The sequence below is a fragment of the Lolium perenne genome, chromosome 7, assembly GCF_019359855.2.
Source record: "Lolium perenne isolate Kyuss_39 chromosome 7, Kyuss_2.0, whole genome shotgun sequence".
Taxonomy (NCBI): Eukaryota; Viridiplantae; Streptophyta; class Magnoliopsida; order Poales; family Poaceae; genus Lolium; species Lolium perenne.
Window position 1 is genome coordinate 23,536,985 of NC_067250.2, and position 72,089 is coordinate 23,609,073.

A 72,089-nucleotide genomic window follows, 5' to 3' on the forward strand; every position below is an offset into this window, starting at 1 on the left:
CGTGCATTTTCTGGAACTAACCTATTAACAAGATGCCGAAGTGCCAGTTCCTGTTTTCTGCTGTTTTTGGTTTCAGAAATCCTAGTAACGAAATATTCTCGGAATTGGACGAAATCAACGCCCAGGTTCCTATTTTGCCCGGAAGCATCCAGAACACACGAGAACCGCCAGAGAGGGGGCACAGGCCCACCAAACCCTAGGCCGGCGCGGCCAAGGGGGGGCCCGCGCCCCCCTATAGTGTCGGCGCCCCTTCGACCTCCTGACGCCGCCTCTTCGCCTATATAAAGCCCCTGGACCTAAAACCTCGATACGGAAAAGCCACGGTACGAGAAACCATCCAGAGCCGCCGCCATCGCAAAGCCAAGATCTGGGGGACAGGAGTCTCTGTTCCGGCACGCCGCCGGGACGGGGAAGTGCCCCCGGAAGGCTCCTCCATCGACACCACCGCCATCTTCATCAACGCTGCTGTCTCCCATGAGGAGGGAGTAGTTCTCCATCGAGGCTCGGGGCTGTACCGGTAGCTATGTGGTTCATCTCTCTCCTATGTACTTCAATACAATAATCTCATGAGCTGCCTTACATGATTGAGATTCATATGATGATGCTTGTAATCTAGATGTCGTTATGCTAGTCAAGTGAATTTTACTTATGTGATCTCCGGAGACTCCTTGTCCCACGTGTGTAAAGGTGACAGTGTGTGCACCGTGTGGGTCTCTTAGGCTATATTTCACAAAATACTTATTCACTGTTATGAATGGCATAGTGAAGTGCTTATTTATATCTCTTTATGATTCCAATGTGTTTTGTATCACAATTCATCTATGTGCTACTCTAGTGATGTTATTAAAGTATTCTATTCCTCCTGCACGGTGTAAAGGTGACAGTGTGTGCATCCGTGTTAGTACTTGGCATAGGCTATGATTATGATCTCTTGTAGATTATGAAGTTAACTATTGCTATGATGGTATTGATGTGATCTATTCCTCCTACATAGTGTGAAGGTGACAGTGTGCATGCTATGTTAGTACTTGGTTTAGTTGTGTTGATCTATCATGCACTCTAAGGTTATTTAAATATGAACATTCAATTGTGGAGCTTGTTAACTCCGGCATTGAGGGTTCGTGTAATCCTACGCAATGGTGTTCATCATCCAACAAGAGTGTAGAGTATGCATTTATCTATTCTGTTATGTGATCAATGTTGAGAGTGTCCACTAGTGAAAGTATGATCCCTAGGCCTTGTTCCTAAATACTGCTATCACTGCTTGTTTACTGTTTTACTGCGTTACTACTGCTGCGTTGCTACTGCTCATATATATTCATACCACCTGTATTTCACTATCTCTTCGCTGAACTAGTGCACCTATTAGGTGTGTTGGGGACACAAGAGACTTCTTGCTTTGTGGTTGCAGGGTTGCATGAGAGGGATATCTTTGACCTCTTCCTCCCTGAGTTCGATAAACCTTGGGTGATCCACTTAAGGGAAAACTTGTTGTTGTTCTACAAATCTCTGCTCTTGGAGGCCCAACACTGTCTACAGGAAAATGAGGGGGCGTAGACATCAAGCTATTTTCTGGCGCCGTTGCCGGGGAACGAAGGAAAGCTACACCATTTCCTCCCTCGTCAACCACGCGCCAGTTGTGGACAGCAAGCTATTTTCTGGCGCCGTTGCCGGGGAGGAAAGGTAAAAGGTACTCACACTCCGGATCTCGGCTACTAAGCTATTTTCCGGCGCCGTTGTAAGTACTCGAAGCTATTTCCTTTAGATCCTGCAATTGCAACTTTTTGTTTCTTGTTTACACTAGTTAGGCATAATGGAAAACAACAAAAATATGAGAGAACTTTATGAACTTTATCTTGAATTAGGACATGATGTGTTTGAAGAAAGAATTAAAAAACCCATGGAACTTTATATGCATGCTAATGGGAATGTTATTAATATGAATGCTTTGAACACTATTGTTGCTAATGCTATGGAAAATTCTAAGCTTGGGGAAGCTGGCTTTGATGAGCATGATCTTTTTAGTCCCGCAAGCATTGAGGAGGAAATTTACTTTGATGATACTTTGCCTCCTATTTATGATGATTATAATGATAGTAGTCTTTTGTTGCCGCCTGTTATGGAGGATAAATTTGATTATGATTACAATATGCCTCCTATATTTGATGATTGCTACTTTGTTGAATTTGCTCCCACTACAACTAATAAAATTGATTATGCTTATGTGGAGAGTAATAATTTTATGCATGTGACTCATGATAAGAATGCTTTATGTGATAGTTATATTGTTGAGTTTGCTCATGATGCTACTGAAAGTTATTATGAGAGAGGAAAATATGGTTGTAGAAATTTTCATGTTACTAAAACACCTCTCTATATGCTGAAATTTTTGAAGTTACACTTGTTTTATCTCTCTATGCTTGTTGCATTATGCTTCTTGAACTTGTTTATTTACAAGATTCCTTTTCATAGGAAGCATGTTAGGCTTAAAGTTGTTTTTAATTTTCTTCTTGATGCTCTCTTTTGCTTCAAATACTATTTCTTGCGAGTGCATCATTAAAACTGTTGAGCCCATCTTAATCTCTACCATCTAAAAAGGAAGAACTTCCTCTGTTTCCTCCGGTCGGGAGGCTTCGTCACACATATTTTCAACTTGACCAATTTGCCCTCCCACCTTGCCCCAAACAATTCAGCACGGCAACATCATTTCAGTGCAACAAAATAGGAAAGTCCAGCGCATAATCAGCGTGACACAACATCTCTACAGACAACCAAATCGCAACATTATAATTCATGGTTACGTGAAAGGAAAGTACACACTAATTTATCGCAGCATTATAATTCATGGCTACGTGAAATAATTCATGGCTACGTGAAAGGAAAGTACACACTAATTTATGAACACACCATTATGTCAGGGCTATATGAAAGGAAACCACCCAGCCATTTCAAAGGAAACCGCAACATTTCAAAGGAAACTCCAGCATTTTAGGGATCTCTCACATTTTAAAGGAATTTCCATCATTGCAGATCAACAATATCGTTAGAATCTTAATCACCTGGTGCGTGCCTGGTGCGTGCATATAAAGGGTTCCAGTCATCAGGGAGAGTAAAGGTACATAACCACACCTCTAGGTTGTATGCACATTTCAAATTGCTGACGAAACTTCAGGTGCACTTTGTTTGAAGAACTTCCCCACTAGGGAAATAGCGGATCACCAGAAAAGGTAACAAATTGTATGTATTTTACTCTCATGCGGAGCACCAGCTGTATGCACTTTGTTTGAAGAACTTCCCCATCATGTAAAAATCTGCAGTAATCATGGTTTGAACAAATGCCAACCTTGCCTCATATCAGATTCCCTAGGAGGCCTTGTGTGTCGGGTCATAATGCGTCTAGCCTAATCTTTTGCAGCTCCTGCATCTCCCTTGACCCAAAGTAGATGATGTTGACGTTTACCTCAAATGTGCTGACTCACTGGCTTATTTCATTTGCCATGCATGTGCTAAATTTGTGGTACATAAAAACATCAAAGGAAATTCCATGTTAGTTGCCACTGCCGTATAGATAGTGTAGCATGTAGGTGAATTCGGATAATGGAATATTAGGGTGGATCCGTAAAATGGTTGTATCCCCTGTAAAATGTTTTGAAAGTAGATGCCCGTGTATTGAAAATAAAGATATACCTTTCATGGAATTGCAAAATCTTTTATAGCTCCTGCATCTCCCTTGACCCAAAGTAGATTGTTGACTTTTGCCTCACTTGCATCAACGATTTGGGGCGCGCCGAACAAAAAATCTTCCCAGCCGCGTCCCCCAAACCCGTTTTTTGTCCTGCGCTCCGAGTCCGTCCCCGTCCCACAGGGACGCTCCGGGCACGCCGGACACAACGAAAAGTGAGGCGAAGAGACGTAGACCCGACGCGTCAGCGGCTCGGAAGGCTAAAACCCCGTCGCCTACCTTTGGTCAAGCGACGTTAATGGCGTCCAAGTTTTTCCAAGCGACGCAGGGACGCGTGTCGCCGTGCATGGCCGCGTGGCCGTCCGCGCCGGCGTTATTGCGTGCAACCACCCGCTGTCGCCGCTGTACATTAAGAGGCCATGCAGTTCGTCCCAATCTCTCACCGCTCCCAAATCTTCTCCTCGCCGCCCCCAGATCTTCTCCTCGCTGTTCCAAGCAATGTCGTCGTCCTCCCGCAAGATCGCCGCGGCGAACGGCTTCGGCCGCGGCAGCCTCACCGTGAAGGAGGCGTTGGCGCTGTACCACGCGGGATATCCCGTCCCGCCGGACATGTGCCTACCAAGCAACGACGGCTGGAAGATGGCCGTGAACGGCATAGGCGTCTCGCCGCCGCCCACGCCGGGAACGGAGCGCTGGAAGGATGCCATCAGGGCCCGGCGGGCTGAACTCGACGCCGAGGAACGGGCCAAGGGCGGCCAAAAACAACGACGTCTGGTGGGGCACCTACTCCAGGCCAAGTACAACATGGAGATGCGCAGCACCACCGGCCTCGTCGGTGGGCCAAACAACTGGAACATGGACGAGCCTGTTCTGGGGCTTTTCGGGGCGCACCCTGCAGAGCGTCATCCACGGCATCCGCAACGACGCTCCAAGGTTGGAGGCACCGTCCTCACCGCCACCGTCTCCCGCAGCGCAATGGCAGCCGAGGAGGACGTACTCGTACTCGTCCTCCTCCAACTCTTCCTCCTCAGGACCGACCCGATCGACGCCGTCCTCGTCGTACCGCTCGGCGTCCTACACCGCCCCCAATCGCGTGGTGAAGGAGGAGCTAGCGATGCCCGTCAATCCGAGGCGCGGCAGCAGCAAGAGAGGCGCGGCGGCGCCCTCCTCATCCCGGAGCCGAAGGTGAAGGAGGAGTCGGAGGAAGCGTCGAAGGAGGCGCTGCTGGCGGAGTACGAGCGACAGCAGTGGCTCATCACCAGCAGCGACGACCCCGAGGACTGCCCAGGGCTACGAGCGCGTCAAGCAGAAGGTCTTCATCGATGACATGTACAACTTCCACCAATACTACGACGCCTCTGGCCGCCGCAAGTACTTCTAGATTATGTTTAGTTTAAATTTAGTCGAATCTCGTTCGGATCTATGTAATATATGTCAAGTTTGGATGAATTTAATCGAATCTCGCTCAAGTTTAAAATTTCCGAAATTTTGTTTGTAGGACGCGACTAGGGAGCGACGTCCCCCAAACGCGGCACGAACAAAACACGTCCCCCAAACGCTCGATCTGGCGTCGTTTACGGGACGGTTTGGGGGACGCAACTGGAGATGCTCTCAGACTTGTTTTGGTCCAACTAGCATTAGGACTATAAAAATATTTTAAGCATCCTTCTTGTTTTAAAAATAAATCTTATGATATTTTTTGATAATTGCTTTTATTTGATTTTCCTGGAAATCATAATTTTCTTAAAAAGTGCATCATTCAGATTATCATAATGAGTTAAGTATCCTTTGGTTTGTGGAGGTTAAAGTTTATGAAATACATGTCGGGATATATTTTGTCCGATAATTCTAAAAAGGCTATTCAAATTTGAAGATTGTTCAAAACTGAAAAAGTTAATTTTTTTAAAATGCTAGATTAACAATATTTAAATCAACTATCACTCTTTCGAATTGAATTTTCAGATGTATAAGTTGTGAATTATATATATGCATTAGAAAATAAAATTTTATGACCCGTGGCAACGCACGGGCACTTGTACTAGTGGCTATAAAGAAAGAACTTCTTGGGAGATAACCCATGTGTTTATTTTGCTACAGTAATTTTGTTTTATATTTGAGTCTTGGAAGTTGTTACTACTGTAGCAACCTCTCCTTATCTTAGTTTTGTGTTTTGTTGTGCCAAGTAAAGTCGTTGATAGTAAGGTTCATACTAGATTTGGATTACTGCGCAGAAACAGATTTCTTTGTTGTCACGAATCTGGGCAAAATTCTCTGTAGGTAACTCAGAAAATTATGCCAATTTACGTGAGTGATCCTCAGATATGTACGCAACTTTCATTCAATTTGAGAATTTTCATTTGAGCAAGTCTGGTGCCTCAATAAAATTCATCTTTACGAACTGTTCTGTTTTGACAGATTCTGCCTTTTATTTCGCATTGCCACTTTTGCTATGTGGGATGGATTTCTTTGTTCCATTAACTTCCAGTAGCTTTGTGCAATGTCCAGAAGTGTTAAGAATGATTGTGTCACCTCTGAACATGTGAATTTTTATTATGCACTAACCATCTAATGAGTTGTTTCGAGTTTGGTGTGGAGGAAGTTTTCAAGGGTCAAGAGAGGAGGATGATATACTACGATCAAGAAGAGTGAAAAGTCTAAGCTTGGGGATGCCCCGGTGGTTCACCCCTGCATATATCAAGAAGACTCAAGCGTCTAAGCTTGGGGATGCCCAAGGCATCCCCTTCTTCATCGACAAATTATCAGGTTCCTTCTCTTGAAACTATATTTTTATTCGGCCACATCTTATGTACTTTACTTGGAGCGTCTGTGTGCTCTTGTTTTTGTTTTGTTTAAATGCATGCTTGTGTGGGAGAGAGACACGCTCCGCTTGTGGTGACCCTGCATACCACTGCATGTTGTAGTATGCCAGTCGTTGATATAACATTCACGAAGTACCATTCCGCAAATATTACATCCCTCAGAGTAGTACAACAGAACATAGCAGGTCCATAACTCATTCATTTATTATTACAAATATCATACACATGTCGTCTCGGAGCTCCTCTTGGGTCCTAAGAGGAATACTCCTGGGTTCGAGGCGAACCCAACTTAACTTACAATATAAGAGTCTCATTAAGTTATACATTTATTTCCTCGAGCAGCTAAATACTAAGGGTTCGGGCTGCTCGGCTATTAATTCTACTTGAGATGTTCAGGCTTGATCTCCTCCGGAAGCCTCCCCGGATCCGTAGACGATGAGATAGTCTACGCCTTCGATACCTCCAGAGAGGTCTGGTTCTTCATAGCCGATGATCTCGGCTCCTTCATTGTTGTCGTAGTCCTCCTCCAGACGATTCAGACAATCTAAGCATGGGATTTAAGAGTGGTATGAGTACGAGCGTACTCAACAAGTTCATTATAGATAAGAGGTGTTTAATGCACTAGCTACGATATTAGACCAGAAAGTCTAATACCAATGCAAGTTTTGGTAAACATTTCTTCAAGATATTGCTTTTATTCCAAAGAGCTATGTCCGTCAGCCTTCACCGGTTTACTAGAACTTCATGGAGCTCCTTTCCGGCCGCGTTCGCAGTTCCTTATCCCGGAACAGGGAGTGATAGGTCATAGTTCTTTACACTCTGCAGAGGAGTGTTGCTTTACCCATAAGAGATCCTAACCTTGGTGCCAACCGGGCAGCTTTCCCATCCACACTTCCTTCGGTGTGAGGCCCGGTATAAGGTCTAGCCAATCATGTTCCTCCGCTACCTCGAACACCCACCCGTTGTTGCATGCCCCGACCCTGGGTCCACGCCGGTCCCATTATTCCCGTAATTTCAGGGTGGACCCCGACCATGACGACAGTGCTGGGCTCTACCATACACTCCTACGCCGGTAGCTGCAACCCATCATAGACCGCATTACCGTGGGGAATTAGAATGGGATCCCCACCCTCCGGTTGTTCCGCAAGACACAACTGCTACGGCAAGCAATGCTTTACCGTGGGGAATTAGAATGGGATCCCCACCCTCCGGTTGTTCCGCCAGATACAACTGCTACGGTAAGCGCATCCGTTGATGAACGAGAGGTGGAAACACTTTTGACTACTCCGTCCCACTCCGGATCTTATGGTTAACACGGGTATTACGGCACAAGAATCACTGGCGACATTTGTTGTTTAATCCTGGATGGATATAAACCCGTGCAATGGAACCTCCACCATATCAACACAATCCATGGTTCCATTGCCAACCACATAGTCATATTCATAGTTATGAAAATAGTGGTTTTGCTTTTTATGCAATAGTGATAACCATAATACTTTGCAAGTAATTTGATAGAAATACTCAAATGACATGAGCAAGTGATGAACTTGCCTGAACACTGCAAAGTTTTGCAGTTGGATGGTGTGGACTGACCCTTGTCCTCTGTCTCTGAAAAATAGCATCATTGTCCGATAAGGGCAATGGTTAAAGAAGCAATTATGCATGATTCCAGTTTTAGGGTTTGATTCCCCCCTTCCGATGTCGTTGTTATTTTATGAGAGGTTAAATACTAAGAACATCTTAGAGATACTTGATTTAGGGTAAATACAACCTTGAGATATTGTCAAGGTGTTTTTGATAGTCCATTTGTATTAATGGACTTATTTTCATTATTGAAAATAGTATGTGTGATTTAAATTATTATTTAAATCATCAAAATAAGATTTATTCTTAATTTTCTTTAAAAATTATGTTTGGTATTTTATTTAAATAGAGAATTTTATGCTAATCTATTTTCATATTTTTAATTTATTTTTCTGAGCTCCTAAGCATTTCTTATTTAATTTCAAATTTTCTGTAATTATATGAATTGTGAAATGACCTAAATGCCCTTGGGGCCCACCTGTCAGCTGGCCCAAAGGGTCAGGTTTGGCCGACCCACCTGGTCCGGCCCAACCCGTTCAGTCTCTCCTTCTCTCTCGCGCGTGTCCTAACCCTAATCCCCTCCTCGCTCTGGCGACCAAAATCGCCCGCACCGCCGCCGGCCGATTCCGGCGGTCTCCGGCCGCCATGGCTCACGCCATGGGGCGCAATCGAACCGCCAGACGACGGCGATTCGTTCCCTCCGCGTCGATTTGGAGCTGGCGCCGTCTCTCGCTCGTCATCGACCCTCACTGCCATGCCTAGGGTTCGGGTTCCGCTTGATCCCGTGGCTCCCCAAGCTCCTGGCGTGATGGTGCTATGGCCGCCACGATGGGTTGGTGCTGTGGCGCCGCCATGGCCTGGCTTGGCCTGGCGCCGCCGCACCCTGGCGTGTGCCGCCATGGCCGCCATGGTGGTCTGCCCTCTCGTCCCTAGTACGTTCGCCTCCCTTCTCTCTCACTCTCCTGTGCCTGTTCTTCTTCCTCCTCCTCTAGTTCTGGCCACGGTTGCTCCACCTCATGGAGGGGATTGCCGTGCCCATGCTCTGCTGCCGTGCCATGCTCGATGTGCAAGCGTATGCTGCTGTGCTGTTGCTGTGCTAGTTGTTGTGCTGCTGCTTCGCTGGGTTGCTATGCTGCTGCTGCGCTGGGCTCCACTGGCCTTGGCCATTGTTGCCACGGCCATGCCAGTGCTTGTGCTCCTGCTGTGTGCAGCCTTGCCATGCCTCTGTGCAAGATTTCTTATGCTCAGTGCCTGCCTATGCTTGCCATTCTTGCTTGATTCTAGCTCTGTGCCTCTGTTCATGTTATTATGCTTGCCAGACACTCAAGTGTGTTCATTTATATTGCCCTGGCCTGATGACAGTGTATCATTCTTGCAATTTTGCAAGTGCCAGAGCCATTGTGTGCTATTTCTTGTGCTCAAATTCATGATTATGCTCAATTGAGCATTACTGTTGGCTTATTAGTGTTATTCAGTGATGAATTGATATGTGCTTTGCTTGTGTATTATGATCCAGTGGTTCATCAAGCATTTGATGTGCTACTGGATACAATCATAAATCATTTATGTGATTATCTGTGAATTCAGTTATGACATGGTTGGATTTCTTCAGTATCTGGTTATTTCCTGTTGCTGTTCTTGGATGAGGCAATCTGTAGCAAGAGCTAGTGGTGCTCTGTTGATCAATTGATCAGTAATTGCTTGTGAGAAATTATGTGCTCCTCTCTGTGACTAACTGGTGCTCATCTAGTGCTATGTGTGCATCATACAGGCTTGGCCTGTGTGTGCTGGTGCTTGCCCAAGCATCAGTGGATGCTTGCAATGATCCATTGGATCATCTGCAAGGCTCTGTGCATTAGTTGCTTGTCAGTTTCATTTATCTGTTTATTTTGCCTTGCTAAATGGATGAATGATGTGAACTGTGACACAGTGATGATCATTTTAATTGAATTAGCTAGGCTAGTTGGATGACAACCACTGGTTGGTACCCTAGCCCTCTACTGAATCCAAATGGATGATGATGTGGTGGTTTTATGTGTTGGCTTGGGTTGAGGTGACCCTGGCAGCACTATGATGCTGTCAAGGGTAGCTCCCCACTCTGTGGCTGTTGTTATGACTCTCTCATGCTATCTGGTTGATCCATGTCTGGATTACCAATAGCTTTTGATGTTGAAAACAAAATAGACAATTAGCTGTCTATAATCTGATGGTGTAACTAGCTGTGTGGTGCTAGGTGAGTTTGGATGGCTAGTTAGGGATTAAATCCATGTTGGATTTCTCTGGTAGTGTCACCATTCTGACACACCAATGTTCCCTTGGTGAATTCCTTCTGGCTAATCTTCAGTTTGCTTGCACCAAATGGCTTAGTAGCCAGATGATGATGAAAACAGGGTTTCATACCCACTTTGCTTCTGTGATGCAAGTGTATGCTTATTTATGAGCAAAACAGGGTTTTGCTCAGGTTGATCTTGTTTATACCTCACTCCAGCTCCTAGATGGTTTGTTGGTGTAGAGGGTTTGCTTCTGTGATGATCTTATGCTTGCCCTGCTCCTCCTAGCAAGCCTGTGGTGCTGGATTCAGTTCTGTGGTTGTGAAGATTTGTTGAACAGCAGTGGATGTTCAACCTGTTCTTGTGTTCTTGTGTTCTTGTGACTTACCCAGTTGCTGTCTGCCGATGAACTGCTGAATCTGGCGGTGGAAAAGGTTTTATATGGGCCTGGTGTTGATCACCTGGTCGACAGCAAGGCCTGGCCTCTCTTGGTGACACACAGAGCTGTGTGTGTGTGTTGTGCTGCATGCACAGTGCCTTGTGAGCTGCTAGGCTGTGTGTGTGTACCAGTACTTGGTATCTGGCTTGATCCTTGGCTGTGAGATGATCAGCTCGGCAGAGCTGATCTATATCTGCTCAAGGTATATTTTCTTCTAACCTGCCAAGTGGCAATGCCACTTGGCATAATTCTTTGCTTTGTTGTGCTTGTGTGCAGGGTATAAGTGAGCTGATCAAGATGATCCAGAAGATGATCAAGTCCAAGATCAAGTGAAGATGATCTTGTAGTATTTAGGATAGAATCTATCCTTGTACTTTTCTTTTTATATTCTTTTCTATTTTTCCCAATTTGTGTAATGTGTGGATATTGTAAATGACCTTGTATTATGTGTGTGTTGATCAATAAAGCTCAAGTTTCTCTCAATGAGCTTAATTTAGTTGTTGTATAACTCATGTTCTTGCTTAATGATAATTGTTTGTGAAATTATCTTGAATTTGAATTATGTGATGATTATTTAATGTTTGAATTTGAAATTCAAATTCAAATTTGGTTTGAATTCATTCAAACAACTTAACTTATAATTCAATCATGCAACTTAAGATTTCAATGTAATATCACTTCTCTCTTCTCAAAACCCTAATCTAGATAAGTAGAAACAAGTTCATCGCACTCTCGAAACCCTAACCCTGTAAGGTGTCGAGAGAGAAACCTGTCCCCCTTTGATGCAGTTTTGTTTTAAAAGCGCGAAATTTCCCCAGAATTTTCAATGCAATGCACATCCCTTTCTAAAATATACCCCTCGATCGTCTCTAAACCTGGGACATTACAGCCTTTCCCCCTTAAAGAAAACTTCGTCCCAAAGTTGTGGTTGTAATACCTGAAGAGTTCGGGGTATGTTTTCCTCAGGTCTTCCTCCTTTTCCCAGGTAGCTTCCCTCTCGGGATGGTGCTTCCATTGTATCTTGCAGTATTTTATGGCTCGATTCCTGAGTTGTTTCCAGTTTTCCTCGAGAATCCTTGCTGGCTTCTCGATGTATGTCAAATCTGGTTGTAACTCAAGCTCTTCATGTGATACTGGTTCATCGGGGGTCTTCAGACACTTTCGGAGTTGCGACACATGGAATACATTGTGAACCTGAGATAACCTTCCCGGTAATTCCAATTCAAAGGCTAACCCTCGGTTTTGACTCAAAATCTTGAAAGGTCCGATGTATCTAGGACTGAGCTTCCCTTTTACTCCAAACCTTTGGAGTCCTTTCATCGGGCTTACCTTAAGATATACCATGTCTCCAACTCGTGGCTCCCATGTTCTCCTCTTCTGATCGGCATAACTCTTTTGCTGACTTTGGGCTATCTTGAGCCTATCTCTGATAATGTCAATGATTTGTTGTTTTTCCTTGACATAATCAGGGTTGAACTCTTTGCTTGCTCCGGCTTCATACCAACATATCGGTGATCTACACTTTCTTCCATACAGAGCTTCAAACGGTGCCATCTTGATGCTGCTTTGATAGCTGTTATTGTATGAAAACTCTGCTAGTGGCAAGTGCTCCTCCCATGATCCTCCGAAGTCTAGGGCACAAGCCCTAAGCATATCCTCTAAGATCTGGTTGGTTCTCTCGGTTTGTCCACCTATCTGAGGATGATAAGCGGTACTATAGTCCAACTTGGATCCTAAAGCTTCGTGTAGTTGCTTCCAGAATGCTGATGTGAACACGGATCCTCGATCCGACACTATCTTCTTGGGCACTCCATGCTTACTCACGATCTCTTTGATGTAAAGATCGATGAGTTTCTCTCCTTTGTCCTGCTGATTTACCGCTAAGAAGTGTGCACTCTTCGTCAACCGGTCCACGATTACCCATATCATGTCCTTCTTTTTATTAGTCATGGGTAGTCCGGTGATGAAATACATCCCTATTTCCTCCCATTTCCATTCTGGAATAGGTAAAGGTTGTAACTTTCCTGCCGGACTCTGGTGTTCAGCCTTCACTCTCTGGCAGGTATGGCATTCCGCCACATATTGTGCTATCTCTCTCTTCATATTATTCCACCAGAATAACTCCTTTAGATCCATGTACATCTTTGTACTTCCCGGATGAATGGAGTATGGTGTTTGATGGGCTTCCCGGAGTATTACTTCTTTGATTTCAGCAATATCCGGAACACAAATTCTCTTCTGGAACCATAATGATCCAGATTCTCCGCGATGAAATTCTGATGGTCTTCCCTCATCTATTCTTCTCATCTCCTCCACGATGAATGGATCGTCCAGCTGACCCATCATGATCTCATTCTTCAGGTTAACATTTAACTCATCGGCTACTTGCAATGCCGATAATCCTTCATGGGCTTCCTTCTCCCAAAGTTGTATTTGGGCTTGACTTATTTCCTTTCTCAACTCCGGTGAGATTTCTTGTTCCACTCCACCGGTGCTCTTTCTACTCAAGGCATCTGCTACAACATTGGCCTTCCCTGGAGTGTAATTGATTGTCAGATCATAATCTTTGATCATTTCAAGCCATCTTTTCTGCCTCATGTTGAGTTCCTTCTGGGTGAAGAAATATTTGAGACTCTTATGATCTGTATAGAGCTCACACTTGGCTCCATAAAGAAAATGTCTCCAAGTTTTGAGTGCAAATACGACTGCTGCTAATTCCAAGTCATGTGTTGGATAATTCACTTCATGAGGTCTGAGTTGCCTCGATCCATAAGATATCACTTTCCGATCTTGCATTAGTACGCATCCCAATCCATGCTTGGATGCGTCACAGTACACGGTGTAATCCTTGCCAACTTCCGGAACTGCTAACACCGGTGCTGTGGTGAGTTTCTCTTTTAGAGTTTGAAAACTCTTCTCACACTCCTCTGACCACACGAAAGGTGTGTTCTTCCTTAACAGCTTCGTCATTGGTCCTGCTATCTTGGAGAATCCTTCAATGAATCTCCGATAATATCCTGCCATTCCTAGGAATCCTCGGATTTCCTTGACAGTCTTGGGTGCTTCCCATTCCAAAACTGCTGCTACCTTGCTCGGGTTAACAGCAATTCCATCTTTGCTAATGACATGACCAAGAAATTCCACTTGATCTAGCCAAAATTCACACTTGCTGAATTTGGCATAGAGTTGATGTTCCCTTAGTGTTTGCAACACTAGCCTCAGATGTTCAGCATGTTCGGCCTTGTTCTTGGAATATATCAAGATATCATCAATGAATACGATGACAAACTTGTCTAGATATGGCATGAAAATCTTATTCATGAGATTCATGAATATTGTTGGGGCATTGGTTAATCCAAAAGGTACTACAAGGTATTCATGATGTCCATACCTTGAGACAAAGGCAGTTTTCGGAACGTCTTCCTTCTTGATCTTTATCTGGTGATAACCGGATCTTAGATCAATTTTGGAAAAGACTCCCGCGCCTCTAACTTGATCAAATAGATCTTGTATTCTTGGAAGTGGATACTTATTCTTGATTGTGACGTTGTTCAGATTCCTGTAGTCTCCGCACATCCTTCTTCCTCCATCTCTTTTATCCACGAAGATCACAGGTGATCCCCATGGTGAAACACTCTCTTGTATGAATCCTTTTTGTTCTAAGTCATCCAGTTGCTCCTTAAGTTCTTTCAACTCCTTGGGCCCCATCTTATATGGTGCCTTAGCAATCGGAGCTGTTCCTGGAATTAGGTCGATAGTGAATTCTATCTCCCTATCTGGTGGCATACCAGGTAATTCCGCAGGAAACACATCCTGGAATTCATTCACTACAGGTATATCTTCCAATTTCACTTCCTTCATGCTGTTCAGCTGTAGCTCCACTTCAATCTGTGTATGTTTGTCGCCTTGGTAGATCATTCTACTTCCATCGGGGCTTTTCAATGATACTGTCTTGTTCACACAGTCGATCAATGCTCCATTAGCTTCCAACCAGTTCATACCAAGAATGACATCAATGTCCTTCATCGGTAAAATGAACAGGTCCGCGTCAAACGCGCACTTATTGATCATGATGACTTGTTTTTGTTTGGTATGGGTTACTACTATCGTTCCCCCCGCAGAAAGTATGGTTATGGGTGTATCTAACTTAGTGCAACTAATCCCATGTTTGATGATGAATTGTTGAGAAATGAATGATGTAGTTGCACCAGTATCAAAAAGTACTTTGCCAGGATGAGTGAGTATCTGGAGCGTACCTATCACCGCCTGATCGGAGTTGACCACCTCCTCCAGACTAGTGCAGTTCAGCTTGCCGAAGGGCTTCTTATTCTTCCAGTTCCCTCCGGTGTTTCCTCCTCGGCTTCCACCTCCTCCAGATTGACCTCCTCCGATGTTTCTCTTGGGGCAGTCCTTCAGCATGTGCCCCTCCTGGCGACAACCAAAGCATATAATCTTTGGCTTCTTACAGTCCTTGGCAAAATGCCCTGTGAATCCACAGCTTCTGCAAACTATTTGATTTGCAGACTGGAATGCTTGGTTCTTTCTACTACCGTAGTAGTTGCTGTTGTTGTTGTTGTTGTTGTTGTACCTGGGCTTGAAACTCAAGCTGGTATTAAGCTTGTTACTAACAAACCTCTTAGGCTCAAACTTGGCCTTCTTCCTCTTTTCCTCTTGCAGTTGCTTAAAATCATCTTCCAGAGTGATGGCTGCATCCACCAACTCCTGGAACTCTGTTGCCCTCATCATACGGAGCTGTACTTTGAACTGGGGACTTAACCCCCTCAGAAACCTCTTCTTCTTCTTGTCCTCGGTGTTGACTTCTTCAACAGCATACCGAGATAGCTTTGAGAATTCCCTGACATAGGTCAGGATTGCCTTGTCCTTCTGCTCGAGACTTTCAAATTCTCGGCGCTTCAGTTCCACAATACTTTCAGGGACATTGGATTCCTTGAACTTCCTTGCGAACTCCTCCCAGGTGAATACCTTTCCAGCCGGATAAACGGCTACGATGTTATCCCACCATGATGCGGCAGGTCCACACAGCAGGTGGGTAGCATAACGAACCTTCTCTTGGTCGTTACATCCAACGGTATTGAGCTTTCGCTCAGTATCCATAAGCCAATCTTCCGCGTCCATTGGCTCGGGCGCGTATGCGAAAGATATAGGCTTGGTGTTCTGGAAGTCTGCTAGAGTGACTCCCGGATTTTCGGGTCTCTCTACCCTGTTTTGTTGCAGCAATTCTTGGAAGAATTTGTTCTGCTGCTCCAGTGTTACACGCTGTCTCTCCTCTACCAGCTGCATGTACTGAACGAAATTCTGCTGCGTCATGGGTGGTGGTGGTGGAAACTGATCTCTTGCTGCTCCCTCAGCCTCTTCCTTTTGTTTTGCTTCGCGCTCCATGCGCTGCGCTTCGGTCTCCTCTCCTAACGCTCCCGACATAACCCCTAGTTCTACAACACAAGATGATACTCATAATTACTCCATGTGCAAGTTTTCTGAGCTCAACTTTGTGCACAGAACTAGTCACGCAATGGAAATCAAGAAGCAAATCCAAATCATACAAAACATATACCATGTATACACATACTTAAGTGGTCTTATTACAATACTCAAGTCGATGTGAGTATGCAAACTCACTTATTAAAGTATATGTACAAATTTATACAAATATTACATACTATAATACACGTGGTACTTGTGTATTATAGCCTCGCCTCCCTTGGTGGACTCTAGTCGATCTTCACTCCCGGTACATCCCAGGCTTCCATCCGGTCGAACGTGTCGTCCTCCTGATAGACCCTGGAACATAAGGTCTCCCCGTTGGCTGGTAGTCCGAATCAGATGATGATCCTAGGGAGAAATCAGTGTTCACAAACTGATCGTTAAGTGCATCATAGTCCACCCATCGGGTGTACTCCCCTGTAACTCCACCATAGGTGTTTCCAACACTCGTACCCGACTCAACCTGTGTCGGATACCCTCCATCAACTCCTTCATTACTAGGATAACTCTGGTTCTGGGTTGTGGCGTCATCATTCATCTCCCCATCATAATACACAGAAGTACTATGAGTTCCAGTATCAGATCCCCAACGCCAACCCGTGGAATTTTCTATAGGAGTCTCGGAACGCTGATTGTTTCCGGATTCCTCTCCGCCCTCATATCCCCCATAGGAACTTCCCAGATAGTTCCCAGGTGTAACAGGTGTAGTTTCACGCTCAAGAGGATCAATACTAATGTAGTCACCAGCTGAGTAAACTGGTGTGTGCACCACATTCTCCATAGGTTCTTTCCCCCTAATCTCCTCCTTGGGTTCAGTAAAATCCTCTAGCATCGTATCAATTGCTCCCGTCAGATGATGGTTCAACTGAAAGAGTAATGATATGAAGTTGCGGCTATTTTCCATGTATTTTGCAGCTGCTATTGGTTTGCGTTTTGCATATTTGTAGTGGTTAAGCATGGGATCTTCTTCCTCCTGCATATGAGGAATGTGGGTAAATTCGGAACCCATAAGCTCTTTCGTCTTATGCTCCCGAATATCTGTGATGGCTCTCATAACAGCTATATGGTAGGCTGTGTTGATAGTTCTGGCTTCCCCTGCTGGCATTACTACGCTCATTCCCAAAGATTCGGGAAGTCGCAGTCCTACCCTACACTTGGCCAATACAGTACCATCATAGTACATGTATTTCTTTACTTGGATCTGGGGATCACACCCAAATTCAAGTAACATGGCTCGTAGAATATCTGCAAGTCCTCCTTCATATTCACTCAGTGTAGAATCCATCACTTTCACGTTTCGTCCGGGACGTGAACTTGCCATGTTGGCTGTAGAAATAGAAAGATTATAAGATTAGTAATAATGCATCATAATAGAGATAATAAAGAATTATCGCACTAAAAGATATGATTGTTGTATTCTCAATTGAATATACACCATATTTTTAGAGAATTCTTTACTAGTCCTATTTGACTCCTAACGTTTGGTCCCATTTACTAGGTTCCAACCTAAGGTCAAAGCTTTTGCTCTGATACCAACTGTGGTGACCCTGCATACCACTGCATGTTGTAGTATGCCAGTCGTTGATATAACATTCACGAAGTACCATTCCGCAAATATTACATCCCTCAGAGTAGTACAACAGAACATATCAGGTCCATAACTCATTCATTTATTATTACAAATATCATACACATGTCGTCTCGGAGCTCCTCTTGGGTCCTAAGAGGAATACTCCTGGGTTCGAGGCGAACCCAACTTAACTTACAATATAAGAGTCTCATTAAGTTATACATTTATTTCCTCGAGCAGCTAAATACTAAGGGTTCGGGCTGCTCGGCTATTAATTCTACTTGAGATGTTCAGGCTTGATCTCCTCCGGAAGCCTCCCCGGATCCGTAGACGATGAGATAGTCTACGCCTTCGATACCTCCAGAGAGGTCTGGTTCTTCATAGCCGATGATCTCGGCTCCTTCATTGTTGTCGTAGTCCTCCTCCAGACGATTCAGACAATCTAAGCATGGGATTTAAGAGTGGTATGAGTACGAGCGTACTCAACAAGTTCATTATAGATAAGAGGTGTTTAATGCACTAGCTACTATATTAGACCAGAAAGTCTAATACCAATGCAAGTTTTGGTAAACATTTCTTCAAGATATTGCTTTTATTCCAAAGAGCTATGTCCGTCAGCCTTCACCGGTTTACTAGAACTTCATGGAGCTCCTTTCCGGCCGCGTTCGTAGTTCCTTATCCCGGAACAGGGAGTGACAGGTCACAGTTCTTTACACTCTGCAGAGGTGTGTTGCTTTACCCATAAGAGATCTTAACCTTGGTGCCAACCGGGCAGCTTTCCCGACCACACTTCCTTCGGTGTGAGGCCTGGTATAAGGTCTAGCCAATCATGTTCCTCCGCTACCTCAAACACCCACCCGTTGTTGCATGCCCCGACCCTGGGTCCACGCCGGTCCCATTATTCCCGTAATTTCAGGGTGGACCCCGACCACGACGACAGTGCTGGGCTCTACCATACACTCCTACGCCGGTAGCCGCAACCCATCATAGACCGCATTACCGTGGGGAATTAGAATGGGATCCCCACCCTCCGGTTGTTCCGCAAGACACAACTGCTACGGCAAGCAATGCTTTACCGTGGGGAATTAGAATGGGATCCCCACCCTCCGGTTGTTCCGCCAGATACAACTGCTACGGTAAGCGCATCCGTTGATGAACGAGAGGTGGAAACACTTTTGACTACTCCGTCCCACTCCGGATCTTATGGTTAACACGGGTATTACGACACAAGAATCACTGGCGACATTTGTTGTTTAATCCTAGATGGATATAAACCCGTTCAATGGAACCTCCACCATATCAACACAATCCATGGTTCCATTGCCAACCACATAGTCATATTCATAGTTATGAAAATAGTGGTTTTGCTTTTTATGCAATAGTGATAACCATAATACTTTGCAAGTAATTTGATAAAAATACTCAAATGACATGAGCAAGTGATGAACTTGCCTGAACACTGCAAAGTTTTGCAGTTGGATGGTGTGGACTGACCCTTGTCCTCTGTCTCTGAAAAATAGCATCATTGTCCGATAAGGGCAATGGTTAAAGAAGCAATTATGCATGATTCCAGTTTTAGGGTTTGATTCCCCCCTTCCGATGTCGTTGTTATTTTATGAGAGGTTAAATACTAAGAACATCTTAGAGATACTTGATTTAGGGTAAATACAACCTTGAGATATTGTCAAGGTGTTTTTGATAGTCCATTTGTATTAATGGACTTATTTTCATTATTGAAAATAGTATGTGTGATTTAAATTATTATTTAAATCATCAAAGTAAGATTTATTCTTAATTGTATTTAAAAATTATGTTTGGTATTTTATTTAAATAGAGAATTTTATGCTGATCTATTTTCATATTTTTAATTTATTTTTCTGAGCTCCTAAGCATTTCTTATTTAATTTCAAATTTTCTGTAATTATATGAATTGTGAAATGACCTAAATGCCCTTGGGCCCCACCTGTCAGGTGGCCCAAAGGGTCAGGTTTGGCCGACCCACCTGGTCCGGCCCAACTTGTTCAGTCTCTCCTTCTCTCTCGCGCGTGTCCTAACCCTAATCCGCTCCTCGCTCTGGCGACCAAAATCGCCCGCACCGCCGCCGGCCGATTCCGGCGGTCTCCGGCCGCCATGGCCCACGCCATGGGGCGCAATCGAACCGCCAGACGACGGCGATTCGTTCCCTCCGCGTCGATTTGGAGCTGGCGCCGTCTCTCGCTCGTCATCGACCCTCACTGCCATGCCTAGGGTTCGGGATCCGCTTGATCCCGTGGCTCCCCAAGCTCCTGGCGTGATGGTGCTATGGCCGCCACGATGGGTTGGTGCTGTGGTGCCGCCATGGCCTGGCTTGGCCTGGCGCCGCCGCACCCTGGCGTGTGCCGCCATGGCCGCCATGGTGGTCTGCCCTCTCGTCCCTGGTACGTTCGCCTCCCTTCTCTCTCACTCTCCTGTGCCTGTTCTTCTTCCTCCTCCTCTAGTTCTGGCCACGGTTGCTCCACCTCGTGGAGAGGCTTGCCGTGCCCATGCTCTGCTGCCGTGCCATGCTCGATGTGCAAGCGTATGCTTCCGTCTTTATTCGTGCTAGTTGTTGTGCTGCTGCTTCGCTGGGTTGCTATGCTGCTGCTGCGCTGGGCTCCACTGGCCTTGGCCATTGTTGCCACGGCCATGCCAGTGCTTGTGCTCCTGATGTGTGCAGCCTTGCCATGCCTCTGTGGAAGATTTCTTATGCTCAGTGCCTGCCTATGCTTGCCATTCTTGCTTGATTCTAGCTCTGTGCCTCTGTTCATGTTATTATGCTTGCCAGACACTCAAGTGTGTTCATTTATATTGCCCTGGCCTGATGACAGTGTATCATTCTTGCAATTTTGCAAGTGCCAGAGCCATTGTGTGCTATTTCTTGTGCTCAAATTCATGATTATGCTCAATTGAGCATTACTGTTGGCTTATTAGTGTTATTCAGTGATGAATTGATATGTGCTTTGCTTGTGTATTATGATCCAGTGGTTCATCAAGCATTTGATGTGCTACTGGATACAATCATAAATCATTTATGTGATTATCTGTGAATTCAGTTATGACATGGTTGGATTTCTTCAGTATCTGGTTATTTCCTGTTGCTGTTCTTGGATGAGGCAATCTGTAGCAAGAGCTAGTGGTGCTCTGTTGATCAATTGATCAGTAATTGCTTGTGAGAAATTATGTGCTCCTCTCTGTGACTAACTGGTGCTCATCTAGTGCTATGTGTGCATCATACAAAGCTTGGCCTGTGTGTGTCGGGTGCTTGCCCAAGCATCAGTGGATGCTTGCAATGATCCATTGGATCATCTGCAAGGCTCTGTGCATTAGTTGCTTGTCAGTTTCATTTATCTGTTTATTTTGCCTTGCTAAATGGATGAATGATGTGAACTGTGACACAGTGATGATCATTTTAATTGAATTAGCTAGGCTAGTTGGATGACAACCACTGGTTGGTACCCTAGCCCTCTACTGAATGCAAATGGATGATGATGTGGTGGTTTTATGTGTTGGCTTGTTGAGGTGACCCCGGCAGACTATGATCTTGTCAAGGGTAGCTCCCACTGTGGCTGTTGTTATGACTCTCTCATGCTATCTGGTTGATCCATGTCTGGATTACCAATAGCTTTTGATGTTGAAAACAAAATAGACAATTAGCTGTCTATAATCTGATGGTGTAACTAGCTGTGTGGTGCTAGGTGAGTTTGGATGGCTAGTTAGGGATTAAATCCATGTTGGATTTCTCTGGTAGTGTCACCATTCTGACACACCAATGTTCCCTTGGTGAATTCCTTCTGGCTAATCTTCAGTTTGCTTGCACCAAATGGCTTAGTAGCCAGATGATGATGAAAACAGGGTTTCATACCCACTTTGCTTCTGTGATGCAAGTGTATGCTTATTTATGAGCAAAACAGGGTTTTGCTCAGGTTGATCTTGTTTATACCTCACTCCAGCTCCTAGATGGTTTGTTGGTGTAGAGGGTTTGCTTCTGTGATGATCTTATGCTTGCCCTGCTCCTCCTAGCAAGCCTGTGGTGCTGGATTCAGTTCTGTGGTTGTGAAGATTTGTTGAACAGAAGGGTCGTTCAACCCTGTTCTTGTGTTCTTGTGTTCTTGTGACTTACCCGATTCTTTGTCGTGCCGATGAACTCGCTGAATCGGCGGTGGAAAAGGTTTTATATGGGCCTGGTGTTGATCACCTGGTCGACGAAGGCCTGGCCTCTCTTGGTGACACACAGAGTGTGTGTGTGTTGTCTTTGCATGCACGGTGCCTTGTGAGCTGCTAGGTCAGTGTGTGTACCAGTACTTGGTATCTGGCTTGATCCTTGGCTGTGAGATGATCAGCTCGGCAGAGCTGATCTATATCTGCTCAAGTTCTATTTTCTTCTAACCTGCCAAGTGGCAATGCCACTTGGCATAATTCTTTGCTTTGTTGTGCTTGTGTGCAGGGTATAAGTGAGCTGATCAAGATGATCCAGAAGATGATCAAGTCCAAGATCAAGTGAAGATGATCTTGTAGTATTTAGGATAGAATCTATCCTTGTACTTTTCTTTTTATATTCTTTTCTATTTTTCCCAATTTGTGTAGTGTGTGGATATTGTAAATGACCTTGTATTATGTGTGTGTTGATCAATAAAGCTCAAGTTTCTCTCAATGAGCTTAATTTAGTTGTTGTATAACTCATGTTCTTGCTTAATGATAATTGTTTGTGAAATTATCTTGAATTTGAATTATGTGATGATTATTTAATGTTTGAATTTGAAATTCAAATTCAAATTTGGTTTGAATTCATTCAAACAACCTAACTTATAATTCAATCATGCAACTTAAGATTTCAATGTAATATCACTTCTCTCTTCTCAAAACCCTAATCTAGATAAGTAGAAACAAGTTCATCGCACTCTCGAAACCCTAACCCTGTAAGGTGTCGAGAGAGAAACCTGTCCCCCTTTGATGCAGTTTTGTTTTAAAAGCGCGAAATTTCCCCAGAATTTGCAATGCAATGCACATCCCTTTCTAAATTCTACCCCTCGATCGTCTCTAAACCTGGGACAATACACCGCTGTAGCATATGGACAAGTATGTCCTTAGGCTCTACTCATAATATTCATGGCGAAGTTTCTTCTTCGTTAAATTGTTATATGGTTGGAATTGGAAAATGATACATGTAGTAATTTGCTAAAATGTCTTGGATAATGTGATACTTGGCAATTGTTGTGCTCATGTTTAAGCTCTTGCATCATATGCTTTGCACCTATTAATGAAGAAATACATAGAGCATGCTAAAATTTGGTTTGCATATTTGGTTTCTCTAAGGTCTAGATAATTTCTAGTATTGAGTTTGAACAACAAGGAAGACGGTGTAGAGTCTTATAATGTTTTCAATGTGTCTTTTATGTGAGTTTTGCTGCACCGGTTCATCCTTGTGTTTGTTTCAAATAGCCTTGCTAGCCTAAGCCTTGTATCGAGAGGGAATACCTCTCATGCATCCAAAATCCTTGAGTCAACCACTATGCCATTTGTGTCCACCATACCTACCTACTACATGGTATTTCTCCGCCATTCCAAAGTAAATTGCTTGAGTGCTACCTTTAAATTTCCATTCTCCACCTTTACAATATATAGCTCATGGGACAAATAGCTTAAAAACTATTGTGGTATTGAATATGTACTTATGCACTTTATCTCTTATTAAGTTGCTCGTTGTGCGATAACCATGTTCACTGGGGACGCCATCAACTACTCTTTGTTGAATTTCATGTGAGTTGCTATGCATGTTCGTCTTGTCTGAAGTAAGAGCGATCTACCACCTTATGGTTAGAGCATGCATATTGTTAGAGAAGAACATTGGGCCGCTAACTAAAGCCATGATCCATGGTGGAAGTTTCAGTTTTGGACAATATCCTCAATCTCATATGAGAAAATTAATTGTTGTTACATGCTTATGCATAAAAGAGGAGTCCATTATCTGTTGTCTATGTTGTCCCGGTATGGATGTCTAAGTTGAGAATAATCAATAGCGAGAAATCCGATGCGAGCTTTCTCCTTAGACCTTTGTACAGGCGGCATAGAGGTACCCCTTTGTGACACTTGGTTAAAACATGTGCATTGCGATGATCCCGGTAGTCCAAGCTAATTAGGACAAAGTGCGGGCACTATTAGTATACTATGCATGAGGCTTGCAACTTGTAAGATATAATTTACATGATACATATGCTTTATTACTACCGTTGACAAAATTGTTTCTAGTTTTCAAAATCAAAGCTCTAGCACAAATATAGCAATCGATGCTTTCCTCTTTGAAGGACCTTTCTTTTACTTTTATTGTTGAGTCAGTTCACCTATCTCTCTCCACCTCAAGAAGCAAACACTTGTGTGAACTGTGCATTGATTCCTACATACTTGCATATTGCACCTGTTATATTACTTTACATTGACAATATCCATGAGATATACATGTTACAAGTTGAAAGCAACCGCTGAAACTTAATCTTCCATTGTGTTGCTTCAATGCCTTTACTTTGAATTATTGCTTTATGAGTTAACTCTTATGCAAGACTTATTGATGCTTCTCTTGAAGTACTATTCATGAAAAGTCTTTGCTATATGATTCAGTTGTTTACTCATGTCATTTACATTGTTTTGATCGCTGCATTCATTACATATGCTTACAATAGTATGATCAAGGTTATGATGGCATGTCACTCCAGAAATTATCTTTGTTTATCGTTTACCTGCTCGGGACGAGCAGGAACTAAGCTTGGGGATGCTGATACGTCTCCGACGTATCGATAATTTCTTATGTTCCATGCCACATTATTGATGATATCTACATGTTATATGCACATTTTATGTCATATTCGTGCATTTTCTGGAACTAACCTATTAACAAGATGCCGAAGTGCCAGTTCCTGTTTTCTGCTGTTTTTGGTTTCAGAAATCCTAGTAACGAAATATTCTCGGAATTGGACGAAATCAACGCCCAGGTTCCTATTTTGCCCGGAAGCATCCAGAACACAAGAGAACCGCCAGAGAGGGGGCACAGGCCCACCAAACCCTAGGCCGGCGCGGCCAAGGGGGGGCCGCGCCCCCCTATAGTGTCGGCGCCCCTTCGACCTCCTGACGCCGCCTCTTCGCCTATATAAAGCCCCTGGAACTAAAACCTCGATACGGAAAAGCCACGGTATGAGAAACCATCCAGAGCCGCCGCCATCGCGAAGCCAAGATCTGGGGGACAGGAGTCTCTGTTCCGGCACGCCGCCGGGACGGGGAAGTGCCCCCGGAAGGCTCCTCCATCGACACCACCGCCATCTTCATCAACGCTGCTGTCTCCCATGAGGAGGGAGTAGTTCTGCATCGAGGCTCGGGGCTGTACCGGTAGCTATGTGGTTCATCTCTCTCCTATGTACTTCAATACAATAATCTCATGAGCTGCCTTACATGATTGAGATTCATATGATGATGCTTGTAATCTAGATGTCGTTATGCTAGTCAAGTGAATTTTACTTATGTGATCTCCGGAGACTCCTTGTCCCATGTGTGTAAAGGTGACAGTGTGTGCACCGTGTGGGTCTCTTAGGCTATATTTCACATAATACTTATTCACTGTTATGAATGGCATAGTGAAGTGCTTATTTATATCTCTTTATGATTGCAATGTGTTTTGTATCACAATTCATCTATGTGCTACTCTAGTGATGTTATTAAAGTATTCTATTCCTCCTGCACGGTGTAAAGGTGACAGTGTGTGCATCCGTGTTAGTACTTGGCATAGGCTATGATTATGATCTCTTGTAGATTATGAAGTTAACTATTGCTATGATGGTATTGATGTGATCTATTCCTCCTACATAGTGTGAAGGTGATAGTGTGCATGCTATGTTAGTACTTGGTTTAGTTGTGTTGATCTATCATGCACTCTAAGGTTATTTAAATATGAACATTGAATTGTGGAGCTTGTTAACTCCGGCATTGAGGGTTCGTGTAATCCTACGCAATGGTGTTCATCATCCAACAAGAGTGTAGAGTATGCATTTATCTATTCTGTTATGTGATCAATGTTGAGAGTGTCCACTAGTGAAAGTATGATCCCTAGGCCTTGTTCCTAAATACTGCTATCACTGCTTGTTTCTTTGTTTCTTTGCGTTACTACTGCTGCGTTGCTACTGCTCATATATATTCATACCACCTGTATTTCACTATCTCTTCGCCGAACTAGTGCACCTATTAGGTGTGTTGGGGACACAAGAGACTTCTTGCTTTGTGGTTGCAGGGTTGCATGAGAGGGATATCTTTGACCTCTTCCTCCGTGAGTTCGATAAACCTTGGGTGATCCACTTAAGGGAAAACTTGCTGCTGTTCTACAAACCTCTGCTCTTGGAGGCCCAACACTGTCTACAGGAAAAGGAGGGGGCGTAGACATCAAGCTATTTTCTGGCGCCGTTGCCGGGGAACGAAGGAAAGCTACACCATTTCCTCCCTCGTCAACCACGCGCCAGTTGTGGACAGCAGGCACCCCCAGCGGTCTGACGCATTTTGGAGACCCAATGTTTTGTTTTTCAGAACTGCATCTTTTCCTTCTTTCGAGAATCCAACTAGATGCACCATTTTACTGCCCATGAATCTTTGAAAGAGCATGGAGAACAAACGCGAAAACAAGTTGTAGTGATCATGCCATGCTTTCTCGAATCAAACAAGTTCAAACATATTTAACATATAAACTACAGAACAAATGCGAAAACAAACAAACTTTAAACTAATTCTTGGCCTTCTTGTTAGAAGGCCCCGCCTCGTCGTCCTCACGGACGCGCCTCCTACTTGTCACCTCCTCCTCCGAAGAGGTATTGTCGGTCGATGCGTCCGACGAGCTTGAGTTCCAGTCCGACAACTGGTCATTGGGGTCATCATCGTCGTCGGTGAACGGACGACCAGGCTCCGCCCGCGCCCTCGCCCGGGCCTTGCCTCCTTCCTTGCCGCCGCGTCGTCCACCGCCTCCAGCCGTGCCCACTTGGCATCGGAGTACTCCTCCTCCTCCTGGCCGTCGAGGCCAACGACGCCTCCCTCCTCCTCGCCCTTCGTCAGCGGGATGTTACGGTTGCTGGGCGTCGCAGCCCTATCACACAAATGCCACCATCCCGGCGGCGTCCCCTCGTTGTCCGTGTCCGATGGCAACGACAGGTCGCTCATGGTGTCTAGCCGGTGTTGGAGAAGAAGAACAATGGCAGCCGGTTGGAACAACACGCGCAAGGGTTATATGCAGCGGAGATTAATGTTGGCACGTATAACGAAGAGGCCCACGGTTGCTCTTCTGCGGTGGTTTGGCACTCCATTCCGGCGGTTGGCGGGTCGATCGGCGCGGTTGCCACTCCGGCGGTTGACCTCCCCGGCAGTTGCTATGCTTTAATTCGGGCCGATCGAGCCATGATCGCTGCCAGGCGGGCCGTGAGGGAAGCGAGCGGAAGCTCAGCGCGACCGCGCAGCATCCACGGAGACGCAAACGTGTCGCATATTTGCATCACGTTTGCGTCTCCGCGGACATCCCGAACACGATGCGTCACCCCGTTAGAGCATGATGCAGGCGCATTTCCGATCCGCACGGACGCAAACGGTCACGCGTCGCCCTGTTGGAGATGCCCTAAATAAACATAAACATATAATTTAAACCATGTTTAGGGGCGGTCTGCTAGAGATGCACTTAGAGCATGTCTAATAGACCCCCTATTTTGCTGCCCCGTAAAACGCGAGTCGAGGACCCTGTATTCACTTTCCATCGGTCGAAAACTCGTCCGAACTAGCAGACCCCGTATCCCCATCCTGTAAAACATAATATTTTGTGTTACGGGGTGGGGATACTTGGTCTGCTAACTCGGACGAGTTTCCAACCTCTCAAAATAGGGTTTTTCACAAATTGGATATTAGAACCAATACAACATTCACATTAAATAAAAGTTTTAAATCACACAATAATCATCATAATTATTACAATAATGTTTTTCAGAACTGCCAACAAATGTTCTAATGGAAGAAGCAAACAAATAACAAATGTTCCCGCAATCAAATAATCAAGATAACTGTTTCACACATACAAGAATAGGAAATGAATGTAAAAACTCATTGGCTATGCAACAGCCAGTGGTGATCAATCAGATCTTGGGTGAGCTGGTGATGAGTCTCGGCATCTTCAATGCTGCGATGCGCTGCAAGAAAAGCTTCAATCCGATCAGGGTTCCGCTGGAGCTGCACTCGGGAGCCAACATTGTCATAGAAACATGGCAAGTTCAACCCTCTCTCATCTTCAATGATCATGTTGTGAAGAATCGTCGTCGTTCAGCAGCTCGTCGAGGTCCGAATCATCGGAATCCGACGAGGACCAATCGGTCGACGAATCCACCAAATCCTCCATATGCACATCCTCCGAAGTCATCTACGACCGTGAAGCATAGATCAACCTCCAAGCACATCGATTGTACCGGCGAAAACGAAGAGGAATGCGACGGAGTACTCACCGTGAGTTTGACAGCGGAGGAGACCGTGGTGGGGGTGCGGCGGCGCGCGCGGAGGGGCGTGCATGTCCGACGGGGGTGCGGCTGGCGTGGACGCAGCGCGACGCGGCTCGGCGGGCGGCCAGATATCAAGGTTTCCGGCGGTGGCGCGCGGGTGGCTATGGCGGCGGCGCGGGGGAAAACATGTGGGAATTCTGAAATGTCCGCGCGTGCCAGCTGAAATGTGATGGTGGGTTTGCCCTGTATTTCCTCTCCCGCCCCGCACAAGTAGGGGGCTAGAAGCCACCCCTAGCCGAAAATGAAAAAACCAACGCGAAAGCCTGTTTTACAGGGTCTGCTAGACGGCCGGTTACGCTACCCCGTATTTCGGCGGTTATTTTGATCCTTTTACAGGGTGTGTTACTTTTAGAGCATCTCCAACAGGCGCGCTATATAGGCCGCGCGGCATAAAAACGTCCGATATAGCGCGCGCGGGAGGAAATGCGGCGCTCCAGCAGGCGCGGTATACGGCGCGGCGCTGTAAAAAATTTAGGGCGCGCGGCGTTTTGCACAAAAGGGAGCGGCATATCTGGCGCGTCGGCTACAGCGCGCGGCAACGCTCGTCCAAACCGCGAAAAGCCAACGGCTGGAAAATTCCTCCCCCCCGCGCCCTCATTTCCCCACCTACCGCCGGCGCGAAATCTAGCCGCCGCCGGTCGATTCCGCGGCCGCCGCCGCTTCTGCGCGTCGCCGCGCCGTAGATCCGCGCCGCCCGCCCTCCTCCTGCCAGCAGCGGGCGCTCCGCCGCCCTGTGCCGCTCGCGCCGCCGCCAGCGACAAGTTGCGCTCGGCACTCCTTCTCCGCGGCGCGCCGCCGTCGCGTTCTCCTCCGCGCAGGCATCACCATGTCGTCCTCGTCGTCCTCGAGCTTGCTAGCAACATGGCGCGCCCATGGTGCTCGTCCATTTGCCCGGAAGGTATGAACCTCCGCCGGCCGGCCGGCCTCCATTTGCTCACAATAGTTCATAGTGAAGTAATTTTATACATATGTTTGTAGAGTTCGTCATATGATTCATCGGATGACGAGTTCGACCAAGAAGAAGAGGAGAACATATCTATACTATTAGCATACCGCGCCGTTAAGAGGCCAAAATTTGGTGGATCGGTGTTCGGTAGACAAAAGTTGTGGAGAGAAAGGATTGAAGGGCATGAGAAGTTGATGCGGTCGTATTTCAATGAGAATCCGATTTTCCCCGAAAGCTATTTTCGGCGGCGTTTCCGGATGAGTCTCAACTTGTTCAAGCACATTGCAACGGAGGTCACCAAATATGATCGCTTCTTTGAGCAAAGGAGGAATGCCGCCGGAGAACTTGGTCATAGCACATATCAAAAGGTGACCGCCGCCTTGCGTATGTTGGCATATGGTATACCGGCGGATCTTATTGATGATCATTCGGCCATGGGAGAGAGCACTTCTATCTTGTGTGTGAAGCGCTTTGTCGTTGCAATTGTCAATGTCTTTGGCTCCACATACTTGAGAGCCCCCAATGCTCAAGACACGGCAAGACTTTTGGAGATCAACGCCAACCGGGGGTTTCCCGGTATGCTTGGTTCTATTGATTGCATGCATTGGAGTTGAAAGAATTGTCCAGCGGCATGGCATGGACAATTCAAAGGCTACAAGAAGGATGCCACTATAGTACTTGAAGCGGTGGCCGACCAAGAGATTTGGATATGGCATGCTTTCTTTGGAATGCCCGGATCTTGCAATGACATCAATGTTCTTCAACGGTCACCACTAATGACAAGACTTGCAATGCGGGAAGGTCCATTGGTGGAGTTTGAAGCAAATGGCCACAAGTACAACTATGGCTACTTCCTCGCCGACGGCATATATCCAAGGTGGCAAACATTTGTGAAGCCAATTATTCAACCAAGAGGTAAGAAGCAAACCCAATTCCACAATGCACAAGCGGCGGCTAGGAAAGATGTAGAGAGAGCATTTGGGATTTTGCAAGCCCAATTTGCCATTGTTAGAGGACCGGCTAGATTTTGGGATCAAGAATGCCTTTGGTATATCATGACCGCGTGTGTAATCATGCACAACATGATTATAGAGGATGATCGCGGAAAAGATGTGGATCATACCCACTACGACTTGATGGGGGTTCCCGTGCAAGTGAGGAGATCCGCACATAGGATTGCCCGATTCATTGCCTCATACCATGCCATTCGGTGCAACGACACACATGATGAGCTTCAAAAAGATCTCATGGAAGAATGGTGAAATTGGAATGGACAACAATAGTTGCATATTTGTTGTATTTGTTTGTAAACTATGTGTTGTATTGTCTGAAAACCATGTTGTATTGTTGTATGTTGGACGTGTTGTATTTGGTGTGAAGTATTGTTGTCAACAATGTATTGTATTTGGATGATACAATTTATTTGTGAATTTTTATATATTGTTTGATCTAGTTGGATGCATACTTGTGGGTGTTTGTTGTTTGCGCCGCGCCCGCGCGCTGCAAAATGGCGCGTCCGGCGGAGGTGACATTTTACCGCGCCAACGCGCGCTGCAAAATGGCGCACCCGGCGAGGGAGAATTCGCTAGAGCGCGCACTATCGGTTTGCAGCGCGCCGAATCGGAGGTATAGCGCGCCGTGATATAGCGCGCCTGCTGAAGATGCTCTTAGAGGGTGTGTTAGACACGCTTTTAGCCGAAGTCTTCCTCTTCTCACTGTCCAAAAAAAGATGCTTCCTCTTCTCGTTCTGCGAGGAGGAACGGTCGGGCCCACTGTCAGCGTGAAGTGTAACTGTACGGGCCCATGTCCGTAACACCGCAGTTAATTGCCCTCGTGCTCTCTGTCTCTGCCTGTCTCCTCTCTAGACCCACACGCATTTCCGGCGAGCCACCGCGCGGGGCCCGCCGATCCCCGGCGACACCGTCGATGATGGCGGCCAAGAAGAGGAGGCTGGCGTACGCCGCCGCCCTCCCGCTCATCCTCGTCGCGCTCCGCGTCCTCCCCCCCTCCGACCCCCCGGCCGGCCGCGGGGAAACCCTAGCCGCGCCTGCCGCCAGGTACGTCGTGCGGTTCCTCGAGTACCTCCCCGCCGAGGACCACCGGGAGTACCTGGAGGGCCGTCTCCGCGGGGCCGCGTCGCCGCCTGCCGGGGCCTGGCGGTGGGTGGAGCGGCGGAACCCCGCGGCCGCGTTCCCGACCGACTTCGCCGTGCTCGAGATCCGCGACGCGCAACGGGACGCCGTGCTCGCAGCCCTCCGGGCGCTCGGCCGCGTCCGGGACGTGCACGCCGACACCGGCTACTCGCGGGGCGTCCTGTCCGCGGATCAGCCGCACGGGCGGGGCAAGCGGTTCACCGCCATGTCGTTCGAGTGCGAGGAGGAGGAGGACGATGTATGTAGGAATACCGAGCCTGTTTCCAGCCAGAGTAGTAATTCTTCTGGTAGCTGGAGGCGGAAGCTTCAAATGCAGGTGCATTTCTGTACCCATGGTGGAAACATCTCTGCATGATCATTTCCTTGCAAACTAGCATTCCGTATCACTCTGTTCCATAATATAAGCCGTTTTGGCAAACGAAAATAGTACTAGTACGTCTCATGTTGTTGGTAGCATCTTGCAGCCGAGCAGGAGTGCTATCTGTATAGCTATCTCAGTAAAGGAATTGAAAGGCTACTTTTAACAACTTATATGTTCATATATTGTCAAGTTGTTGTGGAAATCGTTGTATTCGAGTAAAGGTGTTTCATGTATGATTTTTCTGTAGTTACTAAAAATGGGAGCGTTATACCTTATATAGTTTGCAAATGGATCCAGAATATTAGCATATTCTATATAAACTGGAAGCAGAAATGATTGTTTATGCAGTGTGTACTCTGCTTTAAGTTAGAACTGCTCCGAATCAGCATTGTGCTGTGGCACTAAGTTGCAATGCTAATACGAGTACACAATGTTCTGAACATTGGATGGTATCACATAGACAATTCATATTTTGTGAATTGATCTGGCATTCTGATTTGATATGTGTCCTTTGACAGAGATCACTTGTAACATCTCTATTTGGAGCTGAACGACTCTGGGGAAGAGGCTTCACGGGCAGGAAAGTCAAAATGGCCATTTTTGACACTGGTATCCGGGCAGATCATCCACACTTTCGTAATATTAAGGTATGATAATGTGATATTGAGTAAGTTTTGTTACCATTGATTTTTTTATATAGTATACATGCATAAGAGGTAGGAAAACATGAATTTGGGGGAAGCAAGGCAAGCAACTATTCTTGTAAAAGCTCATGCCGTGTTCTTGAACACCACATTCAGTATTGTACAATTAACCTATAAGTGTTCTTGCCTAACACTTTGTCCTTATTGAAGTGCTTCTTCAGAGATGTTACATCGCTAATTCATGTCAGCCTCCATGGAAACTATGGTGGCGATGCCTTGGGGAAATTGCTATACTTTTATCTTCTTTCATGCAAAAGCAATTATAGCTTGCTACCCTGATTAATTATTGTTGCAAGAGAAACATATAGCTGCATTATTTTCTGCATATGACGTTATCTTAGAGTTTGTATTTTTCCCAGAAGGTTGAAGTCTTTCTAAGACAGCATAACTTTGTAGGAGCGTACAAATTGGACAAACGAAGACACGTTAAATGATAACCTTGGGCACGGAACATTTGTAGCTGGAGTTATTGCTGGTCAAGATGCAGAATGCCCTGGATTTGCACCAGACACTGAGATATATGCATTTCGAGTGTTCACAGATGCTCAGGTACTGGACTTGGTTGCTATATATGAAGCACACCCACCAGCTTTTCTCACCATCATAATTATTTGTTACCTTCTTTGAGCTTCACAATTGCAAATGGAAGGGAATGCCCTCAAAACTGGGGAAACTGATCTGTAACTTTCTGTAAAGATGTAGAGGAATCTTCCACTGTCTTACATGTTAATGATATGCTATATGTGCTACCTCTGTCCCAAAATAATTGGCTCAGCTTTGTCTAGATATGGATGTATCTACACAGTAAAATGGCTGAGTCACTTATTTTGGGACGGAGGGAATATTATATTATTTCTGTAGGTGCAAAATAAAATTTAGAGTCATTGAGCCATGAGGTGCTATGCTTTATTATTATTCTTATCTATTGGAAGCCCTACAATTAATTATGTTGAAAGTTGTGCTGGTAAGTTTTTGAGAATTTCTTATTGTTCTCAGTGCAGATATCCTACACATCATGGTTCTTGGATGCATTCAATTATGCGATAGCAACTGGTATGGATGTACTGAATCTGAGTATTGGTGGACCTGATTACCTGGATCTGCCCTTTGTGGAAAAGGTACAACTTGGCTATGATTGTCAAACTCCCATTGTTCCATTTACCTCTTCACTGTATTATTTGTATTACATCACCTTTGGGTTTTTGTACTGCATGGTTTTTAAAATATTGCAGCTTGTAGTTACAATGTAATGATAGTAGCTTGTAGCCCTTTAATGATGTGGCAGCATCCTTACTATAGTATGTATCCTGGATTCTTTGTCAATTAGTTATCATCTTATTATTTTAGTTGACATAGCACTGATGGGAAGAGGCCCACTTATTAACCCAATAAAGTGGTTGTTTTGAACAAAGGGTTCTGTAGTAATTTGTAGCATTTAATCTACTAGGAATCCACATACCATATCTGTCCAGATCTAATCGGCCATGAATTAGTCTTTATTGGCTAAAGTTCTTTGTGAATGTTGTCTGTCATTGACTTGAATAACTCAGCTGGATTGTCCTGTTCTTTATGCTTGCTGTCTCATGTTTCTGGTTTCACTGCATTTTTCCTTCATTGCATGGTATTGCATACTTTTCTGCCTACTTGAGTAAAAAGAGCCAGTCTGAGTCACCAGTGCTAAAATATGTTACCTGCTGCTTAATGAGTAAAAATTTGGGTCAAGAATGTCTGCAGTAAATTTCCAGTGGGAGCTTGAAATCTTCTGAATTGTTTCTGTAGGTCTGGGAGCTCACAGCGAACAACATTATTATGGTATCAGCTATTGGAAATGATGGTCCTCTCTATGGCACATTAAATAACCCAGCTGATCAAAGCGATGTCATCGGAGTTGGTGGTATTGATTACAACAACCATATAGCTTCATTTTCCTCTAGGGGCATGACTACCTGGGAACTTCCTCATGGGTCAGTCTTTTAACTTGGTAGTGTACTGTTTTCTTTGATTGTCACTAGTTTTCTCATATCCACGAAAAGATTTTGCCGGGTCTTTTTAGCGTACATTGGCAAGAGTTCACTAGAACAGTGGGCGAAGGGTATGTATTGTTTGCTATATCTGTAATCTTGAAATGATTGAACGTTTAGGTTATGGATATTTCATATTTTGATCTTTTCTATGGAGGTAAAGGTCTTTGCTGGGTCTTATTTATGAAATTTTCCATCTCATATGGTGTTTCTTGTAAACCAATACACACAATATTGTTTCTGGTGTCAAGCAAAATTAGTCATGTAAAGTTCCAAGCAGATGACTGTATTTACAATGTTGTGACTCTTGGTGGCTGTAGTTACATCTTTTTTATGTTGGTGTGACATATTTCAACATCTGCACCTTTTATGAGAGCTTCTTGTTTGGGATGCTAGTGCAGAATATCTATGTGTTCTTTTGTGAAATGTGATGGAAAAAACTATTTTCCGTACTCCTAACTTTCATGGGTTACTTATACCTAGCTTGTAATTGGTACTGAAGAGAAAAAACTGATGTTGCAAAGGTGATGTATGTTTTGTAGTGATTAATTTTTTACAGTTCCAATCAACCTTACTCTTATACTCACCTCATTTCATTTTGGAAAATAGTATCCTCAGAATGTGTCTTCAATTTTTTTGTTGCAGATATGGCCGTGTAAAACCTGACGTTGTCGCGTATAGTCGTGATATAATGGGCTCTAAGATCAGTACAGGTTGTAAGACCCTTTCAGGTACCAGTGTCGCAAGCCCGGTGGTTGCTGGAGTAGTATGTCTGCTAGTTAGTGTCATACCAGAAGACAAGCGGAAGTCCATCCTTAATCCTGCTAGTATGAAACAGGCCCTTGTCGAGGGCGCTTCTAAACTTTTGGGGCCAAACATATATGAGCAGGGTGCGGGCAAGCTTGATCTGTAAGTTTCGTGCCTCTGTTTTATATACCTCTTCATAGGTCTATGGTGTGTTGGCCATTTCAGATGTATCCATGTCAACCATGTCTGGCTTTTGTTTTTATTGTTTGCTCAAGTCATGCTCATTTATTCTACCATCCTTTTTCAGCTGGCAATCATATGAAATATTGAAAAATTACCAACCACGTGCAAGCATATTTCCTAACATGCTTGACTTCACCGAATGTCCATATTTCTGGCCTTTTTGTCGCCAACCTCTGTACGCTGGAGCTATGCCAGTAGTCTTCAATGCTACAATTCTGAACGGGATGGGGGTGATTGGTTATGTTAAGGATCCACCTGTATGGCAGCCATCTGAAGATGTGGGCAATCTTCTTAGTGTTCACTTCACGTACTCTGACACCATCTGGCCTTGGACAGGGTACCTTGCCCTGCACATGCAAGTTAAAAGTGAAGGTTCTCAGTTTTCAGGCATAATTAGTGGCAATGTTACTCTGTCGATTTACAGCCCAGCTGCTCAGGGGGAAAGCAGCCCACAGAGTAGTACATGTGTTCTTGACCTGAAGATCATGGTGGTTCCAACACCTGTTAGGTCCAGAAGAATACTGTGGGACCAATTTCATAACATCAAGTACCCATCTGGATATGTTCCAAGGGATTCACTTAATGTGCATAATGATATCCTTGATTGGCATGGTGATCACCTGCACACAAATTTTCACATACTGTTCAACATGCTGAGAGATGCAGGATACTATATTGAGACCCTTGGGTCACCACTTACCTGCTTTGATGCTAGCAATTATGGTACACTGCTCATGGTTGATCTTGAGGACGAGTACTTCAGTGAAGAGATTCAGAAACTGAGGGATGATGTTGTACACAAGGGGCTTGGTCTTGCTGTTTTTGCTGAGTGGTATCATGTTGATACAATGGTGAAGATGACATTCTTTGATGAAAATACCCGCAGTTGGTGGACTCCGATTACTGGAGGTGCAAATATTCCTGCCCTTAATGAACTTTTGGCACCATTTGGCATTGCTTTGGGGGGCAAAATACTGAGTGGCGACTTCTCAATCAACGGCGAGCAGTCACACTATGCTTCTGGGACTGATATAGTGCAGTTCCCAGCAGGAGGTTTTTTGCATAGCTTCGAACTCCATGAGAACTCCAAAACTGCACAGGATAGTTCAACCCCAGATACACAAAACTCCCAGTCCCAGGAGAAGAGGAAGGTTAGTTGGTTAATTTCTGGTGTTACATTCTTTTATCTGCGAGTGTGAGGTTAGGAGCTATCCGTGTTGATCATGTTAAACCTCGTAATGGTAGCCCCTTCGATGCATAACACTCTTTTGGTTAAACAGAAGCTCAAGGTTTATACTGCTAGATTTACAATAATAAAATTTTCTAAACAAATGCAAGAGTGATATTGCTACATGGATGGTGGTTTCTTGTGTCACACAAGTCACTAACTGACTCTGGTTTGCCATCGTGACGCTTTGAGTTTGAGACCACAGAGGAGGGGTGGACCTGTCTTAAATTGTACCTCATCTTTCACTCTCATAGCCTGCTTTGATACCAGTCATCATCCAGCGTGGCGAAACTGCTTCCAACACTGGACTTGGGTCTATTTGCTCTTGTTTCGGAAGTTCTCGTTGTAGACGCAAGTTTTTTTTTTTGGCCGCACGATTTTATCCACAAGAATAGTTTTTTGGATCTGTTTTACACTAGTATTTTTTTTCTCAAACATTACATTATGTAACATTGTCATATGAATTCGTTATTCAAGGCTTATTTATTTCTCCTTGTCAGCTCTCCTCGATTCTTGGTATGACTGAAGCAGGCGAAGGGAGAATCGCAGTTTATGGAGATTCAAATTGTCTTGACAGTAGTCACATGGTAACGAACTGTTATTGGCTATTGAGAAAAATTGTGGAGTTCGTTGGCAACAGAGTCAGAGATCCTGTCCTTTTCTCAGAAGCGGCTCAGTTGAAATTTCCAGTTTTTGAGAACATCCAGCAACCCTTGCGTAGACCTGATGTAAATTTTTCGTTGTATTCTACTGTCACTGACAAGGAATTGATCTGTCACAAGGATTCCCGGTTTGAGGTTTGGGGAACAAAAGGTTATGGTATTCAACCAGCAGGCACAACAAGAAAGCTGCCAGAATACCAAGAGAGTGAAGTTTCTAGTACTCCCAATCTGACAATAAAAGCTTCTGAAAACAGACAAGACGAAGGTGGCTTGCAAAAAACTAATTCAACACCAAGTGCTAATAAATTTTATGATAAACGAGATTACTTTGGCTTTATTAGTCATGAAGAGGTACCATGCAAGCAACACTTTTCCTTTCTTTGTTCTGTCGGCTTCAAGGTTCCCTTTGAGCTGTGGAAATTATGTAAACACTAAACTGACTAGCATCATTCACATTTGTTTGTGCTGATTCTGTGGTACTACTGTTTTGCAGGTTGACATAGGAATGTTAGTGGCAAGCCAATGGATGGTACCTTGCTTTGCTGCCACTACTTGTAAGTAATGTACACTCAATATTAAATACATGCCAATGTGTGTGTAACTTTCTCATCCGCTTCTCCAATACGCAGGCCTTATGGTGTACCTCAGTTGCCGAGCGCAGCAAAAGCGCCGTCGACGAAGAAAAGGGTCGGCAACTGGTCGTCTAACAAGTTTGGTATAACGTGAACAGCTATTTGGGGCCAAATAAGGCTTTGACAGCTGCACTTCTGGCTGGCAGCCATGGTAAGATAACCGGAGCTACATCGGCCCAGAGAAAATAAAGAAGCTCAGCCCGGCTAGAGATCCCTGATCATAATTTCAGCCTGCAATGGGCGTCAACTGAGGCTGCTCTCAGCACCGTATCTGGGGATGCATAGGCTCAGTTTTATTCTGAGCGAAGAGGGCTGGTTCAACGCTTCTGCAACTGCATGTGGGATCTCCACTCTGTTCCAACCTTGCATAGCCATCTAGTTCGTAGTTGCTCAAAATTTTGTCTCTGTAGTCTGTACTAATACACTTCTTGCTAGGACATCCTCGATGAGAGCTAATTCACTAGGAAGAGGCTAGAATTAGTAGAAAATTGCTTATTAACCACTCACCGAGACGTGGTTTGCAAATATGTCATGCAATAGATATATTTTGCTTACGTGTTACCACTGAACAAAAACTCATTGCCAATATGTCATTACTGGACAAAGATCCAGTGCCTTTGTTTACAAGGCATGGCGAGCCTTGTCTCCAATATCCATCGTCCAGTTAAATCCAACGGGCAGGAGAGATTCAACACCAAAACGAGGTGGCTTCCTCCTCCGTGCGCTAGCTGCACCTGGAGAGTGAGATTTGGCGGCGCGCACTCCATGCAGTGAACATCCGACAGCCCTCTTTGCCCATCTCCGACTACTCCATCTGACGGCTTCCTTTGTCCACTCTGACAGCCCCTCCGCCGCTGCCAATTCTAGCAGCTGCGCCTCCATCTCCCACGCATTCCCATCTCAGCCTCCATATCCCACGCATTCCCATCTCAATGGTTTGGCTGCGCGCGGAGGAGGAAGCCACCTCGTTTTGGTCTTGAATCTCCGCTGCCCGTTGGATTTAATTGGACGATGGATATTGGAGACGAGGCACGCCGTGCCTTCTGATGGAGGACAGTAGAGAAAATAAAATATAACTAAACTTTAGTACTGGCTTCTACACACTTCTATATTATTCCACACAAAATGATCCTTTAGTCCTATGTATTATAGGGGTTTCTAGAGTGTTATAGGTATGAGTTGTAACTTATCTCTTTCCTAGCTTTAGTAGTGTTCCCTAGAATGTTCTAGTTGTTAGTAGAGCTAACTTGTGAGGGCTCATGCAGCCTATAAATAGAGGTCCAGCCTCTACATATGGAACCAGACTATGTACCATCTACCTATCAATAAAGAGAACTTTCTGTTCTTGTTTTAAGATCTTGGATTGGATCTTGTGTTGAGAGTTTGGATTGAACTCTTGACAGCCCCCGCCCCTAGAGCGATATCTAGCTTACGCCCCTAGAGCGATATCTAGCGCAGCACGTTGAAGCGGTTCCTTCAATATTTGTGCTGTCCACATTGTAGCAACACGGTGGAGCTGTTCCTCCACAACTTTGTGCTGCTTCAGGTGGTATTAGAGCCCTGCTGATCCGTTATAGTTGTTGGTTCCCTCACTAAGAGTGAGCTGCAGCAAGCAATGGAGGAGTTGGGAAAGAGAATGGATGCTGCAGAACAACAAATCCAAGCGTTGCGTGAAGATCTTAATCGGAGATTTGATCAGCTAGTTGAGATGATCAAAAAGGGTGTTCCTCCTACTGCCAATGACGAAGAATCATCAAAGGATGGAGAAGATGCTCAGCGGAGAAGAAAGGGAGGTCGTCTTGGAGTAAAAACACCTCAACCACATGTTGTTCAGCGTACCTCAAGAAGGCCAACTTATGCTGAAACTTCTGAAGATGAAGAATATGTTGAGGACCTTGAAGAACCTGACCCCTATGCACATCCAAGAGTACCCAACACTACGTATGCGAGGGATACATACAAGGTGAAAGCTGAGATCCCTACTTTCAATGGAAATGTTGATATTGAAGGGTGCCTTGATTGGTTGTACGAGGTGGAGACTTTCTTTGAGGTCATGAATATTCCAGAAGACCGTAGAGTCTCTTTGGTCGCATACAAGCTGAAAGGAGGCGCTGGTGCATGGTGGCATCGCCTTCAAGAAGACCGTAGGCTAAGAGGAGAACCTCGTGTGCGATCTTGGCGGCAAATGAAGAATCTTTTAAAGGGGATATTTTTGCCTGCAGATTATGATCAAATCCTATTTATTCAGTTCCAGAATTGTGCCCAAAGAAATAGGACTGTTTCAGAATATACAGAGGAGTTTCTAAGGCTACAAGTAAGGTGCAACCTTGCTGAAACAGAAGATCAACAAGTTGCAAGGTACATCAATGGTCTCAGTGATGTTATCCAGGATCGTTTAATGATGCAGCAAATTTGGTCCCTTGATCAAGCACAAGCTCTAGCCTTAAAGGCCGAGAGGTTGGTAAAAACAAGAAAGGCAAGTAAGGCTCCATATTCTCATACGGAAGCCTCACCTAGGAGTAACTCCCATAAAGCGGAAGAAAAGACCACTCAACCCAAGGAAAAACAACCTGCCCCAAAACAAGTTGGTGGTAAGAGCAGGACTAAGCCTGTGATAAATTGTTATAAATATGGTGAAGAGGGACATGTATCTAGCAAATGCCCATTGCGGAAATTTGTCAACACCACAATCCATGATGGTAAAGATGATGAAGAATATGAATCTGAAGATGTAGAAGGACAAGATATTTGTGAAGAAGAGGGAGAAGAGGTGGTATGTGTGATTCAACGCCTCTTGTGCTCAACACCGTAGCCCGACAACACACAAAGGAAGAAAATATTTGAGAGCAAGTGCACGGTGAATGGCAAGGTATGCAAATTAGTAATTGATAGTTGCAGCTGCGAGAATCTCATCTCCCAAAATTTGGTGAACCATTTAAAACTTGAGACTCATGATCACCCAAACCCATACACTATTGGATGGATCAAGAAAGGGGTGAATATGAGGGTCACCAAACAATGCAACCTGCCCATCTCTTTGGGCAAGTACTACCGCTCAAATGTACTGTGTGATGTGGTTGATATGGATGCCAGCCATGTTCTTCTTGGGAGACCTTGGCAGTTTGATGTGGATACCACACATAGAGGGAAAGAAAATTCATACTCCTTCACTTGGAACAAGAGAAAGATCATCATTCTACCCAACCAATCAGATCGTAATAGCTCTAAAGAGGAGGGGAAAAGTATGTTAACTATTTCTCACACCTCTAATGAGTTTATGGGAGACTTGAAGGAGGCAAATTTGTGTGCTGCACTTGTTGTGAAAGGAGAAGTGCAACCCGAGGTTGAGATTCCAGCAAAGGTACATGACCTACTAGCTGAATTTCAGAGCATACTTGGAGAGCCACAAGGCCTACCGCCAATGAGAGGAATTCAACATCGAATTGACTTCATTCCGGGAGCAAGTCTTCCTAATCTGCCACACTACCGAATGAGCCCAAAAGAGCATGATATACTCAAGGAAAAGGTGGAGGAGTTGCTGCATAAAGGGCACATTCGAGAGAGTATTAGTCCATGCGCCGTACCAGCTTTGATCACACCAAAGAAAGATGGATCTATGCGCATGTGTACAGATAGTAGAGCTATCAACAAGATCACCATAAGGTACATATTTCCTATTCCCCGTTTGGATGATATGCTAGATCAGCTTAGTGGTGCAAGAGTATTCACAAAGCTCGATTTAAAGAGCGGATATCATCAAATTCGCATTAGACCCGGGGACGAATGGAAAACAGCTTTTAAAACAAAGGAAGGGTTGTTTGAGTGGATGGTGATGCCATTTGGACTCTCTAATGCACCAAGTACCTTTATGCACTTGATGAACCAGGTACTTCGACCCTTCTTATCCCACTTTGTTGTGGTTTATTTTGATGACATCTTGATATATAGCAAGGATGAAGATGAACACTTGCATCACCTCCGTAAGGTACTATGTGTACTAAAGGAGAACGAACTCTATGTCAACCTGAAGAAGTGTGTTTTCCTTCAAACAAAGCTTATTTTCTTGGGCTTTGTCATAACAAGTGAGGGCATTCACGTTGATGACTCTAAAGTTAAAGCAATCAGAGAATGGCCAACTCCAAAGACTATTTCCGAGGTGAGAAGTTTCCATGGTCTTGCAACTTTCTATAGGCGGTTTGTGAAAAATTTCAGTACCATCATGGCACCAATTACTGAATGCCTAAAGAAAGGAAAGTTCCAATGGAACGAATCTGCTGAAACTAGTTTCAAGGAGATAAAGGAAAAACTCTCACAAGCTCCCGTCTTAGTACTACCCGATTTCACTAAAACTTTTGAGCTAGAGTGCGATGCAAGCGGAGTAGGCATTGGGGCTGTTCTATCTCAAGAACGAAAACCCATTGCATTCTTTAGTGAGAAGCTAAGCGAAGCAAGACAAAAGTGGAGTACCTATCAGCAAGAATTATATGCTGTTTTCCGGGCTTTAAAGACCTGGGAAGTCTATTTGCTGCCTAAGGAGTTCATTGTTTACAGTGATCATCAATCCTTGAAGCATTTTAGAAATCAAAAGCATGTGGATCGCATGCTAGCAAGGTGGGCAACATATTTAGAGAGGTTTAACTACCTTATTGTGCATAAATCTGGAACAACCAACAGAGTCGCCGATGCTTTGAGTCGTCGTGCATGCCTCTTGACTTCTTTTGAGGCTGAACTTCCGGGCATGGATCAAATAAAAGAGTTGTATGAAGAGGATGAAGACTTTGGCCATGTTTGGGTAAAACACCTAAGAGACCAACCATTAGGCGACGGCTATTTAGTGCAAGATGGTTATCTCTTCAAGGGTGATCGGTTATGCATCCCAAGAAGTTCTCTACGTGACAAGTTGATTAGAGAGCTCCATTCAAGTGATCTTAGTGGCCATGTGGGACGTGACAAGACTATCGCTAATCTAGAGGCTCGTTACTATTGGCCACAATTGAAGAGAGACGCTGGAAAGTTTGTTCAGCGATGCCCCATATGTCAAACATGCAAAGGCCAGGTCCAAAACTCAGGGTTATATATGCCTTTGCCTATTCCTGAGGCTCCATGGGAGGATATCTCTATGGACTTCGTCTTGGGTTTGCCAAGAACAAGGCGCGGGAATGATGCTGTGTTTGTGGTGGTGGACAGATTCTCCAAAATGGCTCATTTCATCCCATGCCGCAAGACAACAGATGCTCGTCATGTTGCAAATTTATTCTTCCGAGAAGTGGTCAGACTTCATGGGGTTCCACGGTCCATTGTTTCAGACCGTGATAGCAAGTTCCTTGCTGCATTTTGGATGACTTTGTGGAAGCAATTCAACACCGAGTTAAAATTTTCTACTACAGCTCATCCACAAACAGATGGCCAAACAGAAGTGGTGAACAAGTCTTTGGGCAATCTGATCCGTTGCATTTGTGGCGATAAAAAGGGACAATGGGATTTAGCCTTATCTCTTGCTGAATTCTCCTACAACAACTCCAACCATAGATCAACAGGAAGGAGTCCATTCTCTATTGTCTACACTAAAGTTCCAACCCATGTGGTGGATCTGTTGAAGCTACCATCAAAAGGAAGCTCAAAAGCAGCCTTGTCCTTTGCTGAGAACTACACAAAACTATTTGAAGAAATTCGCGGTGTCTTGGGGGCACAAAATCAGAAGTATAAACAGTTGGCTGATTGCAAACGGAGGCTGAAATCATTCCAAGTTGGTGATAAAGTGATGGTATACCTTCGAAAAGAACGACTTCCTTTAGGCGTTAAAGGAAAGCTTAGGCAACGAAAATATGGACCCTTCTCTATCCTAAGGAAGATAAATGATAACGCTTATGTGATAGAACTTCCAACAGACATGGGAATATCTAACACATTCAATGTGGCAGACTTGACTCTTTATCACCCAGAAGAAGCACTTTATGAGGATAACTCGAGGTCGAGTTCTAAACAACCAGGGGAGAATGATGGAGGACAGTAGAGAAAATAAAATATAACTAAACTTTAGTACTGGCTTCTACACACTTCTATATTATTCCACACAAAATGATCCTTTAGTCCTATGTATTATAGGGGTTTCTAGAGTGTTATAGGTATGAGTTGTAACTTATCTCTTTCCTAGCTTTAGTAGTGTTCCCTAGAATGTTCTAGTTGTTAGTAGAGCTAACTTGTGAGGGCTCATGCAGCCTATAAATAGAGGTCCAGCCTCTACATATGGAACCAGACTATGTACCATCTACCTATCAATAAAGAGAACTTTCTGTTCTTGTTTTAAGATCTTGGATTGGATCTTGTGTTGAGAGTTTGGATTGAACTCTTGACAGCCCCCGCCCCTAGAGCGATATCTAGCTTACTCCCCTAGAGCGATATCTAGCGCAGCACGTTGAAGCGGTTCCTTCAATATTTGTGCTGTCCACATTGTAGCAACACGGTGGAGCTGTTCCTCCACAACTTTGTGCTGCTTCAGGTGGTATCAGAGCCCTGCTGATCCGTTATAGTTGTTGGTTCCCTCACTAAGAGTGAGCTGCAACAAGCAATGGAGGAGTTGGGAAAGAGAATGGATGCTGCAGAACAACAAATCCAAGCGTTGCGTGAAGATCTTAATCGGAAATTTGATCAGCTAGTTGAGATGATCAAAAAGGGTGTTCCTCCTACTGCCAATGACGAAGAATCATCAAAGGATGGAGAAGATGCTCAGCGGAGAAGAAAGGGAGGTCGTCTTGGAGCAAAAACACCTCAACCACATGTTGTTCAGCGTACCTCAAGAAGGCCAACTTATGCTGAAACTTCTGAAGATGAAGAATATGTTGAGGACCTTGAAGAACCTGACCCCTATGCACATCCAAGAGTATCCAACACTACGTATGCGAGGGATACATACAAGGTGAAAGCTGAGATCCCTACTTTCAATGGAAATGTTGATATTGAAGGGTGCCTTGATTGGTTGTACGAGGTGGAGACATTGAGGTCATGAATATTCCAGAAGACCGTAGAGTCTCTTTGGTCGCATACAAGCTGAAAGGAGGCGCAGGTGCATGGTGGCATCGCCTTCAAGAAGACCGTAGGCTAAGAGGAGAACCTCGTGTGCGATCTTGGCGGCAAATGAAGAATCTTTTAAAGGGGATATTTTTGCCTGCAGATTATGATCAAATCCTATTTATTCAGTTCCAGAATTGTGCCCAAAGAAATAGGACTGTTTCAGAATATACAGAGGAGTTTCTAAGGCTACAAGTAAGGTGCAACCTTGCTGAAACAGAAGATCAACAAGTTGCAAGGTACATCAATGGTCTCAGTGATGTTATCCAGGATCGTTTAATGATGCAGCAAATTTGGTCCCTTGATCAAGCACAAGCTCTAGCCTTAAAGGCCGAGAGGTTGCTAAAAACAAGAAAGGCAAGTAAGGCTCCATATTCTCATACGGAAGCCTCACCTAGGAGTAACTCCCATAAAGCGGAAGAAAAGACCACTCAACCCAAGGAAAAACAACCTGCCCCAAAACAAGTTGGTGGTAAGAGCAGGACTAAGCCTGTGATAAATTGTTATAAATGTGGTGAAGAGGGACATGTATCTAGCAAATGCCCATTGCGGAAATTTGTCAACACCACAATCCATGATGGTAAAGATGATGAAGAATATGAATCTGAAGATATAGAAGCATAAGATATTTGTGAAGAAGAGGGAGAAGAGGTGGTATGTGTGATTCAACGCCTCTTGTGCTCAACTCATTGCCAATATGTCATTATTGGACAAAGATCCAGTGCCTTTGTTTATAAGGCATGGCGAGCCTTGTCTCCAATATCCATCGTCCAGTTAAATCCAACGGGCAGGAGAGATTCAACACCAAAACAAGGTGGCTTCCTCCTCCGTGCGCTAGCTGCACCTGGAGAGTGAGATTTGGCGGCGCGCACTCCATGCAGTGAACATCCGACAACCCTCTTTGCCCATCTCCGACTACTCCATCTGACGGCTTCCTTTGTCCACTCTGACAGCCCCTCCGTCGCTGCCAATTCTAGCAGCTGCGCCTCCATCTCCCACGCATTCCCATCTCAGCCTCCATATCCCACGCATTCCCATCTCAATGGTTTGGCTGCGCGCGGAGGAGGAAGCCACCTCGTTTTGGTCTTGAATCTCCGCTGCCCGTTGGATTTAATTGGACGATGGATATTGGAGACGAGGCACGCCGTGCCTTCTGATGGAGGACAGTAGAGAAAATAAAATATAACTAAACTTTAGTACTGGCTTCTACACACTTCTATATTATTCCACACAAAATGATCCTTTAGTCCTATGTATTATAGGGGTTTCTAGAGTGTTATAGGTATGAGTTGTAACTTATCTCTTTCCTAGCTTTAGTAGTGTTCCCTAGAATGTTCTAGTTGTTAGTAGAGCTAACTTGTGAGGGCTCATGCAGCCTATAAATAGAGGTCCAGCCTCTACATATGGAACCAGACTATGTACCATCTACCTATCAATAAAGAGAACTTTCTGTTCTTGTTTTAAGATCTTGGATTGGATCTTGTGTTGAGAGTTTGGATTGAACTCTTGACAGCCCCCGCCCCTAGAGCGATATCTAGCTTACGCCCCTAGAGCGATATCTAGCGCAGCACGTTGAAGCGGTTCCTTCAATATTTGTGCTGTCCACATTGTAGCAACACGGTGGAGCTGTTCCTCCACAACTTTGTGCTGCTTCACCTTCTAAACAACATGGCACTGGAACTCTATCCGTCATTATCCTTGCCCGTGAGCTTACGTTGAATCACGTACTCCCTCCGTTCCGAGTTAATCTACATTCTAGAAAAAATGAGATAAACTAGTATTGCATTTATTAGTACTAATTAGATATGTGAACAAACAATTCAAGCTACATTAAAAATTACAACATCCAAAAGCTATAATGTAGAGTATTTCAGAACAAATTTTTGGATTAAAATATAGACTATTTTAGAACGAAAGTAGTATGTGTCATTATATACTCCCTCCGGCCCAAATTACTTGGCACAATCATGCTATATCCAATACGGAGTAGAAGTTTAGGCCCTATACAAATTCGTTGGAACAAAGGCAGAAACGGAATATATGCTCTGAGAAAGTAAGCGTAAAAATCGAACAAAAATAAGTAAAAAAGAATATGAAATAAATCGTCATGTAGAGTCCTAGCCTAGTGTAAAATGTAGAAGGGAAGTTAGGGATTGTTAGCAAATTAATGTACATAGGTTATTACCGTTGCCATAAAAAAAATTAAACTACAATACATTTCATTACACCATAATTTTGTCTGCATGTAACTTTAAGTGCACAACATAAATTTGTACATGCAAAATTGAATTGGTTTTTAGTGACTTTCTTTCACTCTTCTCAAGCGATGCTCGATGATTTTCTCCTTAATTTCATCGTGCGGCTCATAAGCTTAATTCCTCGGTAGTTAATTAGTACAACTTTGAATCTCCTTTATTCTTGAAGATAGGTACTAATATGCTTTTTCTCCGCTCTTCAGACATCTTGTTTGACCAAAGAGTGTGGTTAAATAGCTTAGTTACCCATATTATTGCCACGTCTCCAAGAGGATTCTCCACACCTCAATTTAAATATCATCAGTGCCAAGGGCCTTTCCTTCTTTCACCCTTTTGAGGGCCTTTTTAACCTCAAGCTCTTGAATGCGGCGTGGGTTACTGTTATCACCAGATTTTGGCCAAATCAGGAGATGGGCCGTAAGGAAGATGGGCTTGGAAGATTACACGTGGAAGATCTCTGAAGCGGCCTTGCACGAAGAGTTTGGGCTAGATTGCCCGTGTATCTGTAATATAGTAGATCGCATCTTAGATTAAAAGATAGAGTTTAACCCGTGCACGGTTAGGTGCACGCCTAAATTAGAAAGTCCCCTGGACTATAAATATGTATCTAGGGTTTATGAAATAAACAACAACCATCGTTCACCACAAATCAATCTAGGCGCATCGCCAACTCCTTCGTCTCGAGGGTTTCTTCCGGGTAAGCATCATGCTGCCTAGATCGCATCTTGCGATCTAGGCAGTACAAGTTTATTCGTTGCCATGCGTTGCTCGTACTGAAGCCTTTTTGATGGCGAGCAACGTAGTTATCTTAGAGGTGTTAGGGTTAGCATTGTTCTTCGTATCATATGCTGTCGTAGTGCAACCCTCATACATCTAGCCGCCCTTACACCTATCTTAGGTGTAGGGGCGGCACCCCGCTTGATTATTATTTAGTAGATCCGATCCGTTACGGTTGCTCCTTGTTCTTCAAGGATTAGTTTAATATCTGCAATAGTTAGGCCTTACAAAGGGTTGGAGGATCCAGCGGCGCGTAGGGTGTAGTTTGCTAGCCCTAGACAGGATGTTCCGGGGATCAACCTCGTGTTGGTTTTTAGGCCCTGTCTGGGATCGGCTTACGATCACCGTGCGTGGCCGCGAGGCCCAATCGTGAGTAGGATGTTCCGATTATGCGGTGAAAACCCCAAATTGTAGTAGATTGCTTTAGCTTTATCTTGATCAAGCAGGACCACCATATATTCGCACACCTCGTGCGAATCATGGGTGGATCGGCTCTTTGAGCCGATTCACAGGACAACCTGAGAGCCGATCGAGGCTCGTATTTAATGTTTACGTGTATGCCATGCAGGAAACTAAGCGAGGCATCTCCATCACCTTCCTGACCAGGTATAGGTCAGGTGGCACGCCCTTGCATCAGCATCGGACGTGCGTGCCGGAGTCTTTGCGGGCCGTCGCTCGGAGGGACCAGGGCCAGCCGCAGCCCTAAGTTGCTCCCGGGTCTCCTGTGTTGCCCGTCGTTGCTCGCCGGTGGGTTTCTGACCGCAACACATTCTGGCACGCCCGGTGGGACCATCTTCTACATCAACCACATCGCCATCTACATCCGAGATGGCGGACGGCACCCCAGTCACGTACGAGGATCTGACCGAGGAGCTCAAGAAGAAGTATGACGAGGTCAAAACGATCCTCGAAGCCGACCTCATCGGCTCGTTTCACAGAACCCGTTCACATGGCATCAGGTGGAAAGGGTTCTCGCCTGAAGGTGCGCTCGATGGAATAGACCTGTCCGCCCCGTCAGAAGAACGCACCAGGTCCCTGCGTCAGGAGATAAACTTCATGGTAGCTCATTTGCTACACCGCCACTCTGAGAACCTGGTGAACACTTTGGAGCGTGTCGCTCTTCGGGTGATCCAGGAGATCATGAGGCACCAGTACTCTCCGTCAGGACCAGCTCTCGGGACATACCAAGGAGAGATGCCACTCCAGTCCCGTCCACCGCTGCCATTTGCGTTGGCAGCACCAGAAGTGCCGAATTCATCGGCATTCGTCGTCTACAAGATCGGTGGTGACCCTAGTGACTGCCAGTTCTTGCATGAGGCGCCTAAGGAGATCCCTCACGGGTACATGTGCACATACGTGCCAGACTGCGGTAACTGGGCGCTCACAAACCAGGCCGCAACAGCAGGGACTTCTGGAAAAGCAGGAGGAACGTCAGCGACAGATCTTGAGAAGCAGACGTGGCTAGCTAAATATGCCACTCCGACAAACCTCCAGAGCTCAGCTCCTGCAGTTGGCTCAGAGCTGGAAAAGCAAGCATGGCTGGCTAAGTATGCCACTCCGGCGAATCTTCAGAGTTCGACTCCTGCAGCCAGCACCGCGGATCAAATCAGTACGATCCTGAGAGACCAGTTCGGCATGGTGCCGAAAAGGAGGACAATCGGCTATTCCAAGCCGTACCCCAACGAGTACGAGTTGGTCCCGCTACCACCCAAATATCGGCTCCCTGATTTCTCCAAATTTAGTGGATCAGATGGTTCCAGCTCCATCGAGCATGTGAGCCGATATTTGGCACAGCTAGGAACGGCCTCAGCGTCGGATCCACTACGCGTGAGGTTCTTCGCACAGTCCCTCACGGGATCGGCTTTCGGGTGGTACACTTCGTTGCCACCGGACTCGATCCGGACTTGGAAGCAGTTGGAAGAACAGTTCCACATGCAGTACCACTCGGAGGCTTCCGAGTCTGGCCTTGCCGATCTAGCTCAAATACGTCAGAAGCGTGGGGAAACCGTGGCAGAATACATCCAGCGCTTCAGAAATCTTAGGAACCGATGTTATTCGGCTCGTGTAACTGAAAAGGAAGCAGTCGAGTTGGCAGTGGTGGGCCTTGCATCACCAATCAAGGACATGGCCTCCCAAGCAGACTACCCTTCACTGGCGCACATGGTTCAGAAACTGTCAGCATATGAACAGCGCCACCCGGACTTGTACCAGGACAAATTCAAGCGTGCGGTAGTCCTGGTTGAGGCAGATGACGACGAAGGTTCTGCGGGAGATCAAGAGGTAGCAGTGGCTGAATGGACTCGGGGGGCAACCCCCGTGTCCTGCAAATGGGTGAAGCCACCAGGTCCGCCCAGAGGGTTCGATTTTGACGTGACTAAAACTGAGCAAATCTTCGACCTCCTACTCAAGGAGAAGCAGTTGAAGTTACCCGAAGGCCTCAAAATCCCCACGGTACAGGAGCTGAACGGAAAGCCATACTGCAAATGGCATAACTCGTTCTCCCATGCCACCAACGACTGCAGGGTGTGGCGTCAGCAGATCCAAATGGCGATAGAACAAGGACGTCTGATTTTCAACCAGTACGCCATGAAGGTCGACACCCACCCCTTCCCCGCCGTTAACATGGTGGAGTGCACTTACCCTGAAGGTTGCCAGCCAGGATCCTCGTTCAGCATCAACATGGTAGGACCTAGACACCACGCTGGCAAGAACGGAGACGAGGGCAGCTGCTCTCACAGCAAGGACACAAAGGAGGCCGCTCCACGCGATCGGCTCCGTCATGATGGCAAGCGCTGCATCACAGAGGGAGAAGTGAGGAACATAAGATATCAGCGACCTCTCTCTGATCACCTCCTCAATAAGTATGTGAGTCAATACAGCCAACGCCGACGATCCAACGACGATGATGATAGGGACCGTCTGGCTAGGGACGCCAGGAGACATCGTCGGCATGATCGCGATGAGGAGTACGAGCGCCGTGCCAAGGAAAAATCAAGGGAGCAAGACGACGAAGATAGGCACTAGGACTGTCCCTTCTTCAGACACTGCTGGGATTCAGGAATGAGCCGATTGCCTACAATCGGCAATTGCCCAGAATGTAACCAGAAGAAGAAGGAGGCAGCTAACGTGTCCGTGTTCCAACGCTTAGGGCCTCTCCCGCCTCGGAACAAGCACGCTGAGTCCCCTCGGATGGAAGATCTCGAGGATTTGGGAGGCGATGATGAAGAAGAAGAAGACAAGTACCACCGGCCAAGGTGGTGCCCTGATGGACTCAGCCGTTCCCAAAAACGTAGGGTCAAGCGACTTCGCGGCTTGGAGGAAGCCGAAAGGTTATACCTGCACACGCTAAGGAAGGCGCGGCCTGATCTGGCTGCGAAAATTCAGCGAACCCTGGATGAAGAGGGTCGACCACAAAAAATGGAGTGGCGCCCCAAGCAAAGGAAAGCCGATGATGAAACATCGGCTGGCACAAACATGGTGTTCATCCTCCCTTCGGAGTTCAGTGCTCCAGGATTAGACGAGGCACCTGTGGCACAACTTGACTGTGGCCCACGGCCGGTTATCTTTGAGAAGCCACGAGAAAGAAGCTACAGACATCTGAAGGCCCTGTACTTGCGAGGTTATATCGATGGGAGGCCTGTCAATAAGATGCTGGTGGACACCGGAGCGGCAGTCAACATTATGCCATACTCTATGCTACGTCGGTTGGGACGTTCTAGCTCGGATCTGATCAAGACCAACGTGACATTGAGCGATTTCAACGGCCAAGCGTCTGACGCACAAGGTGTTCTGAACGTGGATTTGACCGTAGGAAGGAAAACTATCCCTACGACGTTCTTCATCGTCGATAGCAAGAGCACCTATGCTGTTCTGCTAGGAAGAGATTGGATCCACGCCAACTGTTGCATTCCCTCCACGATGCACCAATGCGTAATACAGTGGGATGGAGATGAGGTAGAGGTCGTCCAGGCCGATGACTCAGCCGAGATTTCAACGGCTGGCATGAACGCTTGGGAAACAGCAGGCCAAGAGCCACTCTCAGGCATCAATTTGGACGACTGCGAGGGCATCGACGTGACGAAGGGCAGGGTTAGGCTGGTCTTATCCACCGGCCTGACCGTGTAGCAAGAACAAACCGATGAGCAAACGTGGCGAGGCCGATCCTGGGGATCGGCCCCAAAGATCTATGAAGGAACATTACAAAACCTTCATTGAGCGTTTCGATCAATATGGAGGCCGATTCCAGCAATCGGCCAAAATTATCCTCACCACACGGTCTGCTTGTGTTCAACGATGATCTAATGAGCAGCGGTCACGTCGGCTGATGAGAATCAACACGAATCCTAACGGAGCCGACGTGCAAATACAGTGCCTTGGCGTACTACAGAGCCGATATCTGCAGTCACCTGACAGATTCGGCTCGGGGGGCATCTCTAATCAGATGAACATGTGTGCAGTGAAATATTGGGGGCCGATAGAAAAAATCGGCCAGTAAAAAAAAAATACTCATAGTGGGTATACAGCCGATGCACAGGCATCGACTTTAGAATAGAAAGCCGATGCATGGCCATCGACTCAAGAGGTACAGCTGATATAAGCAGAAGCCCGATGGAGCAGTTGTTGAGTTACAAGGAGGGGCTCTACTGGATGAATTCCTTCTCAAGACCTCCAACTCCTTCTGCAAGTCTTCAAGTTCAGCAGTGCCAGTGTAAGCATGCAGATCAGGTTAAGGGTGAGTCCAACAAAGGGAGCATACCTATCCTAGGAGCATGAGCACAGCCGATGACGAATCAAGCGGCTATGGCGTTTTTTGCCTGGCGTGGACCAAGGTGGCGGCTTGGTCGATGTCACTTTCAGAGGTTGTTACGTCCAGAGTCTTGGAGGGCATCAGAAATTCAAAACATCCTCACCGGAAGTTACATCAGTCTGCCAAAGATGATGAGCCGATCTGATCAGCAAGGCGCAAAGGATTGAACTAGGAGGAGTCGGAAGGCCATTATATTTGAGGCTTCTTAGTTCAGGGAACGGATTTGCTGATCTTTCCGAACCCTTTCAGTGCGTCGGTTCTTTGGGCGTAAGCTTTCCTGCCACGTTTTGATGGGAGCTGAAGAGGCTCGGGGGGGCAGCTCGCCCTGAAATATCTTTGCTCTGGAGAGCCGATTTTGTTGGAATCGGCTGGTTCTGCATTATAACTTGGAGGCCGATGGTGACACATTTGGCTGATTCGTTACTGTTCTCGCCTTGGATGAGGCTCGGGGGGCAACTCGCCCGAAAGGTTCTTTGCTCTGGGGAGCCGATTTTGTTGGAATCGGCTGGCTCTACATCGCAACTGTTCTGAAGAGTGGTGCTCTTGTTACAGAGTTATCAGTTTCAGCATCCAAGCTGATTCAGCAACAGTTCCAGGGCTCTCTTAAAGACGCATGCTCAAGACCAAATCGCCGGCCTGCTGCGATCGGCTGTACGAAGTGCTATCGTCATCGGCGGAGCTGGCTAACTTGGAGGGATGACTGAATTGGCCTGTCTCGCAGATTATCGTGAGAGACCGATGCGTTGCCATCGGTCATTGAGCATTGATTAGGCTAACAATCGACAAAGTCAGATGAGGAAAAATCGGCTAAATCAGCATAAAGGACATCGGCAAAATCAAAGGAAGTTTTTCAATGATAATAAGATTTCTTACAAAGAGAAGCCGATTGTTCAACAAAAAAGGAACAGATTGCTACTGCTAATCCTATGCTAGTAGGTCCCTACTCTAAGGGCTGTTGCTGTCTTCGCCGTCGCTGGGGTAGCTGCCGTCATTGCTGCTGTCGACGAGTTCCTCGTTGCTGCTACTGTAACCTTCAGCGGAGGCTTCTTCCTCGTCATCATCATCGTCTTCATCTGACCAAGCCCAGCCACGGATGCGCTTGGGCGGCGGTTCGTCGGAGGAGGTGTCGTCCTCCTGTTCCTTCTTCGTGTCGGAGGAGATGTCTTCGTCTTCGTCATCCTCTTTTTCTTCTTTGGTGATGGAGGTGAATTTACCCCGGAAGGGAGGGTCGTCGTCATCGCTCTCCGCCTCCAGTGCTCCGTCAATCAGGAACCGGAGGTCATCCTCCCCGTCAGTCAGGGGCATGGCCCCATCTGACCAGACGAGGTCCTCGGGTAGGCCCTCTGGCACGAAATCGAAGTCCCACTCCCGCTTGTCCCAATGCTTGGGAGCGTGCCTGTTGTACGCCTCCATCTGGTTGTGCCCTGGGATCGACTCGCTTGAGGAAGAGGATTGGAGAGAAACGGAAGAGGAGGAAGCGGACGACATGGCTATGGAAGGAGAGGGTTTTTTGGCTGACGGCTAATTTGGAGCAGGGGGATGAAGAGGTGAACTGTTCGATGCTGTAAATAAAAGGAGATAGAATAGAGATTTATTGCTCGAGCAGTTTCCGAGGAGGTGGAGCCAAAATTATCAAATCGTGCAGAGAAGTTGAGAAGGCAAGTCATCATGATGAAGAATACTGCGACGGTTCTGATCTGCCACGACATGACCCTTCGAAGGAAAAACAGAGTGGTTTTGAAATTATCATTACCAAAACCAGGGGGCATGTGTTATCACCAGATTTTGGCCAAATCAGGAGATGGGCCGTAAGGAAGATGGGCTTGGAAGATTACACATGGAAGATCTCTGAAGCGGCCTTGCACGAAGAGTTTGGGCTAGATTGCCCGTGTATCTGTAATATAGTAGATCGCATCTTAGATTAAAAGATAGAGTTTAACCCGTGCACGGTTAGGTGCACGCCTAAATTAGAAAGTCCCCTGGACTATAAATATGTATCTAGGGTTTATGAAATAAACAACAACCATCGTTCACCACAAATCAATCTAGGCGCATCGCCAACTCCTTCGTCTCGAGGGTTTCTTCCGGGTAAGCATCATGCTGCCTAGATCGCATCTTGCGATCTAGGCAGTACAAGTTTATTCGTTGCCATGCGTTGCTCGTACTGAAGCCTTTTTGATGGCGAGCAACGTAGTTATCTTAGAGGTGTTATGGTTAGCATTGTTCTTCGTATCATATGCTGTCGTAGTGCAACCCTCATACATCTAGCCGCCCTTACACCTATCTTAGGTGTAGGGGCGGCACCCCGCTTGATTATTATTTAGTAGATCCGATCTGTTACGGTTGCTCCTTGTTCTTCAAGGATTAGTTTAATATCTGCAATAGTTAGGCCTTACAAAGGGTTGTAGGATCCAGCGGCGCGTAGGGTGTAGTTTGCTAGCCCTAGACAGGATGTTCCGGGGATCAACCTCGTGTTGGTTTTTAGGCCCTGTCTGGGATCGGCTTACGATCACCGTGCGTGGCCGCGAGGCCCAATCGTGAGTAGGATGTTCCGATTATGCGGTGAAAACCCCAAATCGTAGTAGATTGCTTTAGCTTTATCTTGATCAAGCAGGACCACCATATATTCGTACACCTCGTGCGAATCATGGGTGGATCGGCTCTTTGAGCCGATTCACAGGACAACCTGAGAGCCGATCGAGGCTCGTATTTAATGTTTACGTGTATGCCATGCAGGAAACTAAGCGAGGCATCTCCATCACCTTCCTGACCAGGTATAGGTCAGGTGGCACGCCCTTGCATCAGCATCGGACGTGCGTGCCGGAGTCTTTGCGGGCCGTCGCTCGGAGGGACCAGGGCCAGCCGCAGCCCTAAGTTGCTCCCGGCTCTCCTGTGTTGCCCGTCGTTGCTCGCCGGTGGGTTTCTGACCGCAACAGTTACCCAATGCAAATGATCAATCCTGCCATGGGAGACTATTTCGTGTCCACGGCCCGACGGCGTACGGACGCAAATGGTCATTTTTCGTAATCGAAGTGCGTCAGGCGGTTGGAGATGTTCATAGAGCTTCCTCGAGCGGCAGGGCGGAACCCTATCCTCCGCCCGGCGACTAGCCCTTCCTCCGCCTCCTCCCTCCCTCGCCGCCGCTGGAGGGCGTCTCCGGGCAAAGCTCTGGGGCGCCGGCGCCGGCGGGGCCTTCTCTCCCCCTCGTCTGGCGGTGGCGGCGCGGGCCGGCGCGATCGGCAGGGCGGCGTCTCTGCGCAGGAGGCGACGGCGCCCGGACGGTGCGAGGCCTACGTGGTTCCGGCGAGGTGGCGGCGCGGCTGGCTACTTGCTGGCGCGTGATACGCGTACAACACGCGTCCGTTGGGAACCCCAAGAGGAAGGTGTGATGCGTACAGCGGCAAGTTTTCCCTCAGTAAGAAACCAAGGTTTATCGAACCAGTAGGAGCCAAGAAGCACGTTGAAGGTTGATGGCGGCGAGATGTAGTGCGGCGCAACACCAGGGATTCCGGCGCCAACGTGGAACCTGCACAACACAACCAAAGTACTTTGCCCCAACGAAACAGTGAGGTTGTCAATCTCACCGGCTTGCTGTAACAAAGGATTAGATGTAATAGTGTGGATGATGATTGTTTGCAGAGAACAGTAGAACAAGTATTGCAGTAGATTGTATTCGATGTAAAAGAATGGATCGGGGTCCACAGTTCACTAGAGGTGTCTCTCCCATAAGATAAATAGCATGTTGGGTGAACAAATTACAGTTGGGCAATTGACAAATAGAGAGGGCATGACAATGCACATACATGACATGATGAGTATTGTGAGATTCAATTGGGCATTACGACAAAGTACATAGACCGCTATCCAGCATGCATCTATGCCTAAAAAGTCCACTTTCAGGTTATCATCCGAACCCCTTCCAGTATTAAGTTGCAAACAACAGACAATTGCATTAAGTATGGTGCGTAATGTAATCAATAACTACATCCTTGGACATAGCATCAATGTTTTATCCCTAGTGGCAACAGCACATCCACAACCTTAGAACTTTCTGTCACTGTCCCAGATTTAATGGAGGCATGAACCCACTATCGAGCATAAATACTCCCTCTTGGAGTTAAGAGTAAAAACTTGGCCAGAGCCTCTACTAATAACGGAGAGCATGCAAGATCATAAACAACACATAGGTAATAGATTGATAATCAACATAACATAGTATTCTCTATCCATCGGATCCCAACAAACACAACATATAGCATTACAGATAGATGATCTTGATCATGATAGGCAGCTCACAAGATCCGACAATGAAGCACAATGAGGAGAAGACGACCATCTAGCTACTGCTATGGACCCATAGTCCAGGGGTGAACTACTCACACATCAATCCGGAGGCGACCATGGCGGTGTAGAGTCCTCCGGGAGATGATTCCCCTCTCCGGCAGGGTGCCGGAGGCGATCTCCTGAATCCCCCGAGATGGGATTGGCGGCGGCGGCGTCTCTGGAAGGTTTTCCGTATCGTGGCTCTCGGTATTGGGGGTTTCGCGATGAAGGCTTTAAGTAGGCGGAAGGGCAGGTCAGGGGGCCACACGAGGGGCCCAGATGACAGGCCGGCGCGGCCAAGACCTGGGCCGCGCCGCCCTAGTGTCTGGCCACCTTGTGGCCCCACTTCGTCTCTCCTTCGGTCTTCTGGAAGCTTCGTGGAAAAATAGGACCCTGAGCGTTGATTTCGTCCAATTCCGAGAATATTTTCTTACTAGGATTTCTGAAACCAAAAACAGCAGAAAACAGCAACTGGCTCTTCGGCATCTCGTTAATAGGTTAGTGCCGGAAAATGCATAATAATGACATATAATGTGTATAAAACATGTGAGTATCATCATAAAAGTAGCATGGAACATAAGAAATTATAGATACGTTTGAGACGTATCAAGCATCCCCAAGCTTAGTTCCTACTCGTCCCGAGTAGGTAAACGATAACAAAGATAATTTCTTAGTGACAATGCTACCAACATAATCTTGATCAATACTATTGTAAGCACATGTAATGAATGCAGCGATTTGAAACAATGGTAAATGACATGAGTAAACAATTGAATCATAAAGCAAAGACTTTTCATGAATAGTACTTCAAGACAAGCATCAATAAGTCTTGCATAAGAGTTAACTCATAAAGCAATAATTCAAAGTAGAGGTATTGAAGTAACACAAAGGAAGATGAAGTTTCAGCGGTTGCTTTCAACTTGTAACATGTATATCTCATGGATATTGTCAATGTAAAGTAATATAATAAGTGCAATATGCAAGTATGTAGGAATCAATGCACAGTTCACACAAGTGTTTGCTTCTTGAGGTGGAGAGAGATAGGTGAACTGACTCAACATAAAAGTAAAAGAATGGTCCTTCAAAGAGGAAAGCATCGATTGCTATATTTGTGCTAGAACTTTAGTTTTGAAAACAAGAAACAATTTTGTCAACGGTAGTAATAAAGCATATGAGTTATGTAAATTATATCCTACAAGTTGCAAGCCTCATGCATAGTATACCAATAGTGCCCGCACCTTGTCCTAATTAGCTTGGATTTACATGGATTATCATAGCATAGCACATGTTTCAACCAAGTGTCACAAAGGGGTACCTCTATGCCGCCTGTACAAAGGTCTAAGGAGAAAGCTCGCATTGGATTTCTCGCTTTTGGTTATTCTCAACTTAGACATCCATACCGGGACAACATAGACAACAGATAATGGACTCCTCTTTAATGCATAAGCATTCAACAACAGATAATATTCTCATAAGAGATTGAGGTTTGTTGTCCAAACTGAAACTTCCACCATGGATCATGACTTTAGTTAGCGGCCCAATGTTCTTCTCTAACAATATGCATCCTCAAACCATTTGATCATGATAAATCACTCTTACTTCAGACAAGACGAACATGCATAGCAACTCACATGATATTCAACAAAGAAATAGTTGATGGCGTCCCCAGGAACATGGTTATCGCACAACAAGCAACTTAATAAGAGATAAAGTGCATAAGTACATATTCAATACCACAATAGTTTTTAAGCTATTTGTCCCATGAGCTATATATTGCAAAGATAAAGAATGGAAATTTTAAAGGTAGCACTCAAGCAATTTACTTTGGAATGGCGGAGAAATACCATGTAGTAGGTAGGTATGGTGGACACAAATGGCATAGTGGTTGGCTCAAGGATTTGGATGCATGAGAAGTATTCCCTCTCGATACAAGGCTTAGGCTAGCAAGGTTGTTTGAAACAAACACAAGGATAAAGCGGTGCAGCAAAACTCACATAAAAGACATATTGTGAACATTATAAGACTCTATACCGTCTTCCTTGTTGTTCAAACTCAATACTAGAAATTATCTAGACCTTAGAGAAACCAAACATGCACAGATTTTAGCATGCTCTATGTATTTCTTCATTAATAGGTGCAAAGTATATGATGCAAGAGCTTAAATATGAGCACAACAATTTCCAAGTATCACATTATTCAAGATATTATACCAATTACCACATATATCATTTTCCAATTCCAATCATATAACAATTTAATGAAGAAGAAACTTTCGCCATGAATACTATGAGTAAAGCCTAAGGACATATTTGTCCATATGCAACAGCGGAGCGTGTCTCTCTCCCACACATTGAATGCTAGGATCCATTTTATTCAAACAAAACAAAAACAAAAACAAACAGACGCTCCAAGCAAAGTACATAAGATGTGACGGAATAAAAATATAGTTTCAGGGGAGGAACCTGATAATGTTGTCAATGAAGAAGGGGATGCCTTGGACATCCCCAAGCTTAGACGCTTGAGTCTTCTTGATATATGCAGTGGTGAACCACCGGGGCATCCCCAAGCTTAGAGCTTTCACTCTCCTTGATCATATTGTATCATCCTCCTCTCTTGATCCTTGAAAACTTCCTCCACACCAAACTCAAAACAACTCATTAGAGAGTTAGTGCACAATCAAAATTTACATGTTCAGAGATGACATAATCATTCTTAACACTTCTGGACATTGCACAAAGCTACTGAAAGTCAATGGAATCGAAAAATCCATCAAGCATAGCAAAACAGGCAATGCGAAATAAAAGGCAGAATCTGTCAAAACAGAACAGTTCGTAAAGACGAATTTTATTGAGGCACCAGACTTGCTCAGATGAGAAAACTTAAAACTAATGAAAGTTGCGTACATATCTGAGGATCACTCACGTAAATTAGCATAATTTTCTGAGTTACCTACAGAGAATTAGACCAAGATTCGTGACAGCAAAGAAAACTGTTTCTGCGCAGTAATCCAAATCTAGTATCATCCTTCTATTAGAGACTTTACTTGGCACAACAATGCAATAAAACTAAGATAAGAAGAGGTTGCTACAGTAGTAAACAACTTCCAAGACTCAAATATAAAATAAAAGTACTGTATAAAACATGGGTTGTCTCCCATAAGCGCTTTTCTTTAACGCCTTTCAGCTAGGCGCAGAAAGTGTGTATCAAGTATTATCAAGAGACGAAGTGTCAACATCATAATTTGTTCTAATAATAGAATCAAAAGGTAACTTCATTCTCTTTCTAGGGAAGTGTTACATACCTTTCTTGAGAGGAAATTGATATTTAATATTACCTTCCTTCATATCAATGATAGCACCAACAGTTCGAAGAAAAGGTCTTCCCAATATAATGGGACAAGATGCATTGCATTCAATATCCAAGACAACAAAATCAACGGGGACAAGGTTATTGTTAACGGTAATGCGAACATTATCAACTCTCCCCAAAGGTTTCTTTGTAGAGTTATCAGCAAGATTAACATCCAAATAACAATTTTTCAATGGTGGCAAGTCAAGCATATTATAGATTTTCTTAGGCATAACGGAAATACTTGCACCAAGATCACATAAAGCATTACAATCAAAGTCATTGACCTTCATCTTAATGATGGGCTCCCAACCATCCTCTAGCTTCCTAGAAATAGAAGCTTCGCGTTCTAGTTTCTCTTCTCTAGCTTTTACGAGAGCATTTGTAATATGTTTTGTGAAAGCCAAGTTTATAGCACTAGCATTAGGACTTTTAGCAAGTTTTTGTAAGAACTTTATAACTTCAGAAATGTGGCAATCATCAAAATCTAAACCATTATGATCTAAAGCAATGGGATCATCATCCCCAATGTTGGAAAAAATTTCAGCAGTTTTATCACAGGCAGTTTCAGCTGTTTTAGCAGTTTCAGGCAGTTTTTCGCGCTTTGCATTAGAAGTGGAAACATTGCCAACACAAATTCTTTTACCATTATTAGTAGGAGGTGCAGCAACATGTGGAGCATTAGCATTGCTAGTGGTAGTAATAGTCCAAACTTTAGCTACATTATTCTCTTTAGCTAGTTTTTCATTTTCTTCTCTTTCCCACCTAGCATGCAGTTCAGCCATTAATCTTATATTCTCATTAATTCTAACTTGGATGGCATTTGCTGTAGTAACAATTTTATTTTCATTATCCCTATTAGGCATAACTTTCAATTTCAAAAGATCAACATCAGCAGCAAGACTATCAACTTTAGAAGCAAGTATATCAATTTTCCCAAGCTTTTCTTCAACAGATTTGTTAAAAGCAGTTTGTGTACTAATAAATTCTTTAAGCATAGCTTCAAGTCCAGGGGGTGTATTCCTATTATTGTTGTAAGAATTCCCATAAGAATTACCATAACCGTTACCATTATTATAAGGATATGGCCTATAGTTGCTACTAGAATTGTTCCGATAAGCATTGTTGTTGAAATTATTATTTTTAATGTAGTTTACATCAACATGTTCTTATTGAGCAACCAATGAAGCTAACGGAATATTATTAGGATCAATATTTGTCCTATCATTCACAAGCATAGACATAATAGCATCAATCTTATCACTCAAGGAAGAGGTTTCTTCGACAGAATTTACCTTCTTACCTTGTGGAGCTCTTTTTGTGTGCTGTGTTATCACCAGATTTTGGCCAAATCAGGAGGTGGGCCGTAAGAGAGATGGGCTTGGAAGACTACACGTGGAAGATCTCTGAAGCGGCCTCGCACGAAGAGTTTGGGCTAGATTGCCCGTGTATCTTTAATTATAGTAGATTGCAAGATAGAATTTTACCCGTGCACGGTTAGGTGCACGCCTGAATTAGAAAGTCCCCTGAACTATAAATATGTATCTAGGGTTTATGGAATAAACAACAACCAACGTTCAACCAACCAAATCAATCTCGGCACATCGCCAACTCCTTCATCTCGAGGGTTTCTACCGGTAAGCAACATGCTGCCTAGATCGCATCTTGCGATCTAGGCAGCACAAGCTCCACGTTGTTCATGCGTTGCTCGTACTGAAGCCTTGTTGATGGCGAGCAACGTAGTTATCATAGATGTGTTAGGGTTAGCATAGTTCTTCGCGTAGACATGCTATCGTAGTGCAACCCTTGCATATCTAGCCGCCCTCACGCCTATCTCAGGTGTGGGGGCGGCACCCCGCTTGATCGTTATTTAGTAGATCTGATCCGTTACGATTGCTCCTTGTTCATCAAGGATTAGTTTAATATCTGCAATAGTTAGGCCTTACAAGGGGCTGGAGGATCCAGCGGCACGTAGGGTGTCGTTCGTTAGTCCTAGACAGGATGTTCCGGGGATCAACCTCGTGTTGGTTTTTAGGCCTTGTCTAGGATCGACTTACGATCACCGTGCGTGGCCGCGAGGCCCAATCCTGAGTAGGATGTTCCGATTATGCGGTGAAAACCCTAAATCGTCGTAGATCTAATTAGCTTTATCTTGATCAAGCAGGACCGCCATATATTCGTGCACCCCGTACGAATCATGGGTGGATCGGCTCCTTGAGCCGATTCACAGGATAACCTGAGAGCCGATCGAGGCTCGTATTTAATGTTTACGTGTATGCCATGCAGGAAATTAAGCGAGGCATCTCCATCACCTTCCTGACCAGGTATAGGTCAGGTGGCACGCCCTTGCAATCAGCATCGGACGTGTGACCAGAAGGCTTTGCGGGCCGTCGCTCGGAGGGACCTCGGCCAGCCGCAGCCCTAGGTTGTTCCCGGCTCTACGGTGTTGCCCGTCGCTGCCCGCTGGTGGGTTTCGGACGTCAACACATTCTGGCACGCCCGGTGGGACAAGCTTCTACATCAACCACATCGCCATCTACATCTGAGATGGCGGACGGCATGCCAGTCACGTACGAGGACCTGACCGATGAGCTCAAGAAGAAGTATGACGAGATTAAGGTCATCCTCGAGGCCGACCTCATCGGCTCATTCCACAGAACCCGTTCCCATGGCATCAGGTGGAAGGGGTTCTCGCCTAATGGTGCACTAGATGGGGTAGACCTCTCTGCCCCATCGGAAGAACGCACCAGGTCCCTGCGGCAGGAGATCAACTACCTGGTGGCTCACTCGCTACACCGCCACTCTGAGAACCTGGTCAACACGTTAGAGCGTGTCGCTCTTCGCGTGATCCAGGAGATCATGAGGCACCAGTACTCGCCGTCAGGACCAGCTCTCGGGACGCATCAAGGAGAGTTGCCACTCCAGTCCCGTCCACCGCTGCCATATGCGTTGGCAGCACCAGAAGTGCCGGCTTCACCAGCATTCGTCGTCTACAAGATCGGTGGTGACCCTGGTGACTACCAGTTCTTGCCTGAGGCGCCTAAGGAGATCCCTCACGGGTACACGTGCACATATGTGCCAGATTGTGGTAACTGGGCACTCACAAACCAGGCCACAACATCAGGGACTTCTGGGAAAACAGGAGGGACGTTAGCGACAGAGCTTGAGAAGCAGACGTGGCTAACCAGGTACGCCACCCCGACGAACCTCCAGAGCTCAGCTCCTGCAGTTGGCTCGGAGCTGGAAAAGCAAACATGGCTGGCTAAGTACGCCACCCCGGCGAATCTTCAGAGTTCAACTCCTACAGCCAGCACAATGGATCAGATCAGTACCATGCGAGAGACCAGTTCGGCATGGTGCCGAAAAGGAGGGCAATCGGCTATTCCAAGCCGTACCCCGACGACTACGAGATGATCCCGCTACCACCTAAATATCGGCTCCCTGATTTCTCCAAATTCAGTGGATCAGATGGTTCCAGCTCCATCGAGCACGTGGGCCGATATTTGGCACAACTAGGACCGGCTTCAGTGTCGGATCAACTACGCGTGAGGCTCTTTTCACAGTCCCTCACGGGATCGGCTTTCGGATGGTACACCTCGTTGCCACCAGACTCCATCCGGACTTGGAAGCAGTTGGAAGAGCAGTTCCATACGCAGTACCATTCAGAGGCTTCCGAGTCCGGCATTGCCGATCTAGCACAACTACATCAGAAGCGTGGAGAAACTGTGACAGAATACATCCAGCGCTTCAGGAATCTTAGGAACCGATGTTATTCGGTTCGTTTAACTGAAAGAAGCGATCGAGTTAGCGATGGCGGGCCTCACAACACCGCTCAAGGACATGGCCTCCCAAGCAGATTATCCCTCACCGGCGCACATGGTTCAGAAGCGTCGGCATATGAACAGCGCCACCGGACCTCGTACCAGACAAGTTCAAGCGTGCAGTAGTCCTGGTCGATGCAGAGGAAGACGAAGTTCCTGCGGGAGACCAAGAGGTAGCAGTGGCTGAATGGGCTCGGGGAGGAACCCCCGTGTCCTGCAAATGGGTAAAGCCACCAGGCCCGCCCAGGGGATTTGATTTTGACGTGACCAAGACTGAGCAAATCTTCGACCTCCTGCTCAAGGAGAAGCAGTTGACGATTCCTGAAGGTCTCAAATTCCCCACGGTACAAGAGCTGAACGGAAAGCCATACTGCAAATGGCATAACTCGCTCTCCCATGCCACCAACGACTGCAGGGTGTGGCGTCAGCACATCCAAGCGGCGATAGAAAAAGGGCGTCTAATTTTCAACCAGTACGCCATGAAGGTCGACACCCAGCCCTTCCCCGCCGTTACCCTGGTAGCATGCACTGACCCAGAAGGTTGCCAGCCAGGATCCTCGTTCAGCATCAACATGGTAGGACCTGGGCACCACTCTGGCAAAGATGGAGACGAGGGCAGCTGCTCTCGTAGCAAGGACACAGAGGAAGCCGCTCCACGCGATCGGCTCCGTCATGATGGCAAGCGCTACGTCACAGAGGGAGAAGTGAAGAACATAAGTGACATAGGCATCCCAAATGGGCCTGCCGAAGATAGTACCCGGGGTTTACTGAAGGCCCACTACTCGAAGAATAAGAAGATTCGGGAGCCCAAGACATATTAAGGAAAGTTAAGAGTTGTAATAGGAAGTGTTATTTGTAATCTGGCGGGATGAGTTAGAAACCGTCCCGGACTCTGTAACTTGTATAGCACGAATCCCTCGGCTCCACCTCCTATATAAAGGGGGAGTCGAGGGACGAAGAATAATCGAATCATTGTCTACAAACCCTAGTTTTCACAATCGTCGAGTACTTTTCGGCTGAAACCTTCGGGATCTACTTACCCTCTACTTCCAACTAAACCCTAGCCTACAATCCATAGGCATTGACAAGTTGATACCTTGTCAATTGGCGCCGTCTGTGGGAATTAGAGGCGTAAGGATCTGATCTCGATGGCACGTTCAAGATCTTCGACATCGTCAACCGCAAGCAACACAATGGATCGAGGTAAACAGATCGCTGCTGGTCTTGTCGATTTTGTTCCTCACCCACCCTCCCGTTTGGATGCATATGCGTATCTGGCGGAGCCCATGGAGATGACGTTCGGAAGGTTTCACTTTCGCGTCGAGAAGGAGGGATCGTATCGTGTCGAAATTCCGAATTCATCGGGATCGTCGGCGGTCGATTCCGATTTTTCAAGCTATGCATCGTCAACCGAGTCAGGAGAAGAAGAAACTTCGGCGACACGCTATGTCAGCACCAGAGCAAGAGAGAAACTCGCCAAGATCTTTAACGACATGTCGTTTGAGTCATCTGCGGACTCATATATAAGCGATGGCTCAAGCGATGTCGACAGTTATGACTTCATCGACAAATCTATCACAGTGGGCAAGGTCTTCATCAATCTCAACGATGATGTCACCAAACCCAACATAGATCTGAGTACAAAGTATCATCAGATTTATGCCATTGAAGATCAAGAGGAAACATCTGAGGCTTTCGACGATCTGGGAAATCCATACGTCGATCCCTCCAATCTGCGACAAGGCCTGGGCAACAAATACGTCGGGCCAGAGCCGCGAGATAGAGTTCAACTTTCACAAGCAGCGTGGGACAGAGCCGCGAGAGCTATGAACGGTACAGAACCAATGGCTACCACGGCCACACCAGAGGAACTACAAGCATATCAATATAGGCTCGCACGAGCCGCCAGGGAATTGGAAAAACAGACAGCTGAGTTGAACAGGAGAAAGGAGGCAGCTTCTGCATCCAGCAGGAGAAGGGCAGATCTAAGTCGACAATCTAGAACTTCGGGTGATAGCCACAGGGAGGCGCGGAACAGAGCAAGATCAAGGCTGCAACACATACCCGAAGCAGAAAGAGAACACTTGGTCCAAAACCTCGACATGTCCTTCATGTCGATAGATACAAGAGGAAACATCATCCCTAAGACACCAGAAGCTGGGTATATGGCGACACATGCTTTTATCCTTGCATCTAAACCACCTCCAGGTGATCCAAGGGAAACATTGTACAATATGGCGGTAGCAGGAGTTGGAGCTATGGGGACAGCGTTTGTATCAACGCCTCCCGAAGGAGCGGCAAGGCAAAATAGTCCACGACCTGCAGCAGCAACAGCGGCAGCTTTGAAGGACCAAGTGGAGCAAGAGACACAGCAGCACAAGCAAGGGTCGACAGAGCGCGGCAAAGCAGAAGGGATCATCGGCAATCTCCAGAGCTTAACGACGAAGATATGTGCGGCTTACCATGCTTCACGAGGAGAGTCCGAAAAACTCGAGTCCCCTCAGGATTCAAGTTACCCGATAATTTCAAAAAGTTCGACGGCCTTCAAGATCCAGAGGATTGGCTAGTCGACTATCTAGAGACGGTGAAGCTCACAGGAGGAACCAGGGCAACAGCTATGCAAAGCATCCAGGTGCATTTGAGTGGAGCCGCACGATCTTGGATAAAGAAACTCACTCCAGGATCCATCGACAGCTGGGAAAGTTTCGAGGATGTGTTCGTCAAGAACTTCAGATCCACGTGCAAAAAACCTGCGTCGTTAGAGGAGTTGAGAGCATGTCGACAAAAGCCAGACGAACCAATGAGAAAGTATATCCAAAGGTGGAATATCATCAAAAACTCGGCAGAAAATATATCTGACGAGAGAGCAATAGATGCGTTTGTCGCAGGAATTAGGCGTGGAGATTTTGTCGAGGACTTGGGAAGGACCAATCCAAAGACAGTATCCGCGTTAATGGAAATAGCAAACAGATGGGCAGATGGAGAAGATGCTGTCCACAACAAACGGCACAGGTCACCAGAGGAGGACCGCGGTCGAAACTATCAACCAAGGCGACGATTTCCTCGGCAGTATCCGAACTATGATGCTCCAGGGCAAATTTCGGCAGGCTTTCGGGCAAACACAGGAGGAAGCAACAGAGATGATTATCAGAGAAGCAATGAGCAGCGAGGTGATAACAGGGATGATTCACGCAACAGGCAAAATAGCGGGCCTAGATTCCCAAGGCCTTTTGTGTCACCTGAAGAGATGATGAATGGACCGTGTCAGATGCACTTTTTCCTCGATAGCAACGGTAAAAGACAGTCAGGGCACCTGCAGAAAGACTGTCGAAATTTTCAAGCAGTGTTGCGGTATGCAGAAAACGCTAACGCGCGAGCAACACAGAGAAATCCTCGGGAACCCAGAAGCGAGATTCACTTGCCGCCTCCTCCCGCGATTACAGACGACAATCGGCATCAGCTCAGAATAGCGGCAGCACCTACACCACCACCTTATGTCGATCCTAACTCCAACGGAGCGGTGTCGATGATTCAGAAGGGAAGGCCGTCCAATAGAGCTCAGAAAGTAATCTCACGACAGGTGTTTATGGCAGAAAAAATGCCTCCACCAACAGTTGAGTATCTTAATTGGTCAGGACAAGATATTGGCTTCACCATAGCAGATCATCCGCAGCAAGTTCCTCGATCAGGGCAGTCAGCACTTATTCTGCCAGCAGTTATCGCGGGATTTGATGTCTCTCGAGTGTTCATAGACGGCGGCAGCAGCCTAAACCTTATGTATGCAGATACATTGAGGAAGATGAACATATCCTTAGCAAACTTGAAACCAACAGACACAAGGTTCCACGGCATCACACCGGAGAAACCAAGTTATCCATTGGGGAAGATCAATCTTGACGTTCAGTTTGGGACCCGAGAAAATTATAGAATCGAGAAGCTCGAATTTGAAGTCGTGGATTTTCCGTCGCAATACCACGCTCTGTTGGGACGACCAGCATATGCTAGGTTTATGGCGGTACCACACTATACATACATGCTGTGGAGGTTGCCTGGACCAAAGGGACCAATCACAGTCAAGGGAAGCTTTGCCTTAGCCGATAAGTGCGATAAGGACTTTCACCGGCTGTCAGAAACTTTCGGGATGCAAGCTGAGTACTTGGCGTCAAAAAGCATGACTGATTACGACGTACTGCCAGACGTTGGAAGGCCATACAAAGAATCAACTTTCAATACCGAGAAAAATTCAAAAGAGGTGCAGATTCACCCGACAGACCCAAAAAAGACGACATCTATCGCAAACGACATGGATATCGCATAGGAAAGCGCGCTCGTCAAGTTCCTCCGTGAGAACTGGAAAATCTTCGCATGGTGTCCAGCTGACATGCCAGGAGTACCCAGGGAACTTGCCGAGCACCACTTAAACTTGGATCCAGTAGCGAGACCAATCAAACAACCTTTGCGGCGTTTTTCGGAACCAAACCGCAAAGCCATGCTATCAGAAATAAATCGACTTGAGGAGGCTGGTTTTATCAAAGAGATATCTACAGAAGCCACATGGGTAGCTAACCCAGTGATGGTGCCGAAGAAACACACGACAGTCCTTCGCATGTGCGTCGACTTTACGTGTCTCAATAAACATTGTCCTAAGGATCACTTTCCCCTCCCAAGGATCGATCAAATCATCGACTCCACGGCAGGCTGTGAACATCTTTCCTTTTTGGATGCATACTCTGGTTATAACCAGATCAGATTAAAAGAAGATGATGAAGCCAAAACAACGTTTATTACACCTTACGGCGTGTTCTGCTACAAGACAATGCCCTTTGGTCTAAAAAATGCGGGAGCAACATATCAGAGGATGATGCAGAAGTGTTTAGCGACACAGATCGGGAAAAACGTGCAAGTATACATCGATGATGTCGTCATAACGTCAAAAAAGGGGGCAACGCTGATCGAGGACCTCAAAGAAACTTTTGACAACCTCGACAAATTCTGCCTGAAGTTGAACCCGACGAAGTGTTCTTTTGGCGTCCCAGCAGGAGAACTTCTAGGGTTCCTAGTTTCAGCTCGAGGGATTGAAGCAAATCCCGACAAAATACAAGCTATAGTAACAATGAGGAAGCCAACAAAGTTGAAAGAGATACAGCAGCTAACTGGGCGAGTCGCAGCTTTGAGCAGATTCGTCGCCAGACTGGGAGAAAAAGCGTTACCATTTTACGCTCTGATAAAGCAAGGAGATAAATTCCAATGGAACGAAGAGGCCGACAGAGCTTTCGAGGATTTGAAGCGCACAATTTCGACACCACCAATTTTGGTGGCGCCAAAGGAAAAGGAACCTCTCCTGCTGTATATTGCAGCCACACCCCAAGTGGTTAGCACGGTGTTAGTTGTTGAAAGAGAAGAAGAAGGGAAAATCCATGGAGTGCAGAGGCCAGTATACTTCGTGAGCGAAGTTTTGTCGCCCTCAAAACAAAGGTACCCTCAGTACCAAAAGCTAGCATATGGAGTGTTCACAACAGCACGAAAATTGCGCCACTATTTTTCGGCACACCCGATCATAGTGGTCAATGAAGCTCCCTTGTCAAATATACTAAACAATCCAGAAGCTACGGGTCGTGTCTCCCTTTGGGGAATAGAACTTTCCCCTCGGGACATCACGTATGAAAAAAGAAAAGCAATCAAGTCGCAAGTTTTGCCAGACTTCATCGCAGAGTGGATGGAGTTGCAAAACACAGGACCTCCAGACTTGTCGAGAACCTGGACCATGAACTTTGATGGGTCCAAAAGACTAGAAGGGGCTGGCGCAGGAGTAGTACTCATATCACCTGAAGGCGACAAGTTGAAGTACATCCTTCGGATGACGTTCCCTAACGCATCTAACAATGAAGCAGAATATGAGGCTCTCATACACGGGATGAAGATGGCGAAAGCCTGCGGTGCAACTCGACTAAAAATCTTTGGCGACTCACAATTGGTGGCTCAGCAAGTTATGAACCAATGTGACGCAGTCAATGATAGCATGATAGCATACAAGGAGGTGTACAACAAGCTCGAGAAGTTGTTCGATGGATGCGAAGTAAATCACATTAGTAGATTGAGCAACGACGAAGCCGACGTTCTTGCAAACATCGGGTCGCAATGCCTTGCAGTCCCGCCAGGTGTATTCTGGGAAGAGATAACAGAGAGATCCACCAAATCAACAAAATCAAAAAAGAAGGAGAAGAAACCCTCGGGGGTTACCAAGGAAAAGCAAGAGGAAGAAGAAGAAGATCAGGACCTGGTCATGGTGATACAGATACCATGGATGCAGACGTACATATCGTACATCCTCAGGAAAGAAATACCCGATGATCCAGTTGAGGCAAGGCGAGTAATTCGACGCTCCAAAGCTTTCACGGTAGTCAAAGGGGAATTGTACAAGCGGAGTATTTCAGGCGTCCTGCAAAGATGTGTCACATCCGAAGAAGGAAGAATAATTCTGAAGGATGTACACGAAGGAATATGTGGCCATCACGCAAGTAGTCGAGCTATTGCAGCCAAGGTTTTTCGGGCAGGATTCTACTGGTTGACAGCAATCGAGGACGCCAAGGACATAGTAAGAACTTGCGACGCGTGTCAAAGGTTTGCCGCAAAACCTCACTCTCCAGCAGCAGAGCTAGCACCAATACCATTGTCATGGCCCTTTGCCCAATGGGGACTTGATATGGTGGGCAAGTTACACAAATCATGGCCAGGAGGAAAGGAGTATATGCTAGTAGCTGTCGACAAATTTACAAAGTGGATAGAAGCGAAGCCGATAAATTCACCAGATGGAGCATCCGCAGTAAAATTCATAAAAGGCCTCATCTTCAGATTTGGAGTGCCCCACAGCATCGTCACAGACAACGGCAGTAACTTCACATCCCACGAATTCAAAGATTATTGCGAAGAGGTGGGTATCAAGTTGCACTTTGCGTCAGTTGCACATCCTCAAACCAATGGGCAAGTCGAGAAAGCCAATGGCATCATCTGCAATGGCATCAAGAAACGCTTGTTAGGACCACTGGAAAAAGCTCGACATACCTGGCCAGAAGAACTACCAAGTGTATTGTGGAGCATCCGAACAACACCAAACACAGCAACACAGGAAACTCCGTTTTTCTTGGTTCATGGAGCAGAAGCAGTATTACCAATCGAGATAGAGCACAACTCTCCACGCGTCGTCGAATATGACGAAGAAGTATCGCGAAAAGCGCTAGAAGATGATGTCGACGCACTTGATGAAGCTCGAGATGAAGTACTGTCTCGGGTAACCAAATACCAACAGGACTTGAAGAATTACCACAGTCGACGTTTGCGGCCAAGATCTTTTCAGGTGGGAGACCTAGTTCTTCGGCTCACGCAAAAAAGTCATGAAAAACTCGAGTCACCATGGCTTGGCCCTTACATTGTCACAGAAGTAATCGGAGGAGGAGCATACAGGATAAAGGACAAGAAGACAGGGGTGGAGGAGCCAAACCCCTGGAACGTGGCGCAACTCAGGCGGTTCTACGCCTAGAGTTGAAATATAG

At 45.8% G+C, this 72,089-nt stretch overlaps 1 protein-coding gene across 2 annotated transcripts; it reads left to right on the top strand.

Moving 5' to 3' along the window:
- Window positions 1-31,213: 31,213 nt before the first annotated feature.
- LOC127318096 (subtilisin-like protease SBT6.1) lies at window positions 31,214-38,715 on the top strand. 2 transcript variants are annotated; one of them, XM_051348723.2, is made up of 10 exons: window positions 31,214-31,858; window positions 32,422-32,550; window positions 33,004-33,156; window positions 33,609-33,725; window positions 34,387-34,571; window positions 35,274-35,537; window positions 35,683-36,769; window positions 37,347-37,859; window positions 38,002-38,066; window positions 38,138-38,715. In XM_051348723.2, the coding sequence occupies exons 1-10, from the start codon at window positions 31,316-31,318 to the stop codon at window positions 38,232-38,234; spliced, it is 3,153 nt and encodes a 1,050-aa protein (XP_051204683.1). In that variant the 5' UTR covers window positions 31,214-31,315; the 3' UTR covers window positions 38,235-38,715. The 2 variants fall into 2 exon arrangements, with proteins under 2 accessions (XP_051204683.1, XP_051204682.1); XM_051348722.2 differs by having other exon boundaries at window positions 31,215-31,858; window positions 38,002-38,062.
- The last annotated feature ends 33,374 nt before the right edge of the window (window positions 38,716-72,089 follow it).

What these genes read in the sequence shown, in the direction of transcription:
- LOC127318096 (XM_051348723.2), top strand. Translation starts at nt 31,316, where the DNA reads ATGATGGCGGCCAAGAAGAGGAGGCTGGCGTACGCCGCCGCCCTCCCG. An exon ending in ATCTGCCCTTTGTGGAAAAG is followed by an intron (nt 33,726 to 34,386) that starts GTACAACTTGGC and finishes TTGTTTCTGTAG; the next exon opens with GTCTGGGAGCTCACAGCGAA. An exon ending in GCTTTATTAGTCATGAAGAG is followed by an intron (nt 37,860 to 38,001) that starts GTACCATGCAAG and finishes ACTGTTTTGCAG; the next exon opens with GTTGACATAGGAATGTTAGT.